Source organism: Podarcis tiliguerta (assembly GCF_965153285.1).
Source record: "Podarcis tiliguerta genome assembly, chromosome: 10".
Classification (NCBI taxonomy): domain Eukaryota; kingdom Metazoa; phylum Chordata; class Lepidosauria; order Squamata; family Lacertidae; genus Podarcis; species Podarcis tiliguerta.
In genome coordinates, this window is record NC_139543.1 from 70021238 (window position 1) to 70091253 (window position 70016).

Below are 70016 nucleotides of genomic sequence, written 5' to 3' on the forward strand. Positions count from 1 at the left end.
GAAGTTGAAAAGTGGATTCATTGAAAAAAATCTGGTAATCTTAGTCTACGGGAGTAGCTTTCTCACACTAGCCAAGCCATCGCTTTTGCCTCGAGTGCAAAGTGCAGGGGCCATGAGGGGTTCAGGAAATTCACCCGGCCTGGCTCTTCCTAACTTCTCAGGGCAAGGCTTCTGGAGAATTCGCACCCATGACTTTCCCCCCTGCAATCACAAAATATCAGTTCACAGGACAGGAGAGGAGACAACATAGGCAAGATTTTCCCCTGGAAAAGAAAGCTGTAAATGACAGATCTGTTCCCTTTTAATGGTACCGCATAGTTCAAGCTCTGGTTTTCCCAGTAGTGATGTATGGAAGTGAGAGCTGGACCATCAAGAAGGCTGATCGCGGAAGAATGGATGCTTTTGAATTCTGGTGCTGGAGGAGACTCTTGAGAGCCCCATGGACTGCAAGAAGATCAAACCTATCCATTCTGAAGGAAATCAGCCCCGAGTGCTCACTGGAAGGACAGATCGTGAAGCTGAGGCTCCAGTACTTTGGCCACCTCATGAGAAGAGAAGACTCCCTGGAAAAGACCCTGATGTTGGGAAAGATGGAGGGTGCAAGGAGAAGGGGACGACAGAGGACGAGATGGTTGGACAGTGTTCTCGAAGAGACCAGCATGCATTTGACCAAACTGGGGGAGGCAGTGGAAGACAGGAGGGCCTGGCGTGCTCTGGTCCAGGGGGTCACGAAGAGTCAGACACGACTAAACGACTAAACAACAACAACAATTGATGTCTCTGAGTCCCCCCCCCCCACTTTATTTATTCATTCCATCTATATGCCGTCTTTTCCCTCCAAAGAGCTGAAAGTCGGACACGACTAAACGACTAAATAACAACAACGAAGTCCAGTATGTGCAACATATACAGTTCATATGTACGGTGTCATATTTTTCCATGCTGGGAGCAGCATCACCAGTTGGATTTCTGCCTGTTGTGCACAACAGAAAAGGCAGCAGCCCCCTGACTTATTCCAGACAGCGCATCGCCATAGGGAGAAAGGGGACCCCTCTCCTTGTTTTTGTTAAAGCCTCTTTTAACTTCCCACCCCAAACCTTTATTCCTGCTTCCAAAACCTGAAAGCGAGAATAGACGCCGGTCCCTTTAAGGGATTAGCCACGCCCTTTGCCTCCTTCCCTCCCTCCCTCCCACGGCTCCGCCTCCCTCTTGTTCCCCCGCCCCCTTCCTCCTCCGCGATTGGTGGCCGCGGAGCCGAGCGAGCGGACTGAGCCTCCAATGGCGGGTGGATTTCAAGAGCGGCGTGGGCGGGCGTAAGGCCTGCCAATCAACGAGACAAAGGCGGAAAGGTCCCGGTTTCCGGCCTCTCTGCGTGCGCAGCTCGGCGGCGACCACAGAGAGACGAAAGGGTAGAGGTGCCGCTTGCTGAGCGGGGCTGCGTTCGGGGGTCCTGGAGGGACCGAAGCGCACCTGGGCTGCACAGCGGAGAAGAGGTGATTGCTGCTGCAATTGCTGCCTTTCCCGTTTTATGCTCCCCATCCCACAGAAAAGGACCTCGGGGCAAGAGTGTGCATGGTTCCCTCCTTTGCACTCACAACAACCCTGCGAGGTAGGTTAGACCGAGAGGCACTGGTCCAAGTGAGCTTTATGGCGGGGGAGGGGGGGCTTGTTGGAAATTGGCTGGAGGTGGAAAGCCAGCCAGATGGGCGTGGTATAAATAAATTAGTAGTATTATTATTAATTAGACGGTGTCTGCATGCCAATGTGCCTTGTGTGTGTGTGTGTGTGTGTGTATATATATATATATATATATATATATATATATTTACTGAATATATGGGAAATAATTGTATACAGCTGAAAAGGCTGGCAGCATTAAGGTAAATTCCACAGGGTAAACAAGTTTTGATGGATACAAGAAAGGAATACTGAATGGGATAGTTTTGGTAAAATATGCAGGGGTTTATGATATGTAAAATGAACCATGGAAACGCGATATGTATGTGTTTATATATATGTGTGTGTGTGTGTGTGTATGTGTATACACACACACACACAAACACACACAGTGGTACCTCGGGATGCGAACGGGATCCGTTCCGGAGCCCCGTTCGCATCCCGAATGGAATGCAAGACACAACAGTGTGTCTGCGTGTGCGCGGGTTGCATTTTGGCGCTTCTGCGCATGCGCGTGACATCATTTTGACGGTCTGCGCATGCGCGCACAGCGGAACCTGGAAGTAACGTGCTCCGTTACTTCTGGGTCATTGCGGAGCGCAACCCAAATTTGCCTAACCCGAAGCGTATTCATCCCAAGGTATGACTGTATATATATGTCTATATAATGTATATATATATATATGTCTATATAATGTCTATATAAATGTATATATGTGTATATATGTGTGTGTGTGTGTGTGTGAGAGAGAGAGAGAGAGAGAGAGAGAGAGAGAATATATATATAAAAATAATAGATCCATACGCACATATATGTATATAGGGATATGCTGATTGGGGTGCAATCGGATTGACTTTTGCTGCACCCAGACTCACATTTTTTGCAGAGAGGGGATTTCCTTTTCCTTTTTAAATGGCTGGGATCCTAAAGCAGAGGAGCAGGACTTTGCATTTCAAAGCTATGTTAAACAAAAGCTCAGAGGCATAGCATCTGCTTTGCATGCAACCCCTGGCATCTCTTGGTAGGGCTGGGAGAAATCCCTGCCAGGAGTAATATATCAGAGATGCTGCGAGAGCCCGGTGCTGAGCTAATGGGCCCATAAGGCACCTTCCTGTTCTTCTGTTTGGGAGGGTCTGCACTTCGGTGGCAGCAGGACACCTGCTTCGCATGCAGAAGGTCCCCGGTTTGGATTGTGGCGCCTCCAGTCCGGTTCAAAGTTCCTGTGGTGCAATGGGTCAGTGAGTCTGGCTGTTAATCAGAAAGTTGGTGGTTCGAACCCACCCAGGGATGGCTGTAGCAGGATTCCTGCATTGCTGGGGGTTGGACTAGATGATAGTAATAATAATGATAATTAATAATAATTTATACCCCGCCCATCTGGCTGGGTTCCCCCAGCCACTCTGGGCGGCTCCCAACAGAATATAAAAAACACGATAAAACATAACTCCTTACAGTGGTGCCTCGCAAGACAAAAAGAATCCGTTCCGCGAGTCTCTTCGTCTAGCAGTTTTTTCGTCTTGCGAAGCAACCCTATTAGCGGATTAGCGCTATTAGCGTTTAGCGGCTATTAGTGGCTATTAAAGGCTTAAAGAATTAGCGGATTAGCTGCTAAAAGGCTATTAGCAGCTTAGTGCCTTAGAAAAAGGGGGTGGGGAGCGAAAAAAAATCTCAAGACTCGCAAGACATTTTCGTCTTGCGAAGCAAGCCCATAGAGAAATTCGTTTTGCGAAGCACCTCCAAAACGGAAAACCCTTTCGTCTAGCGGGTTTTCCGTCTTGCGAGGCATTCATCTTGCGGGGCACCACTGTATTTCTATCGTTTGTGTCTTGCTCATGCATAAGCACCAACAGAGGCTGTTGCTGAGCTCAACAGGGGATAGCAGATCTGCCGGGTTTTCTAGCAATGAAGCCACCTGTTTTGGAAAGCCGCTTGCCGGACATATGGACCCCCTACTCCCTTGTACTGAATAATGGGGACTTGTGTCTTTCCTTCTGGTTTCCAGCTGAAAGGCCTGAGCGTGATTGGCTGACCCCTCGGTCAGCCAGGAATCTGCCTCCTCCTTCCCTCTCCCCTTTTCTCCAGACCGTTTTTTCCGACGATGAAAAGGAGGCCTTAAAATAAAGGAGCTGATAGACAAGGCAGCTGCGGAAGAGGAGAGCGATGGGGGGAGAGGCGAGCAGGAAGAGGCATTTGGAATTCAGTGCGGCGGCTGCGCATGCGTCGGGTGAGGAGCAGAGGATGTGGGGGAGTGGAGTTGACCCCATAGAGGAAAACTCAGCACCTGCTCTTGATCGGAGGTAGGTCTCTGTGCAGTCATGTGTCTGATAGTTATGGATCTAGATCGGCCTTGGCCAACCTGCTGTCCTCAAGATGCATGCATGTGTTTGTGTACAGGAGTTCAAGGGCAAGGTGATTTTACAAAATAAATCGTAATGGCTCATCCAGGGCTGTCTTTTGCATATGCGCCGCCCTGGTGCAAACATCCCCCCAGGGCCCCGAAATTTAGTTTAGCCCCCAAATTAACTTTTATTATGCTTACGTCAGACACCAGACTTACGCCTTATCTCTTGTTTATGAAAGGAGGAAAAAGAAACACACTATTTTATTTGCGTTTTCATTTACAATACACTTACAGTGGTGCCTTGCAAGACGAAAAGAATCTGTTCCGCGAGTCTCTTCGTCTAGCGGTTTTTTTGTCTTGCGAAGCAACCCCATTAGCGGATTAGCGCTATTAGCGGTTTAGCGGCTATTAGCGGATATTAAAGGCTTAAGGGATTAGCGGATTAGCTGCTAAAAGGCTATTAGCAGCTTAGTGCCTTAGAAAAAGGGGGTGGGGAGCGGAAAAAAATCGCAGGAACTCGCAAGACATTTTCGTCTTGCGAAGCAAGCCCATAGGAAATTTGTTCTGCGAAGCACCTCCAAAACAGAAAACCCTTTCATCTAGCGGGTTTTCCGTCTTGCGAGGCATTCGTCTTGCGGGGCACCACTGTATACTTAAGTATACAATACCACCACACTTAAACTTATAAGTATTGTTTAGGCCACCTACTTAGGAGAAACATCGGTCGTGTCAAAGGCGGCACTGACCCTGCTGCCGCATAGCAGCTCAATACAATACGTAACGTAATATTTTGATGTAAGAGTAAATTTCACGTGCACGGCGTCGTTGAGAATGACAAGCACCGTCGTTGAGTCTGACAAGCGCTGCTGCTGGCGAAACACGTCTTTGGTAAATGAGCGCACAAAGTCAAAAGTCCTTTAGGGAAACAGTAGGTATACATTTCGATAATACCTAGGTATATATGTATTTTGTTTTTCTAGCTTGATCAAAATTATTTATTATTTCACAACGGGTAGATAGTTAAGAGCTTAGGCGGCTTCAGTGGCTGGCACCCCCCAGAATTTGGCGCCCGGGTGCCCTGCACCCCTTGCACCCCGGTGAAAGACGGCCCTGGGTTCATCCATGCTGCATCTTTAAGCTAAGCGTTCCATAAGAAAAAGCCAGCAGGTTTTTCCTCCTTGTTCTTTACCTAAAGAGTTACGTTGCCAAACTTCTGTCGGCAGCCAGGAAGATGAACAGCGGCCACGGTGGAGAGGAACCAGCCTGGGGAATGGAGAAGGCCTCCTGCAGCAGAATGGGTAGACTCAAGTGCAATGAAGCGCTGTGTTTTGTTCATTTTGGTAAAGGCAAACGCTCCTATGGAACTCCCTCCCACAAGAGGCAGGGATGGTCAATTCATTATGGATCATTTCCCAGTACTCTTTTACCCTTTTAAATGAAAAAAAAAGTTTTAAAGTACTCCCCCCCCAGTGGCGTAGTGTGGGGGGTGCAGGGGGGGGCGGCCGCACCGGGCGCAACATCTGGGGGGGGGGTGGCGCGCTCGCACTTGCAGCTCTCTGCCTCTACCTGGCTCACTCACTCTCTCTCACTGCAGTGCTGGCTGTGCGAATCCGATCCGAGCCGCTGGGTCGCCGCCCACTGTGGAGGGGAGGGTGCCAGGCGTGCGGTGCAGTGCGGTGCGGAGAGAGAGCGAGGGACTATCTGGGGGAGGGACAGTGCAGCGGGGGGGGGGCGCAAATTACTTCCCTTGCCCCAGGTTAGGGGGCGCAAATTACTTGCCTTGCCCCGGGTGCTGACAACCCACGCTACGCCACTGCCCCCCCCCCAAAAAAACGGAGTCCGTTCTGTTGGGGATAATCTAGACGGAAATTCCCAGGTGTCAATACAGGTTATTTATGTATGCTACTACTGCGGCCGGTGTTTTCTTAGCCCCAAAATGGAAAATGAGCTAGGTCCCAAGCAAAGAATGGCAACTTAAGTTGACAGAATATGCACAACTCGCAGACTTAACACATAGAATAAGAGAACAAGAAGAATATAAGCTTTAAAGATTGGAAAATGTTTATGGAAATAATTGTAAACAGCTGAAAGCGCTGGCAGCATTAAGATAAATTCAACAGTGTAAACAAATTTTTGAATGAGTATTTTAAATTGTAAAACAGAAAATTAAATTTTTTTATATATAATACTGGAGGAAGTGACGGCCACCAACTTGGATGGCTTAAAACGAGGCAAATTAATAGAGGAGAGGGCTACCCGTGTATCCAGTTGGAAGCAATCCAGTCTGAATACCCATTGCTTGAGGTCACAGGAGAGGGCTCTTTTTCTCGAATCCTGCTTGCAGGAAGTTTCCTATGGACATCTGTTTGACCACTGTGAGAACAGGATGCCATTTTGCTCTGATCCAGGAGGGCAGTGTTTATGTTCTTTTGTTAGGACTGGTCATTTATTAGTTTTATGCACCTGATTTCTTCTTCTTATGAAAACTAATTTGCAGTCCTCATGCAGATTGTCGGAACAAGATGTACGGGGTATAAATAATACATTATTATTATATAGTGACTTTGTGAAAGCTCGGGCAGTATGTGATTGTTTCTTGGAGATGACATCAGGGGATTGTGAAACTAAATGGGTTAAAAAGATGTAGGACTACGGTGGAAATGATGCAAAGGAGTGTGGAGATTTAGCTCTTTGGTGCTCTTGGAGTCAGTGGTTCTCTTGTGACTATTGGAACCCCTTCAGGTTTGAATTTTAGTGATGGGGAAGTTTAACTTAGGTAAAAAAGGTAAAGGACCCCTGGACGGTTAAGTCCAGTCAAAGGTGACTATGGGATTGCAGCACTCATCTCACTTTCAGGCTGAGGGAGCTGTTAACCTTCCCGCCACAGCGATACCTATTTATCTACTTGCACTGGCATTCTTTCGAACTTCTAGGTTGGCGGGAGCTGGGACAAAGCAACGGGAACTCACCCCATCACGGGGATTTTTTTTTTTAATAATATTTTATTAAGATTTTCCATGACATCACAAAAAGAAAAAAGAAAAATACAAAAATAATAAAAGAGAAACAATTAAAAACAATTCAACTTTTCATAACATATCTTGCATTTGCTTGTTTCCCGGACCTCCCCACACCTCCCCTCTTTGTATTCCAATTCAATTTATTTGTTCAGCAAATCCTTTCCCTCTTTACTTTATCCTTATCTTGATCTTAATAAATTATACCTTTGAATTTTCACCTGTTAACATTCCATTTTTACATATTCCTTCATACCATTGTTACTAAAAAACCCTTAACCTCAATCCAACATCCTTCTAACATTCATTGATTTTATAATATTTCTGTAGATAGTCTTTAAATTTCTTCCAATCTTCTTCCACCAACTCTTCTCCCTGGTCTCGGATTCTGCTGGTCATTTCCGCCAATTCCATATAGTCCATCACCTTCATCTGCCCCATCACGGGGATTTGAACTGCCAACCTTCCGATCAGCAAGCCCAAGAGGCTGCGTTCCCCCTGAAGTTTAACTTACTGAATGATGCTTTCTGGTTTTCTGTTTCTAATCTTATCAGCACATGGACAAATCCTGGTCGAGGCGACTCCACCGTGATGAACAACCCTGCTAACGTCAGTGTGGACCAACCTGTACAAAAATTAGCTGGGAGAAAGGAGGGACAAAGGGATCTTCCGTTTGATGGCTTCAATGAAGATTTGATAGGTAAATCCTTAAAAAAAGGGGGACAGGCAACAGTCCCAGAGCAGAAGCTTTGAAAGGATGTGGTTGAGGCAGGTGAGCAGGAGGGATTAAGGTCACAGAAATTTGATGGCGTTCAAAGTTATCTCCACAGGCATGCAGTCTCCGCTACTGTGGTTTCCAGTAACTGGTATTCACAGGGATACCCCTTGCTCCCCTTACAGAACTAACAGTTTCCAGGTAGCTAACTCGCTTAAGGCGGTAATCACACATGCCCTGACTAAGCTGTAAGTTCTACTAAGATCATTAGGACTTCTCTTTGAGTAGATCAGCTTAGTGTTGCACAGTAAGGCCACTGGTACTATTTTGCAGGTGGAATTCAGTGGTATATATTGGCGAATTCAGATTGGGGAATTAAAATGACTTTGTTGGTCTTGCACAGCAAACCTGGCACCCAAAAGCATTAAAAAAAAAAATCAGACTTTTTTTGTGGTAAGGACTTTGGAGATGGGGAAATGCAGTGGGAAGTGTGGGATAACTGATGCTTTTCATGACATCAGTTGGAATGAATGCTCAGTAAACAGTGAACATAGCCTCCACAAACTTTGTGTAGGCAAATGAAGATGAAACACTCAATAAACATGCCAACTGGAAGCAACCACAGTCCGCAATGTGCCTTGGGAACTAATGCCGAGCCTGAGGATGTGGGTGGTATCTGAGTCATGCTGTTTTGCACATGCGAAAGCTGGCAAAATCACATGCAAAGGCACCACATGGCAGAATACACCTGCAGAGTCTTGTAGTCACTTTTCTTTCCCCCCAAATGCCTCTCTTCCTGGCCCTGAGACCCTGTTGCCTCTCTGGAGAATGGAAGTTCAGGTTGTAAGAGAGCAGGAGCTGCAATCTTTGCATCTCTGTGGCTTGGGGATTTGTCTGGTTGCATTGGGAGAGTGGGTGCAGCACTGAATGAATGAATGAATCAATGGGGATAATAATAATAATAATAATAACAACAACAACAACAACAACAACAACAATAATAATAATTTATTATTTGTACCCCGCCCATCTGGCTGGGCCTCCCCAGCCACTCTGGGCGGCTTCCATAGAAACAAAAAATACAGTAAAATATCACAGATTAAAAACTTCCCTGAACAGGGCTGCCTTAAGATGTCTTCTAAATGTCAGGTAGTTATTTATCGCATTGACATCTGATGGGAGGGCGTTCCACAGGGCGGGTGCCACTACTGAGAAGGCCCTCTGCCTGGTTCCCTGTAACTTGGCCTCTCGCAGTGAGGGAACCACCAGAAGGGCCTCAGCGCTGGACCTCAGTGTCTGGGCAGAACGATGGGGGTGGAGACGCTCCTTCAGGTATACTGGGCCGAGGCCGTTTAGGGCTTTAAAGAGCACTTTGAATTGTGCTCGGAAACGTACTGGGAGCCAATGTAGTTCTTTCAAGACCGGTGTTATGTGGTCTCGGCAGCCGCCCCCAGTCACCAGTCTAGCTGCCGCATTCTGGATTAGTTGTAGTTTCCGAGTCACCTTCAAAGGTAGCCCCACGTAGAGCGCATTGCAGTAGTCCAAGCGGGAGATAACTAGAGCATGCACCACTCTGGCGAGACAGTCCACAGGCAGGGAGGGGTCTCAGCCTGCGTACCAGGTGGAGTTGGTAGACAGCAGCCCTGGATACAGAATTGACTTGTGCCTCCATGGACAGCTGTGAGTCCAAAATGACTCCCAGGCTGCGCACCTGGTCCTTCAGGGGCACAGTTACCCTATTAATGACGATTATAAGGAACCGATGCTATCAAGCATTTGCTGTCAGAGTCCTCAGCTTCTGAACTCACTTTGAGGATACCGTTTGTCACACAAAGACACAGAGATGTGTGGGGCACGATTCATGGACAAGCAGTACAATCCTGAATAAATGGATGAGATTAAGAGCCCATCCATACCTCGGTTTATAGTGGATTGTGAACCCTGTGTCACCATTAATTCCCCCTCGTCTATGGGGTGTTCTCCTTCAACCACAGCTGCTTGAATCCTGCTTGCAGGTTTCCCAGAAGAGACATTTGGATTAGACGGGCCATTGCCCTGAACCACTAGGCTGGTCTCACATTTAACATCACCCGCCCACTGTGACCTCTAATCTTTGTGAGGAGATAATTGAGACCAACACCTCCATGCCTGTGTTCTTGACTTCTGAAAGGCACCCAGCTAATTACTGTTCGTTCACTTTGGCCCAATCCAAGAAGGCAGTTCCAGTTTCCTTATTGGGCTGCCAGGTGAGGCATTCCTTTCCTCGTGCTGTTTCTTATGTCCTCCATGTAAGAAATAGCCCATGTCTGCAGCCTCAAGGTTTCGGTAGCTGAATCGCCTCTTGTGTTGTAGCCTGAATCTGTCCTTGTCCCACAGGAGATCCCCCACCTGTGATGGCCAAGTCGTTGGAAGCCCAGAAGGAAGAAAGATTTGAGTGGGGCAGCCTGGATGGTTGGCTTAGACCCAGAGCTGACGATGGGATGCAGTCCCTCAGCAAAGGCACCCAGACAGAAGGTAACTCTAGGCGTTGCAACTGATATTAGCCGGGAATAGCCACGCAAGCCGGGGTTAATTCAGGGTGCAAGGGCTTCCTTTGGGCGGCTGACGCTTCCTTCCTAGGGAAGCATGAGAATCATGTTTATTAAGGGCAGTGGCGTAGCGTGGGTTGTCAGCACCCGGGGCAAGGCAAGTAATTTGTGCCCCCTAACCCGTGGATTTGCGCCCCCTAACCCTAACCCCCAGATGTTGCGCCCGGTGCGGCCGGCCCCCCCTGCACCCCTCACGCTACGCCACTGATTAAGGGCGTAACCCTCTGATGGATGCTGTGCAAAAGATGAAACGGGTCCCTGCCAGAATGGCGCAACAGGTTTGGGGCAGGACAAAGCATAGACTTCAGTAAATGAAATATTCACTTGCTGTTAAGCAAAGCAAACTTGTGCATTTTTTTGCAGTAGGCTGTAGCCTGGACCCTCCTTCTGGTACATGACAAAGACTTGGGAAGAGGGCTGTTGTGATTGAATCCTGCTTCCCAAAGGCATCTGGTTGGCCGATGAGAGAACAGGAGGTTGGAGCAGATGGGCCGCTGGTCTGATCCAGCAAGCTCTTCTGATTTTCTTATGCACTGCAAAGTGCGGGAAGACCGTTGCTTGACGCAATGTTGTCTGCCCTCTCTGCAGACACGGCAGAATGAGTTCTGGTTAAATGTCGTAGTCTATTATTCCCTGCAAACAAATCATATGCTCAGTAAACAAGTTGTCTGGAAGCAACCTTGATCTTCAGAGATGGATCCTTGCAGATCCAGAGTAATTAATTTTCCTTCATTGCAGTGATGCAATGGTGGGAAGGGAGAGAGTTGACTCTTTCCTTTTGATCGCCAAGGTTTGTGCCCAGAAGGTAGAATGGGATTTCCTGTTAAACTGAGAGCCAGTGTGGTGTAGTGGTTAAGAGCGGTAGTCTCGTAAACTCGGGAACTGGGTTCGAGTCTCCGCTCCTCCACATGCAGCTGCTGGGTGACCTTGGGCCAGTCACACTTCTTTGAAGTCTCTCAGCCCCACTCACCTCACAGAGTGTTTGTTGTGGGGGAGGAAGGAAAAGGAGAATGTTAGCCGCTTTGAGACTCCTTTGGGTAGTGATAAAGCAGGATATCAAATCCAAACTCTTCATCTTCTTCTTCTTCTGACTGTTCTGTAGGAGATTGAAGTTGGTTTCTGACTCTTGGTAGTTTAAGAATAGCAAGGAAACGACAGGCAAAATAAATTATCCGCCATGTGCTTATTTCTTATCTTTCAGCTTCAATGCTCTCACCCATCAAATAACGATTATTAATTGGTTGCCTGTGACTGTGCCCTTGAGCAGATCTGCTGGCTGCTTGTAGGGTTTTATGTCAGGGTCCCGGATCTTTAGTGTAGCCTTTGCCAACCCGGCACCCTCCAGAAACTTTGGACTACAACTCCCACCAGTTGTAGTCCAAAACATCTGGAGGGCACCAGATTGGGGAAGGCTGCTGTAGTAACTCAGACATAGATTTTGACTTGCATATCCCAGTGAATGGCTCACGGGTGTGTGTGTGGGGGGGGGGGGGGGAGTAGACTAGGCCATTGGCCCCAACCCCTGAGAGCCTGCATTTTGCACCTGGCACCGGGGATAAACCTTGAGGGTTCTAATAAGTGATAAAAATAGGTCTGGCAGCTTGGAAGGCTGCCAGGCTGTGTGAATCAGAATGTGACCTCTTTCTCCCCGAGTGGCAAAGGGAACTGCTTCGGCCCTGGGAAGTGGAACTTTCTGGCAGTGCATGAGAACGGAAGGAAGTGGGCCCCAAGCCTCTGAACTGGAACGTGAAGAGGAAGTGAAAGAGCTGGCAACCTTTTTGTGCCCCTCTTCTTTTTTTAGCATGTACACGACGCCTTGGGTTTCTGAGGGTCTTTTTGCTTGAGAGCCCACTTCTCTGCCAGAGACTTGTGGATCCTTGCCACATCTGGAGCCGGGGAAGGGCTAGGCTCTGTGCCTCCTACCATAGGGTCTGGAAGATAAAAGGTGTGCAGTCCCTTGTGCAGGTGCTGGCTGCATTTTGCATGTTTTTCTGCCTGTGAAACTCCCCCCTCCTCTTCATTGGTTGAGAGGAGGAAGATGCAAGCAAGGCCTGGAGGATATGAATGGCAAAAGACTTTATTTTTATTATTCCATTTCATCTATATCCCACTTTTCCTCTAAGGCAAGGCCGCTTACATAGTTCTCCCACTTTCATCTTCACAACAACCCTGTGAGGTAGGCTAGGCCCAACGTCACCCAGGGAGCTTTGTGGCCAAGTGGGAATTTGAACCCTGGTCTTTCAGGTCCTAGTCTGACACTATAAGCACTAAGTCACACTGGCTCTCAAGCAGACTTGGAACGCTTCCATGATTCCTGCAACTATTTGGTGTTATACTAGGCTATCTTATTGCCATGAGCTCTGCCTGGTCTCCCTCTGCTTTCTTGCACCCACAACTGACCCAGGAGATATTTTGCTGCCAGAGGTGAGGGGCCACCATTCCATGTTCAAAAGCCGACTGGATTGGCACTTTATTCTTCCTTTAGCACTAGCTCATCACTGTCAACTTTTCCCTTTTCTTGCGAGGAATCCTATTTGGAATAAGGGAATTTCCCTTCTAAAAAAGGGAAATGTTGACAGCTATGCACTAGCTATGGGGCATCTTCATTGCATCAGAACTGAAAGCAGGAGGCTAGCTCAGGGTTTCTCCAAGAATTGTGCTCCCTGCCCCAGGTGTATTCTGCAACACATCACTGATGTAAAAATAGTGCATTTAGAGCGGATTTATACTGGACCGTCCAGACGTCATTCTGCTTTGTTAGTTGCTCAGCGATGCTTCTCCAATGTTATGCTATCTGGAGGGTCACCCTTGCACCACAGCAAGACAAAAGGACAAACATGGCAGAACATTTGCTGTACAAAAAGTTGCAGGATTTCAGCTGCAGGCCATGTGCTGCTTGGAAATGAAGCAGCGTGCCTGCCCCGAAACCTTTGCAGGTGCAAACAGTATTGATGATGGGGTTGCAAATAACCACCGCTCATACCATCATGAGCGGAAATACTCTTGAATGGACAGTACAAGGGATGTCAGGAGGGTCCTTGAGAAGCCCAGAGCAACCCATGTAGCACACTTGGCTCAACCGCCTTGCTTCCCTCGTTGTCTGAAGCGGCTGCTTCACTCTCTGATGGTAGGGCCAGCCCTATTCACACCACACCCTTTCCTGTTGTGTTTTCAACTGTGCCAGGCTGAAATGCAGAGTTTCACAGGAAGGCTAATGCTGTGCTGGTTTCTGCCCTGGCTTGCAGAGGGACATCCCTGACAGCAAGAGTGGGTTTTTAGGAAGAGGAAAGCAAGGTGTTGTTTGAAATTGCATCACAATCGTGTGGGTTCCCTCGGGGCTTCTTCTGATGTAATGGGAACACTTTGAAATGATTCTTGCTGATAACTACATGCAGGAAATGTTACATGTGTATTGGAAATGCTGGAAGCCAGAGAGCAAAATGTAAGCTCGTCATGAGAGAACAGAAAATGCTCCGATCTGAACCTGTGTGTGAAGGGTTTGCAGCTCCTCTTCAACTATTTTTCCACCCAAAGAGCCCAAAGCCCAAGTGCCTTTTATGATGAGGATTTATTTATTTATTTCTTACTTATACCCAGCCCATCTGAGTGGGTTGCCCCAGCCATTCTGGGCGGCTTCTAACAAAAACACAGGGGAATAAAGGAGTCTAAAAGGATGTTAAGCAGGTTAAGCCTGGGACTAAACACTCCTTAAGTTCAAGGTAGCTAACAAAAATAATATAGGTGCCACATAAGACCTGTTCCACATTTGTAAGAACTTGATCTTTGGAACTTGCCGCGTATTGACATCAGGCAGGCGACATCACTGTGCTCTTTTCAGCGCCTGCTAAAAACATTTTTGTTTAGACAGGCCTACCCAGATGCCTAGAACACTGATGTGTTTGTAGCTTATTGCTGGTTCTGTTGTTTTTAGTTGTTGACTTTATTGTTTTAAATAGTTGTTTTAGTTGTTCTATAAAATTGTATATTTTTATTCTTTTTGCAAACTGCTTTGAGATTTTTTTATAATCAAGTGGTATATAAATTTTATGAAATAAACCAATAATAAAAATACAGCAAAAACAATCAAACTGTGTGTGTGAGAGAGAGAGGGAGGGAGGGAGGGAGGGAGGGGACAAGCAGCAGATGAAAAGCCAGTCGATCAGAAAAATTAAACAAGCAGCACTTGCAATAAAAATCAGAGACAATCCTAAGCCAGAAAAGGTACAACTAGCCTCTAAAGCAGGATGACTAAATCTTTTTCAGGCAAGGGGGCTGCACTGACTTATGGTCAACTTTCCTTGTGCTACTTGTTAAAGGGGGTATGGTTGAAATGGATTTTGAGAATATAAATATTGATATATAAAAATTTACAAATTTTGGGGGCTCTTGGGGGTCTACAGTGGGATATGTATGGGGGGAAAAATTAAGGGACAAATTTGGCAGACCTTGCCCCCCCCAACCTTTTGGCATCATTGTGTTGCAATGAAGGGACCCAGAGGCACAATACAAAAAAAAGTTTCAATTTGGGGATGCCTTGAGGGCCCACAAAAAACCTTGGATGTGGGAACTCACATACATATCGGTTAGTTAAAAAAGGTAAAGGTACCCCTGCCCGTATGGGCCAGTCTTGACAGACTCTAGGGTTGTGCGCCCATCTCACTCAAGAGGCCGGGGGCCAGTGCTGTCCGGAGACACTTCCGGGTCACGTGGCCAGCGTGACATCGCTGCTCTGGCGAGCCAGAGCTGCACACGGAAACGCCGTTTACCTTCCCGCTAGTAAGCGGTCCCTATTTATCTACTTGCACCCAAGGGTGCTTTCGAACTGCTAGGTTGGCAGGCGCTGGGACAACGGGAGCGCACCCTGCCATGGGGATTCGAACTGCGACCTTTCGATCGGCAAGCCCTAGGCACTGAGGCTTTTACCCACAGCGCCACCCGGGTCCCATGCTCTAAAGACAAAAAGCTTTCTTAAAAAGTGTTTTTTATTGTGTGCTGAAATGTCAACCTTCCTACTGCACTGCTAGTTTAGCTTAGTTGTTACTTATAGCCTGTTATAATAACAGAATACGCCTGTTAGTAACCTTATGCAGATGCAATCTCTGGATCAGGATAACAAGTAGAGAACGGCAGCTGTCTTTTCCACATCTGCTTTTCAGTGAAGTTGCTGTGATGTACTTCTTGTTATCTCTCTTTTGCCACAAGAGGGCAACCTCTGCTGTGTTAATAGCAATTGCTGGGCCTGAGCATGGACCTGAATGCATGGCACGGTGTGCATTATCCTGTTTGATGTGGGGACCCCGTGTCCTCCTTCCAGATGGAATGTTTTTAATGCTCCTTTTAATTTTTTGACGTTTCAGCTACATGTACAGACAATGAAGATCGACATTATTTCCAGCCTAGAAGAGATCAGGAGACAGTCTACATGTTGAAAGTGGCTGAAAGGTAACTAGCATGTGTAAAACCGAGGAAGGAAGATGCCCCCAGTGTGAGAACAGGATGCTGGAACTAGATGGGCCTTCGGTCTATTTCATTAGAGATGTCCTTCTGTCCACTGGTCCAGCGATCTCAGTATTGCCTACACTGATGCAGCGACTTTCCAGCGTTTCAAGCAGTGCTATAAAATGGTGATTTTCTTGAGTCGAGTGTACCCCTAAACGTTTATTTTAGGGAAAAAAGCACTGGTTTCAGGCAAGAGTCCTTCTCAGCCCTACCTGTAGACTGAACCTGAGATTTTTGGCATGCAAAACAGGGTGCTGTGCCACTGACTTATGCCCTTTAAATGACAACCCTGAGCGCAGCCATAGCCTGTTGCCTCCGGGATGGTGTATAATGGCTCAGAAAGGAAGGAAATCCCAGCAAAGCCTACTGTTCTTTCTTGCCAGGCTTTGAAGCTCTCTCTCTCTCTTTCCCCCCCTCTCCCTCTTCCTTTGCCCCACAATTTTGGACAGTGCTGAGAAGACGATTCAGCAAGGCTTGAGAGAATTATTTGGTGCCCTGAAGATCCTTGTTAATGTACCCATCATTTTCACAGTAGAGTTGGTCCATTTTCTCAACAAATCCATATTCCAGGTGAGAGGACTCTCAACTCTGCATTGGCTCTTAATTCAGAAATGGGCATTTCCTTGCCAAAAAGGGTGTGTGTGTTAGGTATATGTTTTTGACTGCTTAGAAATGTGGACCTTTCTTCTTCTGCTTTCAACGGCTGCATTTCCTCAGGGGTGATTTCTTGGCAGCTGCACACTAGGTGAGGTCAGAGCCGTAGGTGGGTGGGACACTCTTCCTGCCCCCTACTTTCCTATCCAGTTCTCTCCCCCTTCTTGCTGCCACATGAGATTAGATTGCCCACCTCTGGTTTAAAAAACACCTCTGTTTTAAGCATAGATTGTTATGTAACAGAATACTAAATTTGGATGTATTCGGGAGCCAAGGACATTCTCCTTCCACCACTGCAGCTTCTCGTTCTGCTTCACACAAATAGGACAGGGGTCTCTCTCCCCCCAAGATCATTCCCATCATCCCTACTGTCTTCTGGTATTTTCATTTTCTTCCCCATCCCAACATAAGACTAAGATCAGAGTAACCTTTTGGTTGATCAAATCATCGTGATTTGTTTGAATTATGTTTGCTAGGAGGTTAGATGTCAGCTGCTCATATTTGTTTCGATTACAATGTACATCAGGCATTGATCATCCCATGCTTTCCAGCACATTTCCCCATCGCTTTCCATACTGCAAAACTCAGGGTGGGGGAGCTCGGATGCAGGTTTGTTGCCCAAGAATGCCAAATCCATGTTAATGGTGCAGTGTGCCCATGACTGAATCCCATCCACAAAACAGCAAGAGGTGCTTCTAGCCTTAAAGTATTTTTATTGCTTCTTTATTTTCTCTGGCAGGATTGCAGTGCCCAGTGACTTTGAAATTAAACATAATGAAGTGGCCATTATGTAGTCTGAAAGTATTTTTCATTTCTTTTACAACTCATTTTTCCACTATCCAGGTAGTGTTCTTTACTGCCTTGAAATTCATAGTCTACTGTGAGAATGAGTTTCAAATGAGTATACAACCGGAGTAAGATTTAAAAACTCCTAAAGAACAAGGCTCCAAAGTGACTAGCTTCACCCCATATTCCACCATGACCTCAAATATCTTGAGGTTTGCCATCTCTCTGCCAAGTTTGGACTGCAAGGAGGGCCATACGAAAAGGTCTTCTCAGAGGTGGCTTTTTCTATAAAATAGCTTTCTCCGGGAGACCCAAGTCTCTCCCATGAACAAGGCAGCATTTAAATTTTTATTTAGTTTATGGTGGCCAGAAAGGAAAGTTTTTTGTTCTTTTCATCTGTTACAAATTCCAGGCTTTTAATTATTTTACTCCTTATACCTATGCTGTTTTGGAGGTGTTTGATACTTGACCCATCCGTTGACACTCCTTGTTTTGGGACATCTTTGATGTGATGCACAAGTGTCCATTAGGTGAGGTAGGACATGTGTGTCAAGGATCCAGTCTTGAGGTCTTCAGTTGCACAGTTGATGGCTTTTGCAAGAACCAGCTGCTTCTGACAGTGCCCTTCTCTTCATTCAGGTGTTGGTGGTTGACCTCTTAACTACAATGGGAGACCAAATGCTGGAACCCTTCCTAGTTGCTTTGTTCAACAGCATCCTGCAGCCCCTGCTGAAATTCCTCCTGAATGTCCTCTGCAGTATCCGTAACCTCAGCTACCCTTTATTGGACATCCTGAAGGGCATCTGTTTGCAAGTTGCTCTGGTGCTGCGAGCTTTCCGGTTGGTAGAAATCAACCACCATCAAAATAAGTTGCTTGATGAAAAGGTCTAGTGGAGAGGAACAACTATCCAAAGTGGTGATTGACACGGCTGAGGGCATCTGCAATCAGTTTCCTTAACTAGCCTCTAGTTTGGCTGAGAACTGGGGATGCTTTGTGGCTGGTTCCTCTGTTCAGGTCAGTGGTGCTCAACGTGTTACACTCACCTTCTAGGCTGAAAGCAAAGAGTAAGGTTACCCTAACTTCTGTCATAGAGCTTCAGTATACTGATGACAACGTTGTATGTGCACACTCAGAGGATGACCTCCAAACCATCCTAAATATCTTTGCAGAAGCTTATGAAAAGCTTTGCATATTGTTCAACATCCAAAAAAGCAAAGTGCTGCCCCAACAAGCGCAAAACAACCCCTCTGCAGTGCCACAAATCCAACTCAACGGTGTAACATTGGAAAGCGTCGATCACCTCTCCTACCTGGGCAGTTATCTTTCCACAAGGGCCGACACTGATGCCGAAATCAAGCATCGTCTGAGCTCTGCGAGTGCAGCTTTCTCCTGATTGAAGCGCAGAGTGTTTGAGGACCAGAACATTCATCTTCAAGGAGAAAGTGTGCAATTTGGGGGTTCTCTTAAATTCAGCTTTGTTATGGCAGGCGCAAGTGTCCTTTGTGGTGTGGAACGCCTTTAAGCCAGTTTAGGTTGGTGTGCCAAGAGGGCCAGATTTGATGACGTAAACACGGCACGTGTGAGGGCCAACCTTTTTTGTTGTTGAGCTTTTTTTAGGATTGAAGTTGTTGAGCTTTTTTTTAAGATTGAAGTTGTTTTTAGGATTTTACCCCAGGAGATAGACTGCCACAGGGGCCGGATTAGGCCCCCAAAGCAGGCTTTGGACATGCCTGTTATACACAGTCCAAGACAATTTCAGTTATCCATGCCATGGATTCCCTTCAGACTGGACTTCTGTAATACATGGGGCAGACAGGGAACAGCATATAATGCAAAATGCTGAGGTGAGTGTGCTAAGTGGGATTATGGATCAGGAACATATGATGCTAGTGCTAAAACAAGCTCCCAGTCTGTCTGGGGTGTGTGTTTTGTTCCTTATGCCTTTGTGTGGCCACTGACCTTGTGTGGCCATTGCCTTCCCTTTTTCTTTTCATGTTTGGAAATAATGGTTAAAAGCTTCAGCTGTAGCAGGCTCTGTGGAAATAGGGAGACACAAGTGTACCTGTAACTTCAGAAGGATAGTCAAGACTTCCTTTGGGTTTTAATCATTTATAATGATATATATTTTGTGGACCCTTCCATCAAATGGGAGGTCAGCAACCTCTTGAAGAAAGACAGTGTTGGATTCTTCTGAGATATTGATCATTAAGTGTATCTAGAACTTTATCCCTTGGTGAAGCTGTATTTGCAAAATAAATTGCTTTAAAGTAGCTCAGCCAAGATGCATATTTTCCTACTCCCTTGGAAGAGATCTTTAAAGTTCTCACCCGTGTTCACAATTTTCCCACACAACCATGTGACCTGCAAATGTATGCAAGGAATAAGGAAATCAGCTCAGAGTTGTATTTAAAATGCAGATATATTTTAAAGGTTGGTGTCCAATAATATCTTAAGGGCTTTTACAAGGACAGGAAGGAACACCACAGACAGAAAAAAAATGTCACACACAGGGGGAATAAGGATATAGTTTGAATGTTTTGAAGGGACAGGATACCCAAATCCTGTCTGTGAAATCACCCCAGGCTTCAATAATCACCCCAGGCCTCAAAACTGTCCAAAATTCCCTTTCTCTCTCCTAAAATCCACAGCTACAGCTTTTCTGTGGATTTTCACAAGATGCTGTTCCAAAGGCAAAATGTTATTCTTTTATCAGCAGGAGAAGGCTTCAAAAAGCTAATGAATAGGCTCTGTTCAAAGCAGGCCTGAGAACTGAATCTTATCTCATTCAGTTGCAGCATCTTTGGACATGCTGAACCGCTTTCATTCCCCTTTTCCTGGGAAGGGTGCCAAGAGTCCACAATAGTCCCAAGAGAGCTTTCTGTTCATGCTCAGAGGAACTCATGGGGCAGGACTCTGGAAGAAGGAGGGAACTGGAAGGGGATATATACTCTGTGCACATGACTGTGAACTCATGCATGCTTTTTGTGAGTTATCACACTTGCTCCTTCTACCAGTTCATGGATGGTAGAAATAAAGCTTTTTTCTCCGAAACTATTCCTTGAGTGTCTTTTGACTCCCATTTTCCCTTTCCCGGGCGCAATATTTTTCCCACCCGAGGGCAAAGCCTCATAAGGCTACAGTTTCACCTATAGATTTATAATGTGTTAATTTTGAATGGATGTTGTTAATATGGAATTGTACAGTGGTGCCTCGCAAGACGAAAAGAATCCGTTCCGCGAGTCTTTTCGTCTTGCGGTTTTTTCGTCTTGCGAAGCAAGCCCATTAGCGGATTAGCGCTATTGGCGGTTTAAGGGCTATTAACGGCTTTTTAAGGCTTAAGGGATTAGAGGTTTTGCTGCTAAAAGGCTTTTAGCAGCTTAGCGCTTCAGAAAAAGGGGTTTTGGAGCGGGAAAAAAACCCTCAAAAATTTTCGTCAATTTTCGTCTTGCGAAGCAAGCCCATAGGGAAATTCGTCTTGCGAAGCGCCTCTGAAAACGGAAAACCCTTTCGTCTTGCGGGGCACCACTGTAATTGCAAATGTAATTGAGATGAGTAAGCTTTTGGAACAGAAACCAAGTAAATAATCATAAATTCTAGCACGCGGGAGGCCACCTGAATTATATAATTTGGCACCTGAATGATTGGGATTAGGAATTGTATTATAATTTGGCATTGTTATAATGAGGCTGCTATTGGATTATTGTATTAGAAAACTACATAAGATATTTCCCCCCAACAGTAATTTTTAAGGGCCACAGCAGGTTCCCCATCACTTGTTTAAAAACGTGAGGCAGCAAGGGCGATCCTATGCATGTCTACTCAGGAGTAAGTCCCCTTCAGTTTAGTGATACTTCCTAGAAGAGGAGCCTAAATTATTGCGATTGCTAAATTATTGCCATTGAGTTATGGCATTGTTGTTGTTCACTCAGGAATACCCCAGATGGGCGGGGTATAAATACTAAATTATTATTAAGTTATTATTATTATAGCTCACCACCCTCACATTTCCATTTTTACTTGAAATCTGTATTTACCACGATGGCAAATGCAATGCAAAAAGAACTGGAGACCCACGTTTGGGAAACTACTCTTGAGGAGCCCTTTCCTGGCGGGGAAAACCAACTCGCCTCAGCGCCTCCCGCTTTTCCCGCCTTTTCCAACGGCCGCCCGCTCGCTCGCCTCCCTCACGCGCCCATTTCCCGCTCGGCGCATGCGCGCGCGGAGGGCCGGCTTCGGAAGAGGGCGGCTCAGCGTGTCTCCGTGCGTAGCCGGAGCGCGCGCGCCGTGAGGACGTGGCGCTTTCCAGCCAATCCGCTCCCAGCCGCTTCCCCTTCGGCTCCTCCCACCCACTCCGCCTCGCCCAGCTTCGGTCCGCTAAGGGAAAGGAGGAGGGATGGGGAAGGCGGGGCGTAAGCAGCCGCGAAGGCCAATGGTAAAGCCGCGAGGGAAGGACGGCGGCTTCTGATTGGTGTGCAGGGCCAGGAGGAGGCGGGGCGTGGGGCGGGGAGGGTTGGCCTTTGGCTTGGCCGTTTCCGGTCGTCGTGAGGGGGAGAAGCGGAGGGAGCCCAGGCGGCGGCCACGGCGGCAGGAGGGGGAAGGTAACGGGGCCAGCTCGGGAGCGGCTAAAGCGGGGAGGCGCGCTCACACGAGCACGTGCTCCTCCAGAGGAGGGGGGGGTCACTGTTCTGACCCGGAGCCGCTTCTGACCCGGGTTCAGATTCACGTGTGAATGCGACCGGGGATGGCCTAGGAATCCGAGAGGGTTTCTTCCGGGGAAACAAAAGGCTCCCAAGTGCCGAGGAGTCCAGACGTGCCTCCTTCGGTCCCTTATGATCGCCTCCCGACGGCCTGGGGACTTGCGTGTTTAAGCGCAGGGGCACGGAAGTAGGGTCAGACCCGGGGCCACCCAGGCCCACGTCTTGTTTTCCTATCCAATGGTCGTCTCTCTCTCTCTCTCTCTCTCTCTCTCTCTCTCTCTCTCTGTGTGTGTGGTGGTCAGCTGCTGTGTCCCGTTTTGTTCTGTATTTGTGTTGTTATTATTATTACATTATTATTATTATTATTATTATTATTATTATTATTATTGCTTGTTAGCCGCCCTGAGCCCGGCCTTGGCTGGGGAGGGCGGGGTATTAATAATAATAATAATAATAATAATGATATATTCTGCAAACCACGCTGTGATCTTTGGATGAAGGGCGGCATATAAATTTAATAAACAGCAATAACTGGGCAGTCCGCCAGCGGGGCCTCCCTTGACGTTTTCACCACCCGATGGAAGTCGTAGCCCAGAACGACTGGAGGCGCCAGGCTGGGGAAGCTGCTCTCCGGCGCCCTTAGGTGTCAATTCTTTTGTCCGCCTGTCAATTTGCCCATCAGTCAGGATTCACCCCACCCTCTAATTTGGTGCTCAGTTCATCCTGCCTTTGGGCTGCTCAATTGTGATAGGTCTTACAAAATGGTTAGTAAAGAATACTCCAGTCAGGTCTGTCTTTACTAACCATTTTTAAAGGAAAGGGCTTTTCTTTTTAAGGTAAAACGCAGCAAATTTATTAAGTTGCTTACGGTTTATGAAGTGCCCTTTTCTTGGTTCTGAACCTCCTGTTGATCAGTTTGATTGTGACTTCACTGAGTGTTTTCTTCTCCTGTCCGTTAAAAAAATATACAACATACATATGTATACAGACACGAAGAGAGAAGCATGTAATAAATAAACAAATTAAGATAAATAAATGAACCATATAGGAACCTTATCCTCCATGAGGTTATATCAACTCTTACTAGCCACAGTGGCTATGTTCTTGCACTGTTGCAGGCAGTATGCCTCTGAATACCAGTTGCTGCGATTAAAAAGTGAGGAGCGTTCAGGTTGCCCACACTTAATTTTCCTTGGCTCTTACCAGGCAGTTCCACGCTTTAAAGCTCTGTATCTGAGCCCACCCACTCCCTTTTTGCCACAGTTTTTTCCCTAAGGAAAACCACTCTTTAAAGCTCATTTGGAGCAAACAGCAATGCACAGAAAACCCAAACTGATATTAGCTCTCATGGAGCACTGAAAAGGGTGTGTGTTTTTGCAGGAAAAAGTCGTGTACCTGGAAAGAACAGGGCAAAAGCTAAGTGTGGATAAGACCTAACTGTTGTGCAGCCCTAACTGTTCATTCACCTCTAGTCTGTCTCTGTGAGAACGGGATGCTGGACTTTAGCCTCATCCATTAAACTGGATTTTCTTACGTTTAACCTTCATTGTATAATTACAGACCATTGGCTCATGTAGTCCTGTGTACAGTATTGCTCACTATGAATGGCAAGGGCTTTCCTGGCCCTCCTTCCCTGAGATGCCCCCTAATTGGGCATTGAATCTTGGACCCTGGGCACTCAGTGTACTCTGTCATTGAGGTACAAGCTCTTCCCGGATGGTTTGGGGTATTTCGAAAGATACAGAACAGTTGACGAATTAGACAAGGAACAACCCAGTGATAACTTGGAATTCAAGGACAGTTTGTTTTGAAGCAAGTATACAGCAAGCATATAGGAACTTCTCTTACTGGGTTTTTGCTAATTGTCCATCTAGTTCACGTTTTTGTTTGGGCATGATGTGAAAGTTACAGCTACTGAATGTTGGTGGTTTTTTTTATTGGGCTGAGGTCCAGCTCTGAGGACCTTCTGGCAGTTCCCTGCGAGAAGTGAGGTTACAGGGAACCAGGCAGAGGGCCTTCTCAGTGGTGGCACCCGCCCTGTGGAATGCCCTCCCATCAGATGTCAAGGAGATAAACAACTACTTGACTTTTAGAAGACAGCTGAAGGCAACCCTGTTTAGGGAAGTTTTTAAGGTTTAATGCTGTATTGTGTTTTTAATATTCAGTTGGGAGGTGCCCAGAGTGGCTGGGGAAACCCAGCCAGACGTACGGAGTTTAAATAGATAATTATATTTATTAGTTTGTTATAGCTAACATGGCTGCTCTTCTAGAACATATACTGTACATTGGAAGATGCTGATCCTGGGGTACTGCTGTTTTACTGTTTTTATTCTATGACTTCCACTCTGGAAACACCAGGTGGTGGGGTGTGTCTGTGTGATCTTTTGGAACTGGAGTGAGCAACCTGTGATCTTTTATCATTGACCATTCCGGCTTTGAATGCTAGGGACTGGTGTGCAACAAGATAATTGAGAGAGCTTGGGGATCTCCACTCCTGAGTTAAAAGAACTTAAATTCAATTCACACATTTTAAACACTTTCATGCCTGCTGTGTCCCTGGCATGGGAAACAGGGAATGAGAGAGGAAGTGCCACTGAACGCAGCAACATTTCCAAAGCACTTGTGTTGTGGTATAACACTGGTGCTCTGCTCATCGTAATACACTGTGTGCAGTTTTCACCTGGACTGACTGGCTGGCATGGATTGATCACCTGCACAAACCTTTGTTATTATTTCTCTGACAGTAGCCAGCTGTTTATCTGGGTGTGAAGGTAATGGTCTTCTCTAGCATTCATTCACAGTAGATTTAAGATTAAAAATAGCAACACATTCGTACTTGCTACGCAATCAAGGACACTGTAACATCACCTTCCCCAACCTGGTGTTGACTGAGGCTGATGGAAGTTGTATTCCAAAACATCTGGATGGGGAAGGCTTCTCTCTTAACACCATGTATGTGAGATCCCATACTCTGTATTAGTCTGATGTAACAAATTCTCTGGTTTTGTACTCTGAATCACTAAGGTTATAAGGCTATTTTCATCCATAAATGTGCAATCAGTGGGTGTAAAAATCCGCGCTTTGATAAAGGTAGCTTGCTTATGTTAAGCGACTCTGTGTGGTCTAAGCTGTTTCAAAAGTAGTTGCCCATGTTTAGCAGTTGTCCGTATGATAGCATTGCTTGTTACTTTAAGGTCACTCTCAGGCCCCTGTACATTGTACACATTGTTGGCAATTGTGAATGACCACCACATCTGGATATATGTTGGGCAATCAGGCTGTTGCTTAGATGTATTTTATTCAAGATGGGAGAAGCAGGTTGCTTGCTGGTAGTATTTTGAGTGCTGTTGGGGGTTTCTTGTGCTCTGGTAACTTTACTTGAATGAAGTAAATGAAATTTATTTGAATGAAGTTATTGAAAGTTTGTTTAAGAATACTTTCCTTGAAATGTCACCCAGTCATTACTGGAATATTAATTGATCAGAAACGGTTTTATGATTTTCAGAGTCTGTGTTGTTGTTATTTTGTCCCATTTTATTTTATTGTACAACACCTCAATTGCCCCTGGCTGTGGAGCAACTTAAAAATCTGAATGATAATACTACACATACAGGATTTTTGTGTGAGGCTAAAGCTAAAGTATTTGATGCTAGTTCTTTAAAATTATATATGCATCCTCCTGGTGCCTAGATATCCGAGACAGTTTTCCAGCCCCAGGCAGGAGGCCAGCTTCTCTCGGACAGAGCCCTTTTTAAGTGTCTGGAGTGTCATGCCACATATAGATAGCTCAGCTGATGAAGTTGGCCCTCCCCAGTTACCTCCAGTGTTAGAAACTCAGATATATAAGCTAGGCACCAAATAGCTCCTTAAACCAGGGTTACAGTCACCAAAACTAAATGCCTAGTTGCCATTTCTTGGCCCAGATGGCTCAAAAGTTATGTTTTTCAATACAACTTTTTGTTTCCTTGAAATTCATTCTGATTGTGCAGAAAAAATATAACAGAATTCTGCAGATGCTACTGTATGAAAACAGTACAGATCCAAAGATCCCCAGGCATGCGCCTCCAGATGATGGAGACGTTAGGCGCCATCGGAGCATCTTCACTTGGTCGCAAGTGGCCAACAACTGGGTGCAAAATGTGCCTGGCAAATTTTGTTCGCTGCCTGGTGGCTCTTTCAGTACACCAGAAGAGCCCTTCCGGATCAGATAGACCAAAGACCCGTTCAGTTCTCACAGTTCTAATTAGATGCTTCAGGGAAGGCTACAAGAGATCAATATCTATATGGCTGCTGGATAAGGCACTATTAGCTGAACTCTGAAAGCTTGACCTCCGGCAATGCACACCAATTTTAGTTGAGTGGGCCAATTTCCCATCCTTAAATTGCACCAGTTTTTGTATGCTGTTGTGTGTGCTCACTGAGAGGATTACCACGCTGCAACTCTCCCGCAAGCCAGGTTTATGTGAGCTGCCTGTCAAAACTGTTTCTTGAAATACTGTACAAGCCTCCAATCTACTATGTCACAACGAGTTTGGAGCATGTAACATGACAAATGCCACAGCGTGTCTGCCCATCTCTGAGATAAGAGATGCAAACAGCTTCTGTGTCTTGCTTTGTATAGTGATTCCCCTCCAATCACTACTTCCCCCCCCCAAAAAAAACCCCTACTATCAACCACCTGCTGTCCGTGTCCCTTAGAATCCCCTCCTTTTTGTGTCATAGCTCAAAATGATGGGTTTGGGGGACAGAGAAAATTTGAGGTGCAAGCACATTGCAAATTGGATGTGCGATTGAGATCGCTGGCTCCTGTTCTGGACTGTGCTTCATAGCTCATGGATATAAACAGCTCATTGTGTGAGATACTTGGAGAAACAGGCGATTTGCTTAAGGTGTGTGTTTGTGTGATGGTCTAATATGTTGCGGTTTTAACAGCCAGAATAGTCCTAATACCTTGGAAAAAAAGAATTGGAAGTGGGAGTAAGCCAGTTGGAGTCCTCAGCCGGTTTTATGCAGCATAGATTTTTTTTAAACAAAACAACTGACTTTTCAGAATAAATAAATCTTAAAATTGGATTTACAGATCCATGCCAGTTTTTAATAATGTTGTTGTTTAGTCGTGTCCGACTCTTCGTGACCCCCTGGAGCAGAGCACGCCAGGCACTCCCATCTTCCACTGCCTCCCACAGTTTGGTCAGACTCATGCTGGTAGCTTCGAGAACACTGTCCCACCATCTCGCCCTCTGTCATCCCCTTCTCCTTGTGCCCTCCATCTTTCCCAACATCAGGGTCTTTTCCAGGGAGTCTTCTCTTCTCATGAGGTGGCCAAAGTCTTGGAGCCTCAGCTTCAGGATCTGTCCTTCCAGTGAGCACTCAGGGCTGATTTCCTTCAGAATGGAGAGGTTTGACCTTCTTGCAGTCCATGGGACTCTCAAGAGTCTCCTCCAGCACCATAATTCAAGAACATCCATTCTTCGGCGATCAGCCTTCTTTATGGTCCAGCTCTCACTTCCATACATCACTACTGGGAAAACCAGAGCTTGAACTATACAGACTTTTGTTGGCAAGGTGGTGTCTCTGCTTTTTAAGATGCTGTCTAGGTTTGTCATTGCTTTTAATAATAGCATGTTTTAAAAATGAAATCTGGCCTTAATGTGAGCATAATGGGCTGTATCCAATGCCCCGTGAGCATAGTACTGTGGGAACTTCCCTCTCCTCCCTCTTCGCACCTCCAAAATCTGCTCCCTCAACCCTTTGTAGTTGATTTTGAGGGTGGGTGGGAAAGGAAAAGGGGAGAGGAAGCTTTGTTGTGTGCCACAACAAAGGGAAGTCAGTTGTGCCAGCGCAGCTCGTAAACCTTTTGAACTCGACTTCTGACCCTCTTATGAAGTCATTTGTTTCATAAAAATAGATGGGGGGGGGGCCTGTATGGATGATGCAAATGGGTGTAACTGATGCACTCATGAGCATTATCTAATGCTCTAACAAAGTCAATAAAAGGATATCATATTGTATAGTTGTGAATCTTTTCCCTCCCGGATCGATATTTCTTTGGTGAAATGGTCAGTTTGTCCATAAGCACAGTGTCCTATACTTTCAAAAAGATTTGCATTTAAAGATTTGCATTTCCAAAAGAATTTTGTATTCACTAATCTAGCTGCAGTTAATAAATGGAAGATTGGGTATTTATTGGTTATGTTCTTAATATGAGGAGTAAAATAAGATAGCAGAGCTACTTTTGTGTCTGGTTGTAGCAATTGTCCCATCATTTGATTAATTGTTTGAAAAACTTTCCCCCCGAAGGGAATAATCTTTGGGCAAAACCACCCCGTGTGTACTAGGGAGCCATGTAAATTTCATTCCTGCCAGCCAAGGTTAGATGTGTTACGATTAATTCTATATATAATGGTTGTGCTCCTTGCAATAAAGTTGGCTAATTATAAATGGACTTCTGTTTAACACCTTGACTTTACGTTGTCATTAATGGGAAAGCAAAGCTCGCTTGGATATGAGTAGCTAATTCACGAGGAAAATACATTTGGAGAGGTGTTTTGGGCACGTTCGATTGCAGGGTGGCGCCAGTGGCATATGCCTGGAAGGCAAGTTTAACAAGAGACTTTCATTGTTGGCAAAATATCACTGACGTTTGCCACTTCAGTATGCGTAGGAATAGGCCCGGCTGTTTTGCCAGAAAAGTTCCTGGCTGATTCTGTTTTCTATCCCCAGGCAATGCCATAACACACTTGGCCCCTCTCTCAAAAAAAGAGCATTGGTAAAAGGAAGTGCTTGTGTGTGTTATGGGAGCTTGCCTGGGCTTGTAGAAGGCTGAAAAGTCTTGACCAGTGTAACTTACACAAGGTTTTATGAACTAAGGGAGAAAGTATGTTTGTCAAAATGTGCGTAGGTTTGCATCAGAAAGGGTATGTCACAGGATCAGGGTCACAAAAAGATAACCAGAAATGCCTGGAGGACATGGGAACACTAAAATGTATTGGATATTCTATTCCGAGTGAACCCATTGAAAGTGATAGATGTGATTTACTTAGGTCCATTAAATTTAATGCAGTGATGGCCAAACTTGTCCCTCCAGCTGTTTTGGGACTACAACTCCCATCATCCCTAGCTAGCAGGACCAGTGGTCAGGGATGATGGGATTTGTAGTCCCAAAACAGCTGGAGGGCCAAGTTTGGCCATCACTGATTTAATGGGTCCGCTACTCTTAAGTAGAACCCGGTTGGACGCAAGCCATTTTTGTGTCAGGTAAGGAGAAATTTCATTGTTTCCATTAAATCTGCTCTATGTTTTTAGCAGTTCTTGTTTTTATCTGTAAGCCACCTTGAGTCCTGTTAGGGAAAAAGGTGGATGATGATGATGATGATGATGATGATAGAGTGCTTGTAAGTGGGGATTGTGGTCCAAGGAAAGGCAGGCCAGCAGAGTTTTGAGCGCAGCAGAGCCCCAGGTCAGCGAAAGTTGTGAATGGTGTGCTTCATGCATTTTGGTTGGTCTTGGCTTCTTGGTGTAATTTGTGCTGTCCATCAGGAGAGTGGAGCCATCTTTCTGTAAGTCACATGGGGCTGAGGAGATGCTTCCTCTGAAGTTCAATGTGTGTGCAGGGACAAACCGTTCTCCCACTCCCTCAGCAACCATATTCAGAAATGGAGGATGCATACCAGGTCCTGGGTTCAATCCCTGGCCTTTCCAATTGCAGAATTGTACGTCACAGGGAAAAGGGACGCGGGTGGCGCTGTGGGTTAAACCACAGAGCCTAGGACTTGCCGATCAGAAGGTCGGCGGTTCGAATCTCTGCGACGGGGTGAGCTCCCGTTGCTCGGTCCCTGCTCCTGCCAACCTAGCAGTTCGAAAGCACGTCAAAGTGCAAGTAGATCCATAGGTACCACTCCGGCGGGAAGGTAAACGGCGTTTCCGTGCGCTGCTCTGGTTCGCCAGAAGCGGCTTTGTCATGCTGGCCACATGACCCGGAAGCTGTATGCCAGATCCTCCAGTAAAGCGAGATGAGCCCTGCAACCCCAGAGTTGGCCACAACTGGACCTAATGGTCAGGGGTCCTTTTACTTTACCTTTAAGTCACAGGGAAAGGCACCTTTGCCTGAGATTCTGGAGAGCCACTGCTAAGCCAATGTTGGCAGTACTGAACAGGAGCAGCAAACTGACTCTGTACATAAGGCAGAAGAGACATCTTACATAATGTGCCGCTGGAATGCTTAGCTCACAGGGCCAGATAAAACTGTAAATTGGACTTCCAGACTTCTCTGAAAAATGTTTTACATTACCAGGGAGCCAGCCCCCTGAGACCTTCCGGCCCTGTTTCTTTCAGATTAAAAGATTGCTTGGGCTGCAGTGAGGCATGCGCAGAGGTTTCTCACGTTAGTATTCCTTGCGTCAATTCCATACAGGCCTACATGAGGTATTGTGGTGGCTCATTCTGGAACAGGGGAACTATAGGGAGCCCTGTGGCCTATGCAGAGCTAGCTCTGCCGCTATCTGAAGGGTGGTGGTGGAAGATGTGCTATAAATAGTTAAAAATCTTGCTGCTGGAATGCAAGTTGCACAGAACCCCTTCGAGCGCATCGCGTACATAGAATATATACGATGGCTTTGGCGGCAGGGAGGGGCTTAGATCTCTCCCCCAGAATCTTAAGCATTTGGCAAAACAGCTTGGTGACTCTGATCCCCTCCTTTCTTTTCCCTGTGATGTGATTTTTCTCCCTGGGCTGGGTGAGACCATAAATTGTGTATCTCTTTACGCATGGAGCTGTTGAAATTCCATAACGGTGAGCAAATTCTGTACTGCCACAGTGTTTTGTAGTTGGCAGGAAAACACTCCCCTTCAGTTCTCAGAGAGGTCTTGCCTGATGACATTTTTATTATCATTTTAGGTTAGGTGAGCATTTCCTAGCTGCTTTAGGTATGCCACAAAAAGAGGAGATTCTTGTTATTAGTGTTGTTCATTGTGGAATCCTCCTTCAAGATGGAATTTCACAACATTGCAGAGGGAGTTCTTCTTAAGCCTAAAAAAGAACGTAACATAGCACCAGCATTGAATTCCAAAAGGGCTTCTTGCTCAGTTGTGCTGAATACTTTCCTGAAGCTTATGAATCTGCAAGCAAACCCTCCATAGGCTGTACACCTATGATGCTATGGTAGATTAAAGAAATGAGCATTAAACAGCAGCATGCCATGTGCGGAGAAGTCACAGGCTACTCTAGATGCTGAAAACATTCTTACTAGGTGTGGGCCAAGGATACATGGAGTCCACTCAAACACATGCTGAAAGTGTAAAGCGGGGGTCAGCAAACTTTTTCAGCAGGGGGCCAGTCCACTGTCCCTCAGACCTTGTGGGGGGGCCGGACTATATTTTTTGTGGAAAAATGAACGAATTCCTATGCCCCACAAATAACCCAGAGATGCATTTTAAATAATAGGACACATTCTACTCATGTAAAAACACGCTGATTCCCGGACTGTCCGCGGGCCGGATTGAGAAGGCGATTGGGCCGGATCCAGCCCCCGGGCCTTAGGTTGGTGTAAAGAAAAGAAAGGCACTTTCTATCATATGTGGTGGTCCTGTAAAAGTCTTCTGGGAAATGATTTATAATGAATTGAAGAAAATGTTTAAGATAACCTTTAGTAAAAAACCGGAAGCTTTTCTTTTAGGGATTATGAATATAGAGATTTTGAAGGACCTTAAAAATTTGCTCTTGTATGCCACAACTGCAGCCAGAATGGTGTTTGCCCGGAAGTGGAAATAAGATGCTATACCAACTAAGGAAGAGTGACTGATTAAATTGATGGACTATGCCAAATGGCAAAACTGATGGGTGTAATATGAAACCAAGGGGGGGGGAATGATGATTAAAGAATGGGAAAATTTGTAGAATATCTGAAAGGTTCGGGGATTCAAATAAGTTCATTAGTGGGATTAACTTAAATCAAACAGTTAAAAATATAACTAAGATAAAAGGAAGAAAAAAATGGAGTAAAGCGTTAAAAATCTAAAGTAGAAAAGGAAACACAAAAGGGGGGGAGGGAAGTCAGATATGTAATTGTATTCGAAATATGTGTTTGTAAGCTGTACTTGTAATCATGTGAAAACACACACACACACACACACACACAGATACAGAGATAGAGATACAGTGGTGCCCCGCAAGACGAATGCCTCGCAAGACGGAAAACCCGCTAGACGAAAGGGTTTTCCGTTTTTCAATGCGCTTCGCAGGACGAATTCCTCTATGGGCTTGCTTCGCAAGACGAAAATGTCTTGCGATTCTTGCGATTTTTTTTCCGCTCCTCACCCCCTTTTTCTAGGGCACTAAGCTGCTAATAGCCTTTTAGCAGCTAATCTGCTAATCCCTTAAGCCGCTAATAGCCGCTAATAGCCGCTAAACCGCTAATAGCGCTAATCCGCTAATAGGGTTGCTTCGCAAGACGGAAAAACCACTAGACGAAGAGACTCGCGGAACGGATTCTTTTCGTCTTGCGAGGCACCACTGTATATAGATATGGCTAGGATACAGGGAGTCCAGATGCAGGTTTAGCAGAAGTAAGGCAGAACTGGCAGCTGACTGGAAAGGAAACTGAGGCAATGAATGGATTATGGAGGAGAAGGAGTTGAGGGAAGGAGGGGCCAATAAAAAAGCACCAGTGTCTTTACTCTGTGCCCCTACTTCCTTTTGCCCTCTGCCTCCCTTAGTTTCCACCTGTCAGCCAGTGCTGTATCCTTAAAATCATAGCACCACAGAGTTGGAAGGGTCCACAGGGTCATCTAGTCCAACCCCCTGCTAAACATGGCTCTTTTGCCCAACATGGGGCTCGAACCCACAACACTGAGATTAAGGAGTGACATGCTCTGCCAACGGAGTTACCTTCCTTCCCTCCGCTCAGCCTTTGCCAATCTAGTGACCTCCAGGTGTTTTGGACTACAACATAGATCAACTCCAGCCAGCTGATGGCGAAGGCAGCTTTTGCAAGCCTGTATCTTCCTCCTTCCTGTTCCCCTTGTCCTAATGGAGGGTCACTTGGGACCCTGGGTCAAAGGAGCTGTGTGCAGTTTGCAGCAGAGGGGTGGATCATAGAATCATAGAGTTGGAATAGACCACGAGGGCCATCGAGTCCAACCCCCTGCCAAGCAGGAAACACCATCAGAGCACTCCTGACATATGGTTGTCAAGCCTCTGCTTAAAGACCTCCAAAGAAGGAGACTCCACCACACTCCTTGGCAGCAAATTCCACTGTCGAACAGCTCTTACTGTCAGGAAGTTCTTCCTCATGTTTAGGTGGAATCTTCTTTCTTGTAGTTTGGATCCATTGCTCCGTGTCCGCTTCTCTGGAGCAGCAGAAAACAACCTTTCTCCCTCCTCTAGGTGACATCCTTTTCTATATTTGAACATGGCTATCCTATCACCCCTTAACCTCCTCTTCTCCAGGCTAAACATGCCCAGCTCCCTTAGCCGTTCCTCATAAGGCATCGTTTCCAGGCCTTTGACCATTTTGGTTGCCCTCCTCTGGACACGTTCCAGTTTGTCAGTGTCCTTCTTGAACTGTGGTGCCCAGAACTGGACACAGTACTCCAGGTGAGGTCTGACCAGAGCAGAATACAGTGGCACTATTACTTCCCTTGATCTAGATGCTATTCTCCTATTGATGCAGTCCAGAATTGCATTGGCTTTTTTAGCTGCCGCGTCACACTGTTGGCTCATGTCAAGTTTGTGGTCAACCAAGACTCCTAGATCCTTTTCACATGTACTGCTCTCAAGCCAGGTGTCACCCATCTTGAATGAATAAGGGAACTTCTGGAGGCAGCAAGCTTTGGGGACAGCGCTGTCAAAAGAGATGTGGCATGTAAGGAGTGAAATTCACATTGGTCAGAATGAACTAGCCAAGTCTTTGGCTGCAGTTCTCTAGTTCTAAACAGCCAATAAGTCGCGACTTCCGTTCTTTGTAGTTTCAAAATAGCCTGTTTGCAGGAGGGCAGTGTGGTCATTTAGCTTAACCCAACGTATTAGTGTGTGCCTGGCTAGTTGTTGATGCCTCTATGCCATGAGAAAATAATAGCCTCAGGGGTTCATCTGGGCGCATTCAACATGGTGATCACAAATGCCATCACTTCTTTCTAATTAAGACAAGTGGTATCAGCCAGCCAGCTAATTATAACGTCCTTTTTCTGCAGTTGGAAGCGTCTAGCAGAAGGGCAATTGTGTGGCGTGACTGATGGTGCCCACGGGGAAGCCTGAAGACCTTCAGCTTAAAACAAGCTAACTGTCGCTCCTGTGTTTAATTTCCCAAGGATATCACCATGGTTGTGGCTGTTCGGCAGGTCGTTTTGTACCTGTCCCTGTGGACCACCTGTGTTCTGAGCAAACCCACCGAGAAGAAGGATCGCATCCACCACGAACCTCAGCTCAGCGACAAGGTCCACGATGATGCACAGAACTTCGACTATGACCACGACGCCTTCCTGGGTGCAGATGAGGCCAAGACCTTTGACCAGCTGACGCCCGAAGAGAGCAAGGAGAGGCTGGGGTAAGGAAACCTTGATGGTTTTCACATAGGAAGGCTGCTTGGGGGGTGACTCAAATCCACTGCAGCCTGTTGTGTGCCTTCCCCACAAGCCAGCTCCTATGGGGCTCTGATGCACAGTCCAGCTAAGCAACTGTCCTCGCCTTTAGGCCATGGGTGGGAACCTGTAGCCTTGCAGGTATTGTGGGATTCCCACCATTTACCATGTTACCTGCAGCTGGTAGATGTTGGAGCCCAACCGCACCTGAAAATCCTCAAGTTACCCATTCCTCCTTTAGACAGACTTGCTGCCCAAAGCTGGCGACTTTTTCTCAGGAGTAAGCTGGCATGAATTAAACGGAAATTATTCCCAGGTCAGTATCTATAGAGTTACGGCAGGTGTGAGGAGCCTTTGACCTAGATGTTGCCGAACGACAACTTCCATCATCCCTGGCCATTGGCCATGATTGCTGGTACTGATGGGAGTTGTAGTTCAGCAACACCTGGAAGGCCAAAGGTTCCCAAAGATTTCATTAAAATCTGTGCAGGTGCATCTTGTTATTAAGTGCCTCTTAAGTTGCTGATTGGGACGCAGGTGGCGCTGTGCGTTAAACCACAGAGCCTAGGGCTTGCCAATCAGAAGGTCGGCAGTTTGAATCCCCGTGACGGGGTGAGCTCCCGTTGCTCGGTCCCAGCTCCTGCCAACCTAGCAGTTTGAAAGCACGTCAAAGTGCAAGTAGATAAATAGGTACCACTCTGGTGGGAAGGTAAACGGCGTGCCTCAGTTTCCAAACGTTTTGGAAGTCAAACAGACTTCCAGAACGGATTCCGTTCAACTTCCAAGGTACCACTCTTAATAAATTTGTGCCCATGGCAAGAGTCTTGACTAGGGCCCTGGAGTTCATGCCGAGGAGAATAGCAGTGCTAATACCGTAACCTGCTTCATCACATTTGTTCAAATTAGCTCCTCAAGAAGGCTGTGACCTTGATGGGGCTAATGGCTCTCCCTCGGCAGTGCAGTGGGAAATGTCTCTCTCCCCCCGCACCCTGTGGCCCAAGTGTCAAGTAACAGGAGTGACAGCTGTGGTTATATTTGGCTGAGCATTCTTATGCTTCTGCTGCTGCAGACTTGGGAAAAGCTCTCCTTGGGAAATAAATCATGCAAGTTTGCCCCGTTAGCCCCTCATGTCGAGACTTTCTGAACATGCCGCACCGCTGTGGGGGCCTTGGCCAAAGAGCCTGGTTGTTTGTCTAGCCCAGCAAAGTAGTACAGGCTTGCATCGCTTCCGTGACGTTCACGTTTGCGCCAGAGAATTGATTCAAGAATTTTTTCCCTTTCTCTGGCAGCTGTGAGTAGGGTGCTGCTGTGTTGTTCCAACGGGCAGATGCCCATTAGGGTCAGGGCAAGAAGAAGGGTATCCAGACTGTCACCCACTAGTGCATGAGTCACCCTACACACACAGACAAGCAGGGTTCCAGCGAAGCCAGTAGGTCTAGCAGAAATTTGGGCCGAGCACTCCAGTTCACGTTGCATCACAGGCACACTCTCCAGAGCAGCTGTCTGCGCTGGTGAGGGCTGATGAGAAGGCTGGGGAAGGCTGCTCTAGAGTAGCAGGATGTGTGTCCTGCTGTTCAGGCGAGCCGTCGTCGAGTTAGGGCAGGCAGGTTGCAGGCGACTTTTCTAGGACTCGTGCCTCTTGCTGAGATTTTCCACCTCGTCCGACCTTTCCTTGTGGGTCGGGTTTCAGTTAAATCCCTCACCAGCATGCTTTGATGCAAGTGGAGGATAGGGAAGGGGTGGAGAACTGTAACGCCTGACCCTCAAGAGCTTGGCTGTTAGTGGGTCAGGTGTCAAGGAAAATCTGGCACTCCGCAGAGAAAATGTGTTTTTAACACAGTACAAAGGTAGCATGCGTTTACCCTCGAAGCTCAAAACCAGCTGCTACCACCACCACCCTTGCCTCCATCTTGGCTGCTTTTTGAGCTTCTCAGCGGAGGTGGCAGCTGCAGCCCTTTCCCTCCTTTTCCATAGCTCTATTCTCCCCGAGTTCCTCCCCGGACTCAGCTTGCTTTATTGATTCCCAGCAGCTGCTGCTGTGACTCGAGATCCCTGGGGCAGCTGCCTGGAGCAAGGAGGAATCCTTTGTGTGTGTGTCTTGAGTGGCATTCCTTGCCTCGGGACTCCCGAGACCAGGGCTGTTAAATGCAAGTTAATGTTTAAAGTCGATTTAATTGTGCCAAATAATGGGTTGCATCTGGTAGGATCTGGTTACGTGCTTGCATGGCGTTACAGGCAGGTCCTTGGTTACTACTGAATACACGGGGAGGTGGGCTGTCTGAGAGGTCCATATAAATTGCTGAGGGTTTCAGAGGCCACTGGGCCTCAAAGATGACCAGCTGCCACCCTGCTGTTGAACAAGGCTGTCGAACACTAGAGCTTCAGTCTGTTCCTTCCTAATACAGTGGTACCTTGGTTCTCAAACTTAATCCGTTCCGGAAGTCCATTCCAAAACCAAAGCGTTCCAGAACCAAGGGGTTCTTTCCCATAGAAAGCAAAATGGATTGATCCGTTCCAGACTTTTAAAAACTACCCCTAAAACAGAAATTTAACATGATTTTTACTATCTAATGAGACCATTGATCCATCAAATGAAAGCAATAATCAATGTTCTGTACTATAAAATAAATAAGATCATAAAAAAATTAAAATTAAAATTTTTTCTTACCTGACTGATAATAGTCATTGTTTGGATGGGGGGGGGTGTTTATCCATTTCTGCAGTCAATCAATCAATCAATCATAAAACAAAAAACAATCCACAGACACAAAAATGAAAAAGACACACACACAAAAACGCAAAAGCAAAAACAAAAGCACCAAATATTACCTCAGAACACTGCAATCAGAAACAGAAGGCTTTAATTACGATTGGGGGGGACTTAAATTTGCTGCTTAAGGATAAAACTGAAGGAAGGAAGCCTTAATTGCTACGCGGGGGACTCAAATAAGCTGTGCAACAGTAAAAACGGAAGCTCAGCAGCATGTTTGGCTTCCGAGGCAAAGTTCGAAAAGTGAAACACCTACTTCCGGCTTTGCAGCGTTTGGGTTCTGAGTTGTTCAGGAACTAAGCTGTTCAAAAACCGAGGTACCACTGTACAGAAGACGGCAAGGAAGGGGTGTTGGTTGCTCTCCACCTGCTGTCAGGCTGCAGCCCCCCATCCTCCCTGACTGTTGACCATACTGGCTGTGGTTGAAGGGAGTCCCAGCAACAAAAGATGGCTACAGGTGCCCCCTCCCTGGTAGCATAAGGGCTCTTGCTCCTCCCACTGTTGGGCTGCCCCATAAAGGTAAAGGGTAAAGGAACCCCTGACCATTAGGTCCAGTCGTGGCCAACTCTGGGGTTGCGGCACTCATCTCGCTTTACTGGCCGAGGGAGCCAGCATACAGCTTCTGGGTCATGTGGCCAGCAGGACTAAGCCGCTTCTGGCGAACCAGAGCAGCGCACGGAAACGCTGTTTACCTTCCCGCCGGAGCAGTACCTATTTATTTACTTGCACTTTGACGGGCTTTCGAACTGCTAGGTTGGCAGGAGCTGGGACCGAGCAACGGGAGCTCACCCCATCACGGGGATTTGAACTGCCGACCTTCTGATCGGCAAGTCCTAGGCTCTGGTTTAACCCACAGCGCCACGAGGGAGCCGCCGTTTGTCCGGAGACAGCTTCCGGGTCATGTGGCCAGCATGACTAAGCCACTTCTGGGGAACCAGAACAGCGCACGGAAACGCCATTTACCTTCCCGTAGGAGTGGTACCTATTTATCTGCTTGCACTTCATGTGCTTTCGAACACTAGGTGGGCAGGAGCTGGGACCAAACAACGGGAGCTCACCCCATCGCGGGGTTTCGAACAGCGAACCTTCTAACCCTAGGCTTAGTGGTTTAGACCACAGCGCCACCCTCATCCCTACTGGGTTGCTCTATAGCTGTTGCCAAACATGGCACGTGACCCCGCTCTGATTAGGCCCAGGTATTTATTTACTTTTGTCTCTTTTAACTCTTGCCGGCTTTTTCTGCATTTCCTACAGAAAGATTGTAAGTAAAATAGATGAAGACAAGGACGGGTTTGTAACTCCCGAAGAGCTAAAAGACTGGATTAAATTTGCCCAAAAGCGCTGGATTTACGAGGATGTAGAGCGCCAGTGGAAGGGGCACGACCTCAATGAGGACGGGCTCATTTCCTGGGAAGAGTATAAAAATGCCACCTACGGCTACATCTTAGGTAGGTCCCCTGCTCTTGGGGCAACCGCTTTCTGGAGCCCGGCGTCTTGAAACTTGCTTGTTTTGTCTTGTAGAATGATTGTAAGTAAAATAGACACGGATAAGGATGGGTTTGTGACCGAGGGGGAGCTGAAGGCCTGGATTAAGAAGGCGCAGAAGAAGTACGTGTATGACAATGTAGAGCACCAGTGGCAGGAGTATGACATGAACCAAGATGGCTTAATCTCCTGGGATGAGTACAGAAACGTGACCTATGGCACTTACCTGGGTAAGGGGCAAGTTGCCAGAGCCGCAGTCATCCTGATCTCCTGCCGATAAAGCAGGAAGGGGGTGGGTGGGCAGGGTGGTCTGGCAGGCCATGGGAAGCCTGAAATGCCTAATGATTTAGATCTGAGGGCTGATGCGTCTCTGCTGATAGAATCGGCCTTCGAATCTCGCCAGGCACATTTTTCATCTGGCTATCAGTAAAAATGCCCAGATAGCGTCTGACGTCTCCACCATCTGGAAGCGTGTGCCTGGAGATCTTTGGATCTTGACAGTATTCACACACGAGCAACACACCTTGCAGAATTATACTTTATCTGCACAATCAGGAACCAAAAAGTCACATTGAGAAATATGACTTTTGAGCCATCTGGCCCCAAAATGGCAACCAGGCGTTTGGTTTGGCCGACCGTAATCCTAATTTAAGGAATTGTTTGGCGCCAAACTTTATATATCTGAGTTTCTAACACGGGATAGAATCCCATGTTATGGGAGAGGTAGCAGTTGTCTCCTGTGAAAATGGTCCCTTGCCAACTTACATTGAGGAAGCACAAAAAGCCCTGGAAGTCTTGGACCTTGACTGGAGATGCATCTTCTCACCTCTGCTTCATTGATAAATACAGCGTAGCGACATGGTCTTAATGGTAACTCTCCTGAGTGCTACCACAGGCTGTATGTTAACGTTAAATCTCCTGTTGCGTTTGAGCTCTTCAAGACCTTTGGCTAAGAAAGGAGGGGAGAATCCTGGGAATAGAATAGAATAGAATTGAATTGAATTGAATTGAATTGAATTGAATTTATTATTTATACCCCACCCATCTGGCTGGGTTTCCCCAGCTACTCTGGGCGACTTCCAACAAAGTATTAAAATACAGTAGTCTGTTAAACATTAAAAGCTTCCCTAAAGAGGGCTGCCTTCAGATGTCTTCTAAAAATCTGGTAGTTGTTCTTCTCTTTGACATCTGGTGGGAGGGCATTCCACAGGGCGGGCGCCACCACCGAGAAGGCCCTCTGCCTGGTTCCCCATAACTTGGCTTCTCGCATTGAGGGAACTGCCAGAAGGCCCTTGGTGCTGGACCTCAGTGTCCGGGCTCAACGATCGGGGTGGAGAGAAGCCCCCCAGATGCTGCGTTGGCCTCGCAGCTCCCCTAAGCCCCAGTCGCCACGGCCAGTGGTCACATAGCCCAGGAGCATCTTGAGGGCCACGGGTTCCCCACCCCTGGCCCACTGTTCCTGTCTGCAGAGGAGGAACTGTCACTCAGTGCAAGGAAGGCTAACTTCTGGGTTCAGCTGCAGTGCCCATGAACTCACCACTATGCGTTGTGGGAAGGGTTTTTCCCCCAAAAAATCTCTTCCCTAGCATTGACCCAAACCAGTCTTCTCCAGGCTGGTGCCCTCCAGATCTTTGGGACTACAACTCCCATCAGCCCTTGCTAGCACGTCCATGCTGCCTACGGCTAATGGAAGTTGTAGTCCATTCTGTCTGGATGGCACCAGGTGTGTGTGTGTGTGGGGGGGAGCTAGTGTGTAATGCTCTGAGCCTATTGCAAACACACCTTCCTGCTTATCGTGCACTCCGTGACTTGACTTGGGCAAAGAGCCATTCCTGTTGCAATACAGTGTGTTGCTCTTGGCTTTTATTTTAATTTTGATACCCAGATAATAAACTTACTTTCGTGTATCTCTAGCAGTTGGTTCAAAATGAATTAATTGCTGTGGTTAAAATATACCGTATTTTTCAGACCATAAGACGCACCTTTTTCTTCCTAAAAAGTAAGGGGAAATGTCTGTGCGTCTTATGCAGCGAATGTGTGGTCCCTGGAGCTGAATTGCCCAGGGGAGAAAAGCAGATCATGCTTTTTTTTTTAAAAAAAGAGGGAAGTGGGTGTTGAAAGGAAGCAGCTGATCGGCAAGCAATCGGGAGGGAGATAAGGGAGGCTAGAGATAAAGGAGGCTGACTGGGAGGGGGGAGGTAAAGACAGCCAACTTGCAAGGAAGGGAGACAGGAAGACTAAAGCAATGAGGAGAGAAATTAGAAGAAAAGGAGCAAAAAGAACTGTTCCAGCTAAGGAAAAGGCACTAAGGCAAACAAGAGGGAAGGGGTTGTTGAAAGGAAGCAGCTGATTGGTAGGCAATCAGGAGGGAGATTAAGGACGCAATAAAGGAGGCTGCCTGGGAGGGGGGAGGTAAAAGCCAAGGATTTTTGCATTGGGTCACCCCAAATTCACCATCAGATCACATAGCATGACCATGGCTACAGCCTGCACCAAAAAAATCACGCATCCACTGTTTTGTGGGGCTGCAGTGACGCAAAAACATGGTTACAAAGCACAGATCCACATGGATCCTCAGGATTTTTGCACTGGGTCACCCCAAATTCACCATCAGATCACATGTCTGTGGCCACAGCATGAACCACAAAAATCATACATCCACTGTTTCGTTCAGAATATCCCCCCCCCCCCTGTTTTCCTCCTTTAAAAACTAGGTGCGTCTTACGGTCAGGTGCATCTTATGGAGCGAAAAATACGGTACCTTAAAGCAGGAGGGTGACCAAAGAGTCAACCATTTTTGCTAGTGAGAAATTATGGTCACCTGGAGCCTGGTTTGGCCGTTCTGTGGCTGAGGAACACCAGGGTCCCTGAGCAACATTTTGCTCTTGGAAAGGGTGCTGCAGAACTTGCTGGGCGGCAGTTATTCCACCGTCGTTTTCCCTGAACAGTGTGCCCTGTGACATGTTCAGTAAACGTGTGCAAACTGCACTTCCGGCAGTAGTAATGATAACACCGGTGAGGTTTGTTACCCCTCAAGTGATCTCCTGGCACTGAAGCAGACGCATCCTTTCTCTTGCCACCCAGACGACCCCGACCCCGACGATGGCTTCAACTACAAGCAGATGATGGTGAGAGATGAGCGGAGGTTCAAGATGGCCGACAAGGACGGCGACCTGATTGCTACCAAGGAAGAGTTCACTGCTTTTCTGCATCCTGAGGAATATGAATACATGAAGGATATAGTTGTGCAGGTGGGTACCACGCAGGGACACATGGATACACCAGTGTGGTGTAGTAGTTAAGAGCGGTAGTCTCGTAATCTGGGGAACCGGGTTCGCGTCTCCTCTCCTCCACATGCAGCTGCTGGGTGACCTTGGGCCAGTCACACTTCTCTGAAGTCTCTCAGCCCCACTCACCTCACAGAGTGTTTATTGTGGGGGCGGAAGGGAAAGGAGAATGTTAGCCGCTTTGAGACTCCTTAAAGGGAGTGAAAGGCGGGATATCAAATCCAAACTCTTCTTCTTCTTCTTCTTCTTCTTCTTCTTCTTCTTCTTCTTCTTCTTCTTCTTAAGCCAGGGAGCAAGTATAACCGTATTTAAGTGACACATTGCCACCCATATCCCACCTGCAAAAGGCTTAGGAAACCATTTTAATGCTGCTTTTGAAATGTGTTCTGGTCAGGGTGGATAATATTAATGATTTTTTTAAAAATCAGATTTTTAAATTTATTTAAATCAGATTTTTTAAAATTTAAATCGGATTTTTTTAGATTTAAAGTGGATTTTTAAAATAAAATGCTTTTGGAGGAAAAATCTTTCTGAAGATAGTTTTCTATTTAAGTTACTTTCTAGTCCAAAGGCTATTCATCAGGAAATGAGGATTTCTTTTAAGTTTCTCATGTGTGCTAAAACTCAGTCCAAGTTTTTTTTTTATAAAAAAATTGTTTAACCACATCAGTTAACAAACATGGATACATATGCCATAATGTTAATGTTTTAGTTAAATAAATTGTTATTAAGGAAATGATTATTTTTCTCCTTCCGATAAAGTACAGCAGCAAAGCTGTCCAAGTATAAACAGTGAACTTATTAAACCTCACCATAATTTCACAATTATCTTTCTATGTATTTCTAATACTACAACCAAATCAGTCATTTTTGATTAACTGCTCTGAAAATTTCTTATTCCAAAAACGAAACCTTCATTTGGTTGCAAATATTGAGATTATACCAGCAAGAATGAGTCCTCCTGTAAAAAAATGATTTAAATCAAGTCTTACCGACTAGTGATTTAAATTGTGATTTAAATTGATTTGATTTTAATCATATCCACCCTGTTTCCAGTCAGCTTATCATTGCCACCTCTGGGTCATAATAATAATAATAATAATAATAATAATAATAATAATAATAATAAATTTTATTTATATCCCGCCCTCCCCAGCCGAAGCCGGGCTCAGGGCGGCTAACAACAATAAATAAACAGTACAAAAGTACAGCACAAACAACACTCTAAAATCATTCATTATAAAATTAATTAATTCAAGCCACTGGCAACCATTGGGCCAGAGCTCCGTGAAGATTGCCGAGGGAGGGAGTCAGGCTGTGCCCTGGCCAAAGGCCTGGTGGAACAGCTCTGTCTTGCAGGCCCTGCGGAAAGATGTCAAGTCCCGCAGGGCCCTGGTCTCTTGGGACAGAGCGTTCCACCAGATCGGAGCCACAGCCGAAAAGGCCCTGGCTCTAGTTGAGGCCATCCTAACTTCTCTGTGGCCTGGGACCTTCAAGATGTTTTTATCTGAATACTGTAGGTTTCTCTGTGGGGCATACCAGGAGAGGCGGTCCCGCAGGTACGAGGGTCCTAGGCCGTATAGGGCTTTAAAGGTTAAAACCAGCACCTTAAACCTGATCCTGTACTCCACCATATGTGGAAGGCGAGGTTTCTGCACTTGTTCTATGGGTGGGTGGTTTGGGATCTTGACTTCTGTTGTCCCTTCTAGGGATCTCTGTATGTTCTATATTGATCCTCAGGTTCTCTTCTTGCCTGCTGGAAAGCATTTCTTATGCTCCCTTTACTTTGCTCTCTGGCAAAGAAGGGGCACCATAGCTCCCACCTGAGCTTAAGCTGCGATGCTGACGTTGGTTTTTCTCAACAGGAAACAATGGAGGACATTGACAAGAATGGGGATGGCTTCATCGACTTGGAAGAATACATAGGTGAGCCAGACATCACTTCCTTCTCTCCTCCTCCTCCTTCAGTTCAGATTCTCGTTGTCATTCCTCAAAGTTACTACAGTGGTGCCTCCCAAGACGAAATTAATTCGTTCTGCGAGTTTTTTCGTTCTACGAGTTTTTTCGTCTTGCGAAGCACCGCTGCGTATTGACGGTTTCCCGTAGGAATGCATTGGCGGTTTAAAAAAAAAGACGCAAGACGTTTCGTCTTGCGAAGCAAGCCCATAGGGAAATCCGTCTTGCGAAGCTACTCAGAAAACGAAAAACTCTTTCGTCTTGCGAGTTTTTCGTCTTCCGAGGCATTCGTCTTGCGAGGTACCACTGTATTAAAATGCTGTATTTAAAATGGCTGCAGCCCACTTTTGGAATGAAGGGTGGGTAGTGAATTAAATTAAGAAATCCTCCCCATTATTATGGTAACTGTGGGAGAGGCAGTCACACCCCAGAGGAACAGGGCTGGTTATGGGTTGGCTGCCCAGTCCCTCCCAGTTTCATTAATACTGATGTGTCTTTCGAGTTTGTGTTCCTCAGCATCTTGGCAAAAGGGAAAAGATTCCTGGCTAGACCATTTAAAATAAAAAGGTGCTCCCTTCTTGATACTCACCTCCCCTTACCTTGCATAATCTCATTCCCAGGCCGGCTGCTGATCCAGGTGATTTAAGAGTCATTATTGTTATCAGCCTCACATAGCCCTATTCCGCGATAGATTTTTATTCTTTTTTTAGTGATTGTTGCAATATTATTTATTTTTATTATCTATTGAATTTACCGTATTTTTCGCACCATAGGGCGCACTTTTCCCCCTTCAAAAATGAAGGGGAAATGTGTGTGCGTCCTATGGAGCGAAGACAGCATAGCCCCGCGACCCTCTGCCGGCTGGAGAGGTGATGTGCGGCTATGGCAGGAGCCTCTATAGCTGCGCCACCTCTCCAGCTGGGAGAGCGCGCATGGGGCTAAAGAAGCCCTCCACGACCCTCTCCCAGCTGGAGAGGTGACACGCAGGTATGGCAGGAGCCTCTATAGCCGCGTGCCTTTGTGCTTCTCCCCGACCTGCTCTTTGGGGCTGGTGGTGGGCTCCCCCCCGCCAGCCCTAAAGAGCAGGTCGAAAGGAACCTGAAACCTGGAGAGCACACCGACCCCTCTCGCTCTCCAGGCTTCCAAGGTAGCCGCCTGAAGGCGACTGAACGCACCTTAAACGGCGCCTTGTTTTAGAGGGGGGAAACAAGAGGGGGGGAAATTCTCCCCCTGTCTGCACAGCGCCTCCTGCCGCTTCGCTGAAGGGGTGCTGGGCAGAGAGGGGGAGAATTTATTTTTCTTGTTCTCCCCTCTCTAAAACAAGGTGCGTCCTATTGTCCGGTGCGTCCTTTGGTGCGAAAAATACAGTATATATGCTTTGGGGCCTCTATGTTGCATTCCGCAATCGATTTTTATTCTTTTTGTGTGATTGCTGCAATATTATTTATTTTTATTATCTATTGAATTTGGGGCCTCAGGTTAAAATCTGCAACTGAATCCAATGGACAGGTGGTTCTCAAGCCTGACCCAGTCTGTCTGTCTGCCTGTCTCTCTGCCTCTCTCCCCCTTTGCCACAGGCGACATGTACAGCCACGACGGCGATGCCGAAGAGCCTGAGTGGGTGAAGACGGAGCGAGAGCAATTTGTAGAGTTCCGGGACAAGAACCGCGATGGGAAGATGGACAAGGAGGAGACCAAGGACTGGATTCTGCCCTCGGACTACGATCATGCCGAGGCAGAAGCACGGCACCTCGTTTACGAGTCGGATCAGAACAAGGTGAGGCTCTGTCTGGATTCAGGGAATTGGCTTCCTCCCCCATGGCCATAAATGAGCAGATCAAACGAAAGGAATTCTTACCAGTCACCGTATTTTTCGCTCTATAAGATGCACCTAGTTTTTGGAGGAGGAAAACCAGGGAAAAAAATATTCTGAATCCCAGAAGCCAGAACAGCAAGAGGGATCCGGCTTCTGGGATAGCCACGCAAAGCCTCTTCGGGGCAGCAGGATGAAGGCTCCCCCTGCCCAGAAGAGGCAGCCCTTCTCCCTCCTCAGGGAAAAGCCCCCAAGAGCTGCACACGTGCTCCACGCGGCTCTTTAAAGGGAGCGCTGAGCAGAGCCTCCCGCCTGCATTCGCTCCATAAGACGCACACACATTTCCCCTTACTTTTTAGGAGGGGAAAAGTGTGTCTTACAGAGCGAAAAATATGGTAATTCAGGGGTCGGCAAGGTTTACCTCGCCAGGGCCGGTTCACTCCCGCAGAGATCGCTCCGTGGGCTGGATCGCGTCTGCACATATGCGATTTCAGGTCCAGACACGATTTCCGGTGCCATGGAAGCAAGTCCTCACTCCGCGCTGCGCTGCTTTAGTGCAGCGTGCAGAGACTTGCCAAGTGGGTAGCTCAGTTTGGGGGCGGCTCATGGGCCGTTTAAACGACCCACGTGGGCCATAGGTTGCTGACCCCTGAGTTTGTTTCTTTAATAAACATAGCTAAGGACAAAAGAAAGCGTCCACCCAGAATGGTAGTGCTCCCAATTAAGTTTACAACCCGTCCCTATTAATCTACGTCACTCCTACGTCTTGTAATCTGAGTTTGTAGCACCCTCTGTGCTTTCTGTTCTGAAACTTTCTGAGCTCTTCTTGACCTTGGGGAGAGTGGAGGGAGGCTGTCCAGAGACTGTGGATCTGTTAACCCTCTCCCTTCCAGTGTTTCTTCTCCTAGCTGTTCCCCATCCAGTATTTCCCAGCTTCTGCCTTCTGAACTATGCCCCTCTGCAAGCCACTGTTCCAAATCTATACTGTCCTCCTGCTCCTGAGAAGATGCAGGAGCAGGGGGAAGGGGTGGCTCCTACCATTGTTCCTCAGTGCAGCCCTCCTCAGCACCGTCCCAGACAGGCTCCCTTTTGCAGAGCGGCTGGCTTTGGAATTCCACATCACTGGGTGTCGTTGAGGCCCAGGTGCCGAGAGGCCTGTCTCAGCAGATCCCAGGGGACCAGGCCGCAGTTCCTAGGAAGCTGCCTTGTACTGACTCATTCCATTGGTCCATCCAGCTCAGTACTGTCTGCATGGACTGACACACATTCTGCAGGATTTTAGACAGGGTTCCTCCCAGCCCTACCTGGAGTTGCCAGGGATGGAAGCTCATATCTCCTCCTTGGAGAAAATCCCAGCCCTCTCTTGTACACTTCGTACTGTATACCTGTTGGGGCAGGGACCTGTTCCTTCCCTGCTCCGTATGTCAACTATCAGGCTGCTGCAGCTAAATAGAAACCCAGTCCTCTGAGACGTTCTCCTGATCAGCTCCGGTTGAAATGAATGGAAGCCACACAAGGTAAAGGTAAAGGTACCCCTGCCCGTACGGGCCAGTCTTGACAGACTCTAGGGTTGTGCGCCCATCTCACTCAAAGAGGCCGGGGGCCAGCGCTGTCCGAAGACACTTCCGGGTCACGTGGCCAGCGTGACATCGCTGCTCTGGCGAGCCAGAGCCGCACACGGAAACACCGTTTACCTTCCCGCTAGTAAGCGGTCCCTATTTATCTACTTGCACCTGGGGGTGCTTTCGAACTGCTAGGTTGGCAGGCGCTGGGACCGAACAGCGGGAGCGCACCCCGCCGCGGGGATTCGAACCACCGACCTTTCGATCGGCAAGCCCTAGGCACTGAGGCTTTAACCCACAGCGCCACCCGCGTCCCACAAACCACACAAGAGCTTCCATTTATTTCGACAGGGTTTGCTTGCGGGAATGTCTTGGGCGATTGTCCCTCTTAAACATTCCTTAGGACTCATTAGGAATAGTTGCCCAAGCGCCTGAGTTCTCCTTTTGTTCTTTAGGATGGCAAACTCAGCAAAGAAGAAATTGTGGACAAGTACGACTTGTTTGTGGGCAGCCAGGCTACGGACTTTGGGGAAGCCTTAGTACGACACGACGAGTTCTAAGCCAGAGAGGAGGAAAGGAGGAAGAAAGTAATTTATTTTTTACGGTTTCCGGAATAACGCGAAGAACTCTCTCTCGCTACTGAGACTGGCAGTTTCAGGCAACAACGTGGAAAAAAACGAGAATAAACCTCTCCCGTCCTTCCTTTGCTACTTGTTCCCGTGGGGACGGGAGCTCAGTGTTTTGACAAGCAACTTTTAACTTGCAACAAATGGGTTGTTTTGTTTTATAGATTTGCATTTTTGGATTTAATTTTTCTTTTGTCTAACAAGTTCTGTTTTATTTTTGTATTCTATTTTTGGTCCCGTGTGAGATGAAGAATGCATATCCTGAAACATTAGCCCTAGAGCAACACTAGCTCCCCCTAACTGACCTCCCCCTGTGAGTGTGTGAGTGTGTGCCTAGCTACAAAACCCAATCGCAAAATGCCAGAGAACAAGGAGGGCCATGGAAAAACACACGAGAAAGCTTCCGTGTTCTAGTTTCTTCCCCCTATTACTGTTTTGAACTGGGGTGATTGCCTCCAGCCCATTTCAAAGGGCCTAGCAGAGAGTTTCAACAGCAGATGCTTCCAGTTCAACCTACTACTGTTACCCTCTTCAGTGAAAGAGGATTTTCCCACAATGCACCTCCCACACCTGAGTTAGGAAGGTTCGCCGAAGGCTGTACGTTATGGCACCCTTCAACAAGAGGAGTTGTGGCATCCCTGCTTCGCCCCAAGTATTAATTCCTGGTGTTTCTGCTGCCCCCAGGAGCTGGGATCATCCAGCCCCCTTGCAGATGGGGTAGAGGACTTTGGCCAGTGCTGCTACAACCCTCCATTCAGGGCACCCCCCCCCCCCGACTTGGTTATGATAGCCAAATCATCTCCACCTTTTATCTTCCTGGTTCAGTTTGCTGCTTGCCTGGGCCTGCCTCTGCTGAGAGCAGTGAGCCGCTGGTGCCTTAAGTGGGCGAATGCCGCACGGGTGTCAAGCAGGCCAGGAGGATAATGTGGCAGTCGGATACACATGGAAGTCCTTCATTTTTGAAGTGCCTTTACCTTTTCTTTTTTAAAATCAGGCTTCCCTGCCAAAAAGGAACCCCGGTGCGAAAGCGTGCGTCCAAAAGTAGAGAGGGAATCCGTGTCCTTTATGCAAAATGCATGGCGAATTCAGCAGCAGTGTGCAGTATTAAAGACCTTCCCCAAGCAGTGTTCTGATCTCCCGGTGGGCTTCCAAGCCCCCAGCTGCCTAGTCTGCCTGGGTGAGGGCCTTCTCCTGACCTCAAAAAAGGCAAACCACACGCCCTCTCTTCTTCCTCTCGGGTCCCAGGGTGCAATGTGGGGATCTCGGCCTTTTGAAGCTGACGCTCTCAAGTTCCCATGCTAGGACCAGTTTGCTCATGCAGGTTTTCTGGGTCCATCCCACCAGGAATGGCAAGCCCGTTGAATGAGAATGTGATCAGTGCTCAGCACGACTGCTGAGACCTGGTCCCAGAGTTTCAGGCCTGTCTTCCTCAGCCTGCTACTCTCCAAAGGTTTTGCGTGACGGTCCCAGAGCTTTTCATCCAAAATGTCTGGAGGGCAGCAGGCTAAGATAGCCTGCTTTTATGCTCTTAAGACACCTCTCCCTGCGAGCCTCTTGAACACTAAAGGCCAACCTCTGCCTCTGGCCTGCACTAAATAACTCTCATAATCATGAGTGGTTTGGTAGAGTTCCCTGCCCCCAAATTTCCTTTGAGCCAGGACAGCTCCAAGGGCAGAAATCTTCAAAACACTACCTACACCTGTCAATTCCAACTAACCTCTTCCTCTTAGTTAATAAACTTGGTGCCGGGAACAGGAAAGCAATGCTCATGAAACCAGGCGTTGAAAGAATCCAGGGTTTCGTAAGATCAGTGTGTCGTGTGCCTGGGCTTCCGCTCATAACACAACAGCGGGGCATTCCTCGTTTCTTTGCTGAACACTAACAAAGGTGCATTGCGCCACAGTTGCATTTTCCTTCCCACGCTTGCATTTTTTCACTCTGAAGCAAAAGCCCCCTCTTCTCCCCTGTAGCCTATGTCCCACCAGCACCCCCCGGAAATTCTGACCGGCAGATTTGGCAGCGATTTGGGGGTGTTTGCTTGTGTGCGCATGCAACCTAGCTGGCTCTGTTGGCGTGAGCGATATCGGGAGCAGGTACCTTTGGGGACGTATGCCTGTGATGCTTCTTTTTAGCACTGATGAGCCAAAGTTTCAGGGGTGCTGCTGTGCAGATGTGTGCTGTAAAAACACACACACAAAAAAAAAAACTTCATCCCCACTGCAGAAAAAAAATGGCCGAAGCAGAATTCTGAGTCGGGGCTTTCTGCCACGTGTATCTTGATTTTTATACTCCGCCGTGTTACCTCCTTGCACAATCTTTATTATCAAAGCAGATATGAACCTGGTGGCCACAGAAACTCGTTATTCGCATGCCCCAAAGCTCTTCATGGTCCACCTTTTTAGGAGACTTTTCTTTTTTTTGGTAGAGTGTAAATGGAGTTTTATATAATGTACAACATAAAGATGGTGTCTTAATAAAAACTGTTTACATCCCTCGCGGCTCTGTATCTTTGCTCGTGCTGTCGTGTGGGCTTCGAGAGTCTTCCCTCCTTTGCTTACAAACTCTGGCCTGCGCTTCAGCCCCAAGGCCGCCTCTCGCTCGAAATCCCTCCCAGCGTGGCATCGAGAGGCACCTCCAGGAAGGTGACAAAACAGGGCTTGAAGAAGCACATCTACATTCCTCTCCCAACTACGAGAGGTTCCTGGTGATTGACAGACCCCCTCTTCTTTAAACACAGCTAAAAAGGTAAAATTAAAGGGACCCCTGACCATTAGGTTCAGTTGCGGATGACTCGGGTTGCGGCGCTCATCTTGCTTTACTGGCCGAGGGAGCCGGCGTACAGCTTCCGGGTCATGTGGCCAGCAGGACTAAGCTGCTTCTGGCGAACCACAGCAGCGCACAGAAATGCAGTTTACCTTCCCGCCGAAGTGGTACCTATTTATCTACTTGCACTTTGACGTGCTTTCGAACTGCTAGGTTGGCAGGAGCAGAGACCGAGCAACGGGAGCTCACCCCGTCGTGGGGATTCGAACCGCTGACCTTCTGATCGGCAAGCCCTAGGCTCTGTGGTTTAACCCACAGTGTCACCCACGTCCCTTTAAACACAACTAGTCCTCTCTTTATTTTTAAGTCGTAGAATCATATGTGTTGGGAGGCATCCTGGGTATCATCTAGTCCAGGCATGTCCAACTCCCAAGAAACTGCAATCTACTCCCACTATAAAAAAACTAGCAGTGATCCTACCCAGGGCAGGGGACTTAGGTTTGACCAAAGTTGTTGAGCTTTCTTTGGGGAAGAAGACCCTAGGTTTTTGACCTTTTGGGGGGAATGGCCCTAAGTTGCTGAGCTTTTTTGGGGGAGGCTAGTCCAACCCCAAAATACCCAACTGCCCCATACAGGGATCGAACCCGCAACCATGGCGTTGTCAACGCCATGCTCTAACCAATTGTAAAAGGTAAAGGGACCCCTGACCGTTAGGTCAAGTTGCGGACAACTCGGGTGGCGGCGCTCATCTCGCTTTATTGGCTGAGGGAGCTGGCGTACAGCTTCCGGGTCATGTGGCCAGCAGGACTAAGCCACTTCTGGCGAACCAGAGCAGCCCACGGAAACACCATTTACCTTCCTGCTGGAGTGGTACCTATTTATCTACTTGCACTTTGACGTGCTTTCGAACTGCTAGGTTGGCAGGAGCAGGGACCGAGCAATGGGAGCTCACCCCATTGCGGGGATTCGAAACACCGACCTTCTAGTCAGCAAGCCCAAGAGGCTCAGTGGTTTAGACCACAGCGCCACCTGCGTCCCTAGACCTGTATAAAATTACACCTGGTGTGGAGGAAATGGAGAGAGAAAAGTTTCTTGTATCACCAGAACTCGTGGATGGCCAACGAAGCTGAATGTTAAACTTTGGAACTTCCTCCCACTGGATGGTGACCACTAACCCTGGTGTCTATGCTCTGCAGCAATGCTTCTGAATACCAGTCGCTGGAAACCGCAGGAGGAGAGGGGGCTCCTGTGATCGAATCCTGCCTGTGTGTTTCCCATTGGCCTGATCCAGCACCCTGTTGTGTCCTTTTGATTTAATAGGCACAGAGATCTACCTATGTGATTTAAATACCGTATTTTTTGCTCTATAAGGCGCACCAGACCACAAGACGCACCTGGTTTTTGGAGGAGGAAAACAAGAAAAAAAAAGATTCTGAATCTCAGAAGCCAGAACAGCAAGAGGGATCGCTGCCCAGCGAAAGCAGCAATCCCTCTTGCTGTTCTGGCTTCTGGGATAGCTGCGCAGCCTGCATTCGCTCCATAAGATGCACACACATTTCCCCTTACTTTTTAGGAGGGAAAAAGTGAGTCTTATAGAGCAAAAAATATGGTAGGTGTTCTGTGAAATTTGGAGCCTGAGAAGGTGTAACTGCAGCCCCCTGATTATCGGAAAGCATAAACCTGGCCATTTCCCTGCTCTTTGCAGGTCTCGTGTGTGTGTGTGTGTGTGTGTGTGTGTGTCACTTTCAACCATCTTGCGAAGCACACCACAATTCCTTTCCCAAGTTGCATTGCATTGAAACGTTTGCATTGGATTTATTGTCTCAGGTCCTTGGATTCTATTTCAAAGCAAAGTCACAGAAGTGGAAAGGCAGATATACAAGCCGTGGTAGGTTCCGTTGTGAATTTTATACATGCTTTGTATATTTATATATATTTTTAAAAAAATACCTTCTGCATTGGGAGGAAAGAACAGATTCTGTCCATTATCGGGAGATTATAATCGAGGCTTCGGATTCGCCAGACTTTTGTAACTTACTCGTCTACTTTGCATCCTGGGTACCAGGATAATAACACGCAGGATGTTGTGCTGGGTTCGAATCATAGAATTGTCTGGTCCAACCCCTTGCAATGCAGGATAAGTGACGGGGTTACTGACAGTAATAAAAGCATTGTTACCAAATCTTGCATCACCCTTTAGACGCCCCCGCCCACCAAGCTGCTAGATAATTTAAAGAGTTGAAAGTTTTCTGGAAACTAGGTGTATTGATCTTGTTAGTGCTTGGGATTCAACTCTCTCAACACAGAGCTGCTAGTCACATCCCTGCGAGGTAGACTAGGATAGTGCCCTGGGAGACTCATGTGCCCAGGGTTATGCCAGAGCTGGGATTCGAACCCAAGCCTGCGTCCAACTCATTCCCTGCCCTGGACCCTTCTCCTAAGATTTTCCTCTGCGCATCATATATTCCTACCCCAGCCATGTGCAGAGCGGGTATTGGTCGTATTCCTTGCGAGTAGGGGTGCAGTTCAGTGGAGGAGAGCGTTTGCTCTGCATGCAGAAGGTCGCAGGTTTGATCCCTGAAGGCAACTCCAGGTAGAGAGAAACTTCCCCTGAAATCTTGGGAGAGATGCTGCCAGTCTGTGCAGACAATGCTGTCGAGATGGACCACTTGGTCTGACTCGAGAGAGGCAAGCGTCCTGGGTTTCTACTTGGAGTGGGTCAAAGCTCAGTGGCAGAACAGCTGCACTGCATGCAGAAGGGCGCAGCCTCAGTCCCCAACACTTCCAATGTAGGGCTGGGAGCAACGCTCGCCTGAAGGGATGCTGCCAGTCTGTGCAACAATAAGTAACCAAACAAACCCCTGTGTTGCGAGGGAACGTCAGCAATGTCTAGGCAACATGATGACAACGTACATACGCAATAGACAATCTTTATAGAATTCCTTCAAACCATAACAAGTCCAAAATGAAACCTTTAGTCTCGAAGTCTCTGGAAATCTTTAAATGAAGTGAAGTACCTGACTTTGTACGATGAAACACAAGCTGTGTGAAGCTTTGTGTATTCAGCAAATATGATGTCCAACACTGAACAGTGATTCCGGATATTGACTACTGTTTCGTAGAATTCTACGTGGAGCACTAGTCATGTAATAATGTAGTCGCTGCATTTGATATTTTCATTTACGTACATTCATTTGAAATAAGATGGGTTTATGAAGCAATTCTATATCCTGCCGCCACGCTGACGAATCATAGAATCATAGAGTTGGAAGAGACCACAAGGGCCATCGAGTCCAACCCCCTGCCAAGCAGGAAACACCATCAGAGCACTCCTGACATATGGTTGTCAAGCCTCTGCTTAAAGACCTCCAAAGAAGGAGACTCCACCACACTCCTTGGCAGCAAATTCCACTGTCAAACAGCTCTTACTGTCAGGAAGTTCTTCCTAATGTTGAGGTGGAATCTTCTTTCTTGTTGTTTGGATCCATTGCTCCGTGTCCGCTTCTCTGGAATGAAGAATTCTACAAAACAGTAGTCAATACAGTGGTACCTCAGGTTACAGACGCTTCAGGTTACATACACTTCAGGTTACAGACTCCACTAACCCAGAAATATTACCTTGGGTTAAGAACTTTGCTTCAGGATGAGAACAGAAATCGTGCTCCGGTGGTGCGGCGGCGGCAGCAGGGGGCCCCATTAGCTAAAGTGGTGCTTCAGGTTAAGAACAGTTTCAGGTTATGTACAGACCTCTGGAACGAATTAAGTACATAACCCGAGTACCACTGTATCCGGAATCACTGTTCAGTGTTGGACATCATATTTGCTGCATACACAAAGCTTCACAGCTTGTCTTTCATCGTACAAAGTCTGGTACTTCGCTTCATTTAAAGATTTCCAGAGACTTTGAGGCTAAAGATTTCATTTTGTCCTTGTTATGGTTTGAAGGAATTCTATAAAGATTGTCTATTGCGTATGTACATGGTCATTGTGTTGCCTAGACATTGCTTCCGATGAACTGATCCTTTTGCAAAGCTCTCACAAGGAGTGCTGAGCACCCAACGACTGCCACCCTTTGCTCCGGAAAAGTCACAGCGGTATTTGGAGAAGGTGAAGTCACAGGGCTTGCGCTGGCTGGCGTAACAACCAGCCCATTTTCTAGCAGAGAGTGTGCAAGTTTAGGAGGGCTCTGCCAGTGCGGAAATGGGGCTTCAGAGCTGAGGACCCTGGCAGGAAAGGAGATCCAAGCTTAACGGAAAAGAGTTGGGAGTTTGGAGGCGGTTGGAGGATGGATGGCGGCTAACAGGTTGAGGTTGAATCCTGACAAGACAGAAGTACTGTTTTGGGGGGACAGGGGGCGGGTGGGTGTGGAGGACTCCCTGGTCCTGAATGGGGTAACTGTGCCCCTGAAGGACCAGGTGCGCAGCCTGGAGGTCATTTTGGACTCACAGCTGTCCATGGAGGCACAGGTCAATTCTGTGTCCAGGGCAGCTGTTTATCAGCTCCATCTGGTACACAGAATGAGACAATAGGATTCAGAATGCAGCAGTCTGATTGGTCCTAGAACAATGCAGCAGTATGATTGGTTGGCAGGAACCACCCAATCATGCTCCAGATAGAAGCGAATCCACAACCTGATTGGCTTACAGTAGAATTCCGGAATTAGCCAATCATGTGCAGCCCATTGTGTAAATAATGTATATAAAGCAGATACTTTGAGGGGACTTTCATTCATTCCTCCTCACCACTATGAGCTGAACAAAGAGCATGAAATCACTTTGCGACTCTGAGTATATTTCAAATTCCATGGGCTCTTTCTACAGATCCTTTGCAAAAGTGATGAGTGTGTTTGTCTGCACATGTGTGATAGAGAGACTCTATCTGGGAGAGAAGCTCAGGCAGTGAGAGTTTCTTTCCAGCCCTTCCACTTTTAATTAGAAAGTTTTAATTAGGTGGCTTGGGGATTCAAGCTGGGATGCTCAACATGCAAAGCAGCTCTGCAAATACTCTTCTCAAACAAGCAGTTTCAAGCTTCTGGTCCTCATCTCCTCCTCCTTTGCTTCTACTGGGCTTTCCTTGTCATCCCATCAGTCATTTTGCCTCCCCCATCAGACAAGACTGGTCCCATTTTCCTTCTGGAACAGGGAGCATGGATGCCCCTAAGGAATGCTTTGGTCCCGGAAGCAGGGGATCCAAAAGCTCTTCCCCGCCCGGGCACAATATCGCAATAAACTAAAGGTCACCCAGTTTTCACAGCTCCTGGGGGTGACAATATGATTGTACCCCAAGATTGTGGCTTAAGGAGGACTCTTGCTCCCAATATTGCCTCAGCCTGTCCTGAAAACAGCCATCAAGCAGCTCTTGCCCCCCAGCTCCAGTGCTTAAAGTCTTCCCAGCTACTTCGCTGCCATCTGCCCTTATCACAGAATCGTAGAGGGACCCTGCGGGTCATCTAGTCTGACCCTCTTCAATCCCTGTCCTCACCACCGCTCATTCCCAAACTTCTTTCTGTCTATCCTCCCGGTTGTCATTTGTGGGGCCCTGGGTACGGCGTCTAAACATTCTGGCCCTAGATACGTATTAAAATAGCAGTAGTAGACAAGAGTGGCGGTCATTACACGCAGGGCAGTTTGTGAGCTGACCATACACTTCAGGGCTTTCTGCTTCCGTGCGGCGGCTTGCTTTGCAAAACCAAGTTTCTAGGCCTCATGCTTGTTGCTTTGAAAGGTGCTGCCAAAAAACCCTGAAGGGGAGCCCTGGGCAATTCCATGAGGGTTTCAGCAGACATGCCTCCACAGCGCCTGCGGCTTCCTAGTTTTAATTCCTTCAGATTAATTCCCCCTCTTAACTTTTAATGCCCGCCAACTTCCTGCTCCCCCCCCCCAAAGTTGGCTCTTTGAAGGTGCCATTTCCCACAACTTAACCTGAGCGCAACTGCAATTTTTAAAGGGTTAAAATCGTCTTAAATAGAAATCTGGTGGTTTAGCTTCGTGAACAACTCCAAATTCAGAAGGAAATTCAGAAGTGTTCTGCCCGATGACTCTGCACCAGTCACCCCCGGAGAAACGATCTGACCGTAGCTGTCCTCTTTTCGCTCAATTGAGCCGGTCCGTGTGAAACTACGAGAGACCAAATTATCTGGGTATTGAAGTCCCGGGCCTTTGCCCTGTGTCCGAACCGCGGAGGAACCCTTTTGGCCCTCTCTCCCCCCTGGACATCCTGAGCCCGGCTGTGGATGGCTGGGGAGGGTCTCTCGCCTTCTCGGGACCCCCGGCACGCTCTCCTTAGCTGGGGCTGACCTGGCTGGAGGAAACCGAGGACACCTCTGTCTTCTGGGCTGAGCTGGACACATCGGACTCATCGGTCATGGGTTTGCCACAAACCGTCTCCATGATGCAAGCCCGGAACTGGCAAGGAAAGGGAGGGAGAGATAGAGGCTTGAGGTCTGCTCAGGGCTAGTGGGGTCCCCAGCCACCTGCTAGCCTCACTTTTGACCCAAGTCTCCAATCGATAAATAGCCATAGCAAGGTGTCAGTCCTCCCAACCCCTGCAAGAGTGTGTGTGAGTGTCTGGATGCGGTTGGAGGATGGATGGCGGCTAACAGATTGAGGTTGAATCCTGACAAGACAGGAGTACTGTTCTTGGGGGACAGGGGGCGGGCAGGTGTGGAGGACTCCCTGGTCCTGAATGGGGTAACTGTGCCCCTGAAGGACCAGGTGTGCAGACCGGGAGTCATTTTGGACTCACAGCTGTCCATGGAGGCACAGGTCAATTCTGTGTCCAGGGCAGCTGTCTACCAGCTCCATCTGGTACGCAGGATGAGACCTTACCTGCCAGCAGACTGTCTCGCCAGAGTGGTGCATGCTCTGGTTATCTCCTGCTTGGACTACTGCAATGCGCTCTATGTGGGGTTACCTTTGAAGGTGACCCAGAAACTACAATTAATCCAGAATGTGGCAGCTAGACTGGTGACTGGGAGCGGCTGCCGAGACCATATAACACTGGTCTTGAAAGACCTACATTGGCTCCCAGTACGTTTCCAAGGAAACCAGGCAGAGGGCCTTCTCAGTGGTGGCGCCCTCCCATCAGATATCAAAGAGAAAAACAACTACCAGACTCTTAAAAGACATCTGAAGGCAGCCCTGTTTAGGGAAGCTTTTAATGTTTAATAGGTTATTGTATTTTAGGGTTCTGTTGGAAGCCGCCCAGAGTGGCTGGGGAAACCCAGCCAGATGGGTAGGGTATAAATAAATATTATTATTATTATTATTAATATTGGAAGCTGCCCAGAGTGGCTGGGGCAAGCCAGTCAGGTGGATGGGGTATAAACAGAGCTGCGATTCCTCTGCGGTTTGCCTTCATCCCCGAAAGCACACTCCATTGCTTCTTGACACAGATGGGATGCCGGCAGTGAATCGCATATTTTGCACCCCTTTCCCCGCCTGCGGAGTGGCTGGCTGGCGACTCACCTGTTTGTTCATGAAGCAGTAAATGATGGGGTTGTAGACGCAGGCGGACTTGGAGAAGAAGGCGGGGATGGTGACCAATCGCAGGTCCAGGCCGTGGTCCCGGTTGTTCACCATGTACATGGCGAGTGCGGCGTAGGGGACGTAGCAGAGGCAGAACGACCCCACCATCACCACCACCATCCGAGAGACCTCCCGCTCGGCCTTCTGGGTCGTGGCCGACTCCTGCTGCTGAGCGGCTACCTGGAGAAGGAGGGCGAGAACCGGGCACAACACCTCTCGCAAGATGTTGGGGGTAGCAATTGGAAGGGGGCTCCCCAAAGGCCATCTAACCTGACCCGCTGCGACGCTCGCTTGGCAATGGGTGGGCGGCTGACGCCCCCAGAACTATGCAAAGGCGTTCGCTCGGCGGCTATCGGCGGCCATGCGGGAGGACTGTAGGGTGGGATGCAGCCTAGCGCCGAGGGGGTGGTTCCATCAGCACAGCTGACGGCGGAACTCCCTGCCACAGGAGTGGCCGCCAACCTACCCAGCTTTGAAAGAGGATTAGACAAATTCGGGAAGAGGAGAGGGCATCTGAATACCAGTTGTGGAAATGGCAGCAAAAAAAAGCTATCCTGGTAGCTACTGGTGTGTTGTCAAAACGGGATTAGTTTGATTTGCTAATCAGCTGAAAGCATGATGCCCATAGAGGCTGGGTGAATTGGAGACTTGAGGAAAGGTATCTGCAATGCTCATCTCGAAAAATAGCTATTCACGATGCATTTATACAATTTCATCATTTGCTTGCTAGTTATCTCCCGCTTAGACTACTGCAATGCGCTCTACGTGGGGCTACCTTTGAAGGTGACCTGGAAACTGCAATTAATCTAGAATGCGGCAGCTAGTGACTGGGAGTGGCCACCGGGACCACATAACACCGGTCTTGAAAGACCTACATTGGCTCCCAGCACATTTCTGAGCACAATTCAAAGTGTTGGTGCTGACCTTGAAAGCCCTTAATGGCCTCGGTCCAGTAGACCTGAAGGAGCATCTCCAATCCCATTGTTCTACCCGGACACTGAGGTCCAGCGCCGAGGGCCTTCTGGCGGTTCCCTCCCTGTGAGAAGTGAGGTTACAGGGAACCAGGCAGAGGGCCTTCTCAGTAGTGGAGCCCACCCTGTGGAACACCCTCCCTTCTTTCAGATGTGAAGGCAATAAGCAAGTAGATAAATAGGGACCGCTTACTAGCGGGAAGGTAAACGGCATTTCCGTGTGCGGCTCTGGCTCGCCAGAGCAGCGATGTCACGCTGGCCACGTGACCTGGAAGTGTCTTCGGACAGCGCTGGCCCTTGGCCTCTTTGAGTGAGATGGGTGCACAACCCTAGAGTCTGTCAAGACTGGCCCGTACGGGCAGGGGTACCTTTACCTTTTTCTTATCTTTAAAAGACATCTGAATGCAGCCCTGTTTAGGGAAGCTTTTAATATTTAATGCTGTATTGTTTTTAACACTTGATTGGGAGCCGCCCAGAGTGGCTGGGGAAACTCAGCTAGATGGGTGGGGTATAAATAATAAATTATTATTATTATTATTGATTACAGGCTTCCCATTTAGATGTTTGGTTGCACACAGCAAGAACAGTGGTACCTTGGGTTAAGAACTTAATTCATTCTGAAGCTCCGTTCTTAACCTGAAACTGTTCTTAACCTGAGGTACCACTTTAGCTAATGGGGCCTCCTGCTGCCTCCGCACCGCCAGAGCACAATTTCTGTTCTCATCCTAAAGCAAAGTTCTTAACCCGAGGTACTACTTCTGGGTTAGCGGAGTCTGTAACCTGAAGCGTCTGTAACCCGAGGTACCACTGGACTGGGTTTGATCCAGCTGCAGGGACCCTTGTCTTTTTAGCGTCTCTTAAGAAATGGCGCCCCTGGGATGCCAACATCAACCTGAGGTCCAGCAGGGCTTTCCTGATGTATCTGGCAACTCTGGGGAAGTGGGGTATAGTGGTTAAAGTTCTGGACTAGGACCTGAGAGAGACCGGGGTTCGAATCTCGACACGGCCAGCTCCCTGGGCGACCTCAGGCGCTCGCCGCTCCCTGTCCACCTCACCCTAACTCGCAAGGTTGTTGTGAAAGGGGTCAGAGGAGCTGGGCAGGAGGTACTTACGGCACGGAGGGCGCCCAGGAGCTGTGAGTAGGAGAAGACGATGAGGGTGAGGGGCACGATGAAGCAGAAGATGAAGAGGAACCAGGTATAGTATTCACTCTTGTACTTGGTGCCAACTGTGTACCAGTCGGGGCCGCAGGAGCACTGCAGGCCTTCAGGGATGAACCTGAAAGGCAGAGGAGCAGGGGTGAGCGGAGGACATTGGCTTTGTAGGAGCATATTTCCAAAATACGGTTTTCCCAGTAGTGATGTATGGAAGCGAGAGCTGGACCATAAAGAAGGCTGATGGCCGAAGAATGGATGCTTTCGAATTCTGGTGCTGGAGGAGACTCTTGAGAGTCCCATGGACTACAAGAAGAGCAAACCTCTCCATTCTGAAGGAAATCAGCCCTGAGTGCTCACTGGAAGGACAGATCCTGAAGCTGAGGCTCCAAGAGTTTGGCCACCTCCTGAGAAGAGAAGACTCCCTGGAAAAGACCCTGATGCTGGGAAAGATGGAGGGCACAAGGAGAAGGGGATGACAGAGGACGAGATGGTGGGACAGTGTTCTCGAAGCTACCAGCATGAGGGAGGCAGTGGAAGACAGGAGGGCCTGGCGTGCTCTGGTCCAGGGGATCACGAAGATGCAGACACTACTAAACAACTAAACAACGAAACAACAACAATTTCCAAAATAACAACAACAAAGAGGCTAATAGCAGTGGATTAAGGCATATCAGTGCAATAAGACATAGAATTATAGAACTGTGAAATTGGAAGGGAATCACAGTTGAAGAATCCTTGAAATGTGGCCATCTCTTCTACAAACCTCCAAGGAAAGTCCACAACCTTCTCAGAGACTCCACTCCACTGTGGACCAGCCCTTATTGTCATAAATTCCTTTCCCAAAGTTTAGTTAGAATCTCATTTCCTGTACCTCGAAGCCTGGGTTTTACCTTCTCCATGGGGCAGCCCTTGAGATATTTGAAGATGGCTCTCAAATCTCCTCTCCCTCTCCTCTTTTCCAGACTAAACATACCCAGCTCCTTCAACCGTTCCTCATAAGGCTTGGGCTGCATCTACACAGCTATAAAAAAACGCTCTGCAAAAACCGATTTCAAAGCTCACAATGGGAAATTTCATAGAGTTCCGGTTTTGGCTCTACAGCGCCATCTGTTGTAACAGTGTTATAATGATTATGTAATGCTTTATTTTCCCAGTACAGTGGTACCTCAGGTTACGTACTTAATTCGTTCCGGAGGTCCGTTCTTAACCTGAAACTGTTCTTAACCTGAAGCACCACTTTAGCTAATGGGGCCTCCTGCTGCCGCTGCATCGCCGTTGTGCAGTTTCTGTTCTCATCCTCAAGCAAAGTTCTTTATCCGAGGTAATATTTCTGGGTTAGCGGAGTCTGTAACCTGAAGCGTATGTAACCTAAAGCGTATGTAACCCGAGGTACCACCGTAGTGATGTATGGAAGTGAGAGCTGGACCATAAAGAAGGCTGATCGCCGAAAAATTGATGCTTTTGAATTGTGGTGCTGGAGGAGACTCTTGAGAGTCCCATGGACTGCAAGAAGATCAAACCTCTCCATTCTGAAGGAAATCAGCCCTGAGTGCTCAGTGGAAGGACAGATCCTGAAGCTGAGGCTCCAAGACTTTGGCCACCTCATGAGAAGAGAAGACTCCCTGGAAAAGACCCTGATGTTGGGAAAGATGGAGGAGAAGGGGACGGCAGAGGACGAGATGGTGGGACAGTGTTCTCGAAGCTACCAGCATGAGTTTGACCAAACTGCGGGAGGCAGTGGAAGACAGGAGTGCCTAGCGTGCTCTGGTCCAGGGGGTCACGAAGAGGCGGACACGACTAAATGACTAAACAACATCAACAACAGTTTCATCGTTTCCAGACCCTTGACCATCTTCGTTGCCCTCCTCTGCACACCTTCCACCTTGCCAATATCCTTCTTAAATTGTGGTGCCCAGAACTGGACCTTAAATAAAAATAAAACCTTAAATAAAAGGTGCCCAGAACTGGACACAGTATTCCAGGAGGGATATGACCAAGGCAGAATAGAGCGGGACTATGACTTCCCTTGACCTGGACTCTAGACTTCTGTTGATGCAGCCAAGAATAGCATTTGCTTTTTTTGCTGCTGCATCACACGGTTGCCTCATGTAGAGCTTGCAGTCCACCAAGACCCCTAGATCTCTTTCCCAAGTACTGCTAGTAAGCCAGTTGTCCCCCATCCTATGTCTTTAGGATGAGGAGATGACATTGAAAGAACTGAGGAGTGGGGTTCCCATCCGTCCGGAATATCCCGGACATATCTGGAGTATTACAGTCTGCAGAAGTGTCCGGGTGGAAATCAGAAAAACATCCAGGAAAATCTGGACATGGCAGCCCACGTCGGCAGTGCTGTTTTTGCTGATTCCCCATAAAAATAGCTCAAAAACTTTTCGCTTTTTGAAATATGTCAACCCTGCTCAGGAGGGAACTCCCAGCAAGGGATCTTTGTGATCCGTTCAGCACTAAAGGGAGATCCAAACAGCCTTCCAAGGAAGAACAGCATTTGAATCCTTTGCACCAGGAGCAAACTCACAACCGGTCCATAGACGTGCCATAACTAGCAGCCTTTCCCTTAGAGTAGACCCTGAAGAAGAAGCGTCCTGTGTGACTCAGAAGCTTGCTGACTACTTTTAGTTGCTCCTGCTAATAGCTACTGAACAGACCATAATATACAGTTAGAAGAATGGGAGAGGTTATGGAATGAAGGTGTTAATTTTACAGCATGCAGTACGCTTCAGGAAAATGTTATGAAAATGATGTATACGTGGTGTTAAACACCAGTTAAACTGGCCAAAAATGTACAGGACTAAAATTGAATGTTGGAAATGTAAGGAAAAGGAGGGTAGTTTTAATAATAATAGACTTTATTCACATTAGCCCAACGGCCATGGCAACATAAAACAAGCAATATATACAAATAAAAAGACAGAAATGGGTAAAAAGGGCAATCAAATTACCAATATTATCATTCAGATAGTGGCCCTTAATCTCATTGCACCCTCAGTAAACCTAGCAACCTTTGCTATGGTCTGATCATTTAGATCTGATAAAAGAAAAGGAGGGTACTTTTTACGATCTGTGGTGGACATGTAAAGAGGTAAACGCTTTCTGGGAAATGATATACAATGAGCTAAAGAAAATGTTCAAAAACACTTTTGTTAAAAAACCAGAAGCGATTTTTATTGGGGATAGTGGGTAGAGGGATACCGAGACAAGATAAAAAATTGTTCTTATGTGCAACAACTGCGGCGAGAATTTTGTTAGCCCAAAGATGGAAACAACAGGAGTTACCAGCAAAAGAAGAGAGGCAGATGAACCTGGTGGACTTTGCAGAACTGGCAAAACTGACGGGAAGAATCTGGAACCAGAGAGACCAAGGAGTCCAAAAGAACTGGAACAAATTTATATTATACTTGAAAGAAAACTGGAAGCAGTTAACATCACCGGCAGGGTTATCTGAAGATCTGTAAGGTGAAATTGCTACCTAGTCAGGTTGAGTAATATAGTGTTTTAGGCAATGGTGTAACAAGGGGAGGAAACAAAGCAAAATGTAAAGATGCAAAGTTTCGTTTTGTGAAGCGTCAGACGGGAGGGACGGAAGTCGCTAAAAAGAGCCAAAGAGATATAATAAGAGGGTACGATGTTACACAATGTGATTATAGTCAGGTAGGTAGCCGTGTTGGTCTGATGCAGTCGAAATAAATAAAAAAATAAAAAAAACTGTCCAGTAGCAAACTTAGTTGGTACGGTTTTTTGGGGTACGGTTTTTTGGGGACAGGAGGCAGGAGGATGTGGGGGACTCCCTGGTCCTGAATGGGGCAACTGTGCCCCTGAAGGACCAGGTGCGCAGCCTGGGAGTCATTCTGGACTCACAGCGGTCCATGGAGGCGCAGGTCAGTTCTGTGTTCAGGGCAGCTGTTTACCAGCTCCATCTGGTACACAGAATGAGACCCTCCCTGCCCACTGACTGTCTCGCCAGAGTGGTGCATGCTCTAGTTATCTCCCGCTTGGACTACTGCAATGCGCTCTATGTGGGGCTATCTTTGAAGGTGACCTGAAAACTACAACTAATCCAGAATGCAGCAGCTAGACTGGTGACTGGGAGCGGCCGCCGAGACCACATAACACTGGTCTTGAAAGACCTACATTGGCTCCCAGTACGTTTCCGAGCACAATTCAAAGTGTTGGTGCTGACCTTTAAAGCCCTAAATGGCCTCGGTCCGGTATACCCGAAGGAGCGTCTCCACCCCCATCGTTCTACCTGGACACTGAGGTCCAGCACCGAGGGCCTTCTGGTGGTTCCCTCTATGCGAGAAGCCAAGTTACAGGGAACCAGGCAGAGGGCCTTCTAGGTAGTGGCACCCGCCCTCTGGAACGCCCTTCCACCAGATGTCAAAGAGAAAAACAACTACCAAACTTTTAGAAGACATCTGAAGGCAGCCCTCTTTAGGGAAGCTTTTAATGTTTAATAGGTTATTGTATTTTAGTGTTCTGTTGGAAGCCGCCCAGAGTGGCTGGGGAAACCCAGCCAGATGGGCAGGGTATAAATAATAAATCATTATTATTATTTATTATTACTGGATAATTTTTAAAAATATTTTAATTTATTTTGAATGTGGTTATATATAAAACCTATAAAAATCACACACACACACACACACACACACACACACACACACACACAGCTACTGCACAGGCTTCCAGTCTATGGACCTTCTCCCCAATCTGGGCATCGGAAGACCCCCTCCTTTTCCACCTCACCTGCTCCACCCAAAAAAGGGTGGGATTGAGACTCCGATGCCAATGAACCAAGTTGCTGCCACCACCAGAAGAGCGTGTTTGGAGTTGAAACGGAAATTCCCGAAGGGCTTGCAGATGACGATGTAGCGTTCAAAGGCGAGGAAGGCCAAGGACCAGCCGGTGACCAGCCCTGGGGTGTGTGGGGAGACAGAAACGAACAAGGGTTGGCGAAGATCGGCAGCCGGCCAGGCCCCCAAGGGCACGACACGCAAGGAAAAAGGGACGGGGAGGGAGAAGGAAAAACGCACCCCATTGTTCTGCCCGGACACTGAGGTCTAGCTCCGAGGGCCTTCTGGCAGTTCCCTCCCTGTGAGAAGCCAGGTTACAGGGAACTAGGCAGAGGGCCTTCTCGGTGGTGGCTCTCTCCCTGTGGAACGCCCTCCCAGCTGAGGGGAAATGAACAACTATCTGATGTTTAGAAGACATCTGAAGGCAGCCCTGTTTAGGGAAGTTTTTAATGTCCGACGTTCTAATGTATTTTTAGTTGGGAGCCACCCAGAGTGGCTGGGGAAACCCAGCCATTTAGCTGGGTATGAATAAATAATAATAATAATAATAATAATAATAATAATAATAATAATGCAATTGGGAGTCCTTTAAGCGTACTGAAAAGGCAAGGAAGAGGAGACGTGAACCAGAATCCCCAACAAAGGCCAGGCGTTCTTCCGCTGCCATTCCCTGCGGGCTGGGATGGATGACCTTTAAGGGACCCACCCGACACTGCAACTCTATTCTACTCTGCTCCTCCTCCGGGGCTTTTACCTGCCACCGAGCCCAGGAAGGCCTCCAGGGCGCAGATGTGCCTGCCGAAGAAGAAGTAGCCTTGTGAGCTGGCCAGGAAGACGGTGAAGACGGAGAAGACACAGAAGAGGAACCCGGCGAAGGAGATGTTGACCAGGATGTAGTTTAGCGGTTGGCGGAGCTTCTTGTATTTGACGGTGACCACCAGGATGATGGCGTTGAGGGGTGTCCCGGCGAAGAAGACGAAGCCCATGAAGGCCGTCTGGAAGTAGAAGGCCCACATTGGGGCGATGTGGTACTGGGGTCCATCCCAAGGACCCACCTTGGAGATGTTCTCAAAGAGGTAGAAGTCTTCTTCGCCGGACATCGTCCCTGGTGGCGCCGCGGGGACCGAGATCTGCCCGTGGGGCCCCTGCCCTCCTGTTATAGGAGGACGGAGGGGGCAATCCACTTAGAGGCTTGGCCCGGGATCAGGCACTAATCCTGATCATCCCAGAGGCAAACTGGAGGATTGAGGGCATTTAAGACCCTTACCTGCTGTCCCTTAAGCCCCTCTCAGGGGATAATCTCGTTTGCTGTCCAGATCGGAGCCGATTGCCAGGGACTCTTTGGGATGGCAGAGGACAAGGCGACGCAGAGCCGTATTTCCCCTGTTCGCTTCCCAGGAAGCCTCTCTCAAAAGCACTTTGTAGAATCCTAGAGTTGGGGGACCCTCAGCGGTCATCTATCCCAGCCCCCTTGCGATGCGGAGAATCTCAGCTGTAGCAGAAATGACCGGGAAGATCAGAAACCAAGATGATAACAGATTTAGTAAAGAATGGTTCTTACTAAAAAAGAACGCTGTAAACAATTAAAAATATTGGCAGGATTTTTTAAAAAAAACCGCTTGCAGTGTGACAAGAACTATGGTGAGAACTGAGCGTTCAGAAAATACGGATAATGTGATACGATGCAGTCGGAAAATATTAACTATGGAACCCATGGAGGGGTCACGAGAATCCTATGTATATGTGATTATGATTTACATGTGATTTTAAGTGTTAAATGTAAAACTGAATTAGAGAGAGAGAGAGAGAGAATGAGAATCACAGCGTAGGAACCCAAATGGGGCATCCAGAATTGGGATCAGAAGCTGGGGCGGCTTCTGTAAATTTGGGGTGTCCCGCTCAAAACGGGACAGTTGTGCCTTTTGCTTTCATATCCCCATCTCTTCTCCAGGCTAAATAAACCCAACTCCCTCTCTCTCTCCCCCCATTCGCTCTCCACCCCACAACTGGATACTGAATTCCCTCGAATTTATCAATGCACACGTCGTACACATGATTTCCCTCCGAGTACAGCCATACCTCGTGTTACAGACGCTTCAGGTTGCGCGATTTCGGGTTGCACACCGCGCCAAACCTGGTAGAACCAGAATGGTTACTTTCAGGTTTTGGCGCTTGTGCATGTAAAGACGTGCTAAATCACGCTTTGCGCATGCGCAGAAGCACTGAATCGTGCTTTGCGCATGCGCAGAAGTGCCGCATCGCAACCTGCACGTGTGCAGACACGCGGGTCGCAGGTTGCGAACGCTGTGGGTTGCGAATGTGCCTCCCGCATGGTTCACGTTCACGACCCGAGCATCCAGTGTAATCCCAGGAAGTGTGGTTGCCTAAGGGTGCTGGGAACTGTAGTTCAGACCGTGTGCTTCATGACGAAGAATGACTAGTGGGGTGCCACAGGGTTCTGTCTTGGGCCTGGTCTTATTCAACATCTTTATCAACGACTTGGATGATGGACTCAAGGGCATCCTGATCAAATTTGCAGATGACACCAAACTGGGAGGGGTGGCTAACACCCCAGAGGACAGGATCACACTTCAAAACGACCTTGACAGATTGGAGAACTGGGCCAAAACAAACAAGATGAATTTTAACAGGGAGAAATGTAAAGTATTGCACTTGGGCAAAAAAAATGAGAGGCACAAATACAAGATGGGTGACACCTGGCTTGAGCGCAGTACATGTGAAAAGGATCTAGGAGTCTTGGTTGACCACAAACGTGACATGAGCCAACAGTGTGACGCGGCAGCTAAAAAAGCCAATGCAATTCTGGGCTGCATCAATAGGAGTATAGCATCTAGATCAAGGGAAGTAATAGTGCCACTGTATTCTGCTCTGGTCAGACCTCACCTGGAGTACTGTGTCCAGTTCTGGGCACCACAGTTCAAGAAGGACACTGATAAACTGGAACGTGTCCAGAGGAGGGCAACCAAAATGGTCAAAGGCCTGGAAACAATGCCTTATGAGGAACGGCTAAGGGAGCTGGGCATGTTTAGCCTGGAGAAGAGGAGGTTAAGGGGTGATATGATAGCCATGTTCAAATATATAAAAGGATGTCACATAGAGGAGGGAGAAAGGTTGTTTTCTGCTGCTCCAGAGAAGCGGACACGGAGCAAGAAAGAAGATTCCGCCTAAACATTCGGAAGAACTTCCTGACAGTTCGACAGTGGAATTTACTGCCAAGGAGTGTGGTGGGGTCTCCTTCTTTGGAGGTCTTTAAGCAGAGGCTTGACAACCATATGTCAGGAGTGCTCTGATGGTGTTTCCTGCTTGGCAGGGGGTTGGACTCGATGGCCCTTGTGGTCTCTTCCAACTCTCTATGATTCTATGATTTGTGCCCAGGATGCAACTGGGCTGGTTATACGTGACCCCACTTTTAATACAGTTTGTACCTGCAAAAGTTTCAGGGCGGAGAAACTGCTTTAGATCCAACCAGTTCATGCCCTGCAGTTTCCTGTTGAAATCCTGTAGCTATTTCTACCACAAATGTTTTCCACCTCGTTCTCTCCCCTGTTTCCCTTCAGATGCTCTGTAGCTCACGAGAGACCCTCTAGACGACAAGAATGGGTGAACATTGGGGGTAGCATCGCAGAACTACGAATAAAGTGGAATAACTTTATAAAGTGTTCAGGGAAGTTTTTAATGTTTGATATTTTATCGCTTTTTTATTCTGTTGGGAGCCACCCAGAGTGGCTAGGGAAACCCTGTCAAAAGGGTGGGGTATAAATAAATTATTATTATTATTATTATTATTATTATTATTATTACAGTGGTACCCTGGTTCTCAAACAACTTGGAAGCCAAACAGTGCAAACCTGGAAGTAAGTGTTCTGGTTTGCGAACTTTTTTCAGAACCTGAACATGCTTCCGTTTTGAGTGCCACACTTCTGTTTGAGTGTTACGCTAAGGTCTGTCTGTTTTTGCTATTTATTTTGCGTTTTTGCGGCTCTCCCCCCCCCCTTTTGTGACTGTGCGGAACCCAGTTCGATTGTGTGACTGCAGTACATCGTTTATCATTTTCATTTTATGGATCAGTGGTCTTGTTAGAAAGTAAAATTCATGTTAAACTGCTGTTTTAGGGGTTGTTTTTAAAAGTCCGGAACGGATTAATCCGTCTTGCATTGCTTTCTGTGGGAAAGCATGCCTCGGTTTTGGCACGCTTTGGTTTCGGAACTGATTAAGTTTGAGAACCGAGATACCACTGTATTATAACTTGCAAACCGAATGAATGTCAGCGCAACAAGCTGCCTCCTTAAAAGCACAGCAACAGAGGCTGGCTGGAAAGTTGGCAACCCAAGTTGTAGCGAGCCTGCTTGGGATTTGGGCCTCATGCTCTGCCTATTCCTCCACTACATTCCTCTGTGTGTTAAATTCCCATTTACTTTGCGGAATCCGGTCTGCCTGATTCTCCCCGGCGCCAAAGGGGTTAAGAGCTTTGCTTCTGAGCAACGTGGACCTGAGCATGTGAGCGCCATATGGGAATGTGGCGCGTCACCCTGTTCCTTGCCTGCCACATGCAGAGAGAAGGTAATTTGAGCCTGCAAATTACCAGCCGGCCTGAAGAGAACATCTGGAAAGGCTGTCAGCAACTGGCTCGTTGGTCTAGGGGTATGATTCTCGCTTAGGGTGCGAGAGGTCCCGGGTTCAAATCCCGGACGAGCCCTACTTTTTGAACTCCGACTAGGC

At 47.6% G+C, this 70016-nt stretch overlaps 3 protein-coding genes across 9 annotated transcripts; 2 read left to right on the forward strand and 1 right to left on the reverse strand.

Annotated features, from left to right (window-relative positions):
• The first annotated feature begins 1344 nt into the window (after positions 1-1344).
• Positions 1345-19549, forward strand: LOC310659185 (uncharacterized protein). 6 transcript variants are annotated; one of them, XM_083402397.1, is made up of 8 exons: positions 1345-1609; positions 3761-3975; positions 5243-5317; positions 7591-7736; positions 10128-10265; positions 15697-15781; positions 16288-16408; positions 17918-19549. In XM_083402397.1, the coding sequence occupies exons 2-8, from the start codon at positions 3839-3841 to the stop codon at positions 18167-18169; spliced, it is 954 nt and encodes a 317-aa protein (XP_083258523.1). In that variant the 5' UTR covers positions 1345-1609; positions 3761-3838; the 3' UTR covers positions 18170-19549. The 6 variants fall into 6 exon arrangements, with proteins under 6 accessions (XP_083258523.1, XP_083258519.1, XP_083258518.1 ...); XM_083402393.1 differs by having other exon boundaries at positions 1366-1638; positions 3520-3974; positions 5239-5317; XM_083402392.1 differs by having other exon boundaries at positions 1366-1609; positions 3520-3974; positions 5239-5317.
• Positions 19550-21771: 2222 nt separating this feature from the next.
• On the forward strand, positions 21772-50543 carry CALU (calumenin). 2 transcript variants are annotated; one of them, XM_083402400.1, is made up of 7 exons: positions 21772-21877; positions 34283-34518; positions 38844-39037; positions 41892-42058; positions 43960-44020; positions 45628-45827; positions 47881-50543. In XM_083402400.1, exons 2-7 carry the CDS (start codon positions 34292-34294, stop codon positions 47983-47985), a joined length of 954 nt encoding a protein of 317 aa, XP_083258526.1. In that variant the 5' UTR covers positions 21772-21877; positions 34283-34291; the 3' UTR covers positions 47986-50543. The 2 variants fall into 2 exon arrangements, with proteins under 2 accessions (XP_083258526.1, XP_083258525.1); XM_083402399.1 differs by lacking the exon at positions 38844-39037 and adding an exon at positions 38577-38770 and having other exon boundaries at positions 21782-21877.
• A 6255-nt stretch (positions 50544-56798) lies between these two features.
• OPN1SW (opsin 1, short wave sensitive) lies at positions 56799-66382 on the reverse strand. The gene is made up of 5 exons (XM_083402358.1): positions 66031-66382; positions 65230-65398; positions 60424-60589; positions 58281-58520; positions 56799-57218 (listed from the first exon to the last, which is right to left on the reverse strand). The coding sequence occupies exons 1-5, from the start codon at positions 66374-66376 to the stop codon at positions 57096-57098; spliced, it is 1044 nt and encodes a 347-aa protein (XP_083258484.1). The 5' UTR covers positions 66377-66382; the 3' UTR covers positions 56799-57095.
• Positions 66383-70016: the final 3634 nt, after the last annotated feature.

Coding starts and splice junctions, on each gene's coding strand:
- CALU (XM_083402400.1), top strand. CDS start 34,292: ATGGTTGTGGCTGTTCGGCAGGTCGTTTTGTACCTGTCCCTGTGGACC. Junction 34,519..38,843: donor GAGAGCAAGGAGAGGCTGGG/GTAAGGAAACCT, acceptor TTTGTCTTGTAG/AATGATTGTAAGTAAAATAG. Junction 42,059..43,959: donor TGAAGGATATAGTTGTGCAG/GTGGGTACCACG, acceptor TTTTCTCAACAG/GAAACAATGGAGGACATTGA.
- OPN1SW (XM_083402358.1), bottom strand. CDS start 66,376: ATGTCCGGCGAAGAAGACTTCTACCTCTTTGAGAACATCTCCAAGGTG. Junction 60,590..65,229: donor CCCTTTTTTGGGTGGAGCAG/GTGAGGTGGAAA, acceptor TCTGCCTTTCAG/GTTCATCCCTGAAGGCCTGC. Junction 57,219..58,280: donor ACTGCTTCATGAACAAACAG/GTGAGTCGCCAG, acceptor TTTCCTTGCCAG/TTCCGGGCTTGCATCATGGA.
- LOC310659185 (XM_083402393.1), top strand. CDS start 3,839: ATGGGGGGAGAGGCGAGCAGGAAGAGGCATTTGGAATTCAGTGCGGCG. Junction 5,318..7,590: donor GGCCTCCTGCAGCAGAATGG/GTAGACTCAAGT, acceptor TAATCTTATCAG/CACATGGACAAATCCTGGTC. Junction 16,409..17,917: donor TCAACAAATCCATATTCCAG/GTGAGAGGACTC, acceptor CTCTTCATTCAG/GTGTTGGTGGTTGACCTCTT.